The following is a 72089-nucleotide window of genomic DNA, read 5'->3' as shown; positions in this document are numbered from 1 at the left end:
TAAAGGCCCTCGGATTACGGAGAAATTCATACAAATCCTACGTTCGATAAATATGTCACTGACAACCCTCAAATTATGGAGAAAATCAAGAGAGAAGGATCAAGGGAGGAGCAGATTTGTAACCACAATCATTTATCAATAAAAAATTCTTGTTTCTTCATATTTTTGTTTGTGGTTAAAATTTATTTTTCATGAATTTAAATTACGTTGCAAACAAATCGGCACGCCTAGTGGAACCAAATCTGCCCTTCATCTCTTCTCTCATAAATCAAATATGCAAAACTGTAGCCGCAGGATCATAAAGATGGAAGCGGTACTTCAAGACTCATCTTTGAGTTTCATCAAGTCTACACTCCGACAAGCCTTGAAGCAGAGGGCATTTGTAGACATTGAAATTTTGTGCACTCTACAAAAAGAGTTCAATTTTGATTAGAATTCTTGAGGGCTACGATACCCTAAATCTAGCTTGATGACTACTCAACCAAAACCCTAAATTATATCTTTATAAAGGGGGCAAATATCCCTTTAAAGAGGCATCTCCAGTATCCCACAAATTCACAGGGTATTCACAAAGAGATCAACGATCTTCAAAGTCCCAATAAATTCATGGGATATTTATAGATCAAAATCCTTTCTTCTTGATAATCAAATACATCAAGAAGATCCACAAAACATCCTTTCATGAAGATCAAATCCAAATACTCCTACGTTCAAGAAATACGCCACTAAAGCTCCTCAGATTACGGAGAAATTCATATCAAATCCTACGTTCGATAAATATGTCACTGGCAATCCTCGAATTATGGAGAAAATCAAGAGAGAAGAAATACGCCACTAAAGGCCCTTGGATTACGGAGAAATTCATACAAATCCTACGTTCGATAAGTATGTCACTGACAACCCTCAAACTATGGAGAAAATCAAGAGAGAAGGATCAAGGGAGGAACAGATTTTTAACCACAATCGTTTATCAATAAAAAAAAAATATTTTTTTGTATTTTTGTTTGTGGTTAAAATTTATTTTCTATGAATTTAAATTATGTTGCAAACAGTGGGGACAAATGTAGATCAGCATATGAATTTAATAGAATTCATCATTTTGATCTCTACTCTTATATAACTTAAAAAATTCTCAAACAAAATATAAAAGTTAAATTTTGAACCATCAAACCAGTACGATACCATCTCAGTTAAAAAAGTTAAATTTTGAACCATCAAACCAATACGATACCATCTCAGTTAACTAAGAATGCTACAAAAATATTTTCAGTACCACTTGACACTTTGATCTTTTAAAATGTAAGTTGAGTTCAAGTTAAGAGGCTCTTGAGAAGAAAAATACCATTATCGAAATACTTAAAATATTATATTTAATTTGAAAAATTCATAAATTTAAAGTTATAATCCAAAATTCAATACATAATTTAGAAATTCAAATCAAATATTCAAAACAGTTCGAATTTCGAGTTGGCCATGCCCAACTCTCCCAGTCACTAGTCTTAAGATTTTCGAAGGGTCAAAGGTTATCGTCATCCAATGTGCAGCTAGTTGAAGGAATGCATGCAGGACTTTATTAACGGTCAGCTCGGAGCCGACTCTACCCTTTAAAGAAGAGGCAAACGCATTAGATCTCCGAATTTGAGGGGAGTCATGCGTTTTATTTTTAAAATATTAAAGGAAAGAAATATTAAAAAGAAAATAATATATTTGAATTATTGTGTCTTAAGAAAAATTAAATGGATTCATTATATATTAACAATTGAAAGGAACTATCGGAAGAAGTCGATTAAAAAAAATTATCAAGAACGTAACTTTGCATCTGAAGAAACTAAAAAAATAAACTTTATTAAAAGGTAGTATTAATTTTTTAAAAAAGTTTAAGACCTTTGTTCTTTTTAATTGTTACGTCTCTAATATGTATGAGCCGTCCTCGAGTCAACTATGTGATGACGTCAACCCAGAGAAGCCGAGAAGAGGTTGCGAGCGAAGTGAAATTAAGGTAGCTGCCGCGCTGCAGAGGATCATATTGTTGGAAACGATAACAAATCTCACTAACACTTGTGACAATAAATAAACTGCAACAATAATAATGTTTCTTCTATAATAGTATCACAAGTTTCAATAATAATAACAACAAGAACAACAACAACAACAGCAACAGCAACAACAACAATAATAATAATAATATAACTATTATAACATTTTAAGTAACATATAAAATACTTAAGTCGTGCTAGACACTGTCCTAAGAAACTATTTTCGTTATGTGAAATCTTTCCCCAGAATTAAACAAGTACTTTCCTGATTAATTAGAGGATATTCAAGAATTATATAAGTCTTCCCTAATTAATCAGAGGATACAGAAATCAACAAAATTAATTATAAACCAACAAGTTTTAACTTAGAAAGGAAATGATAAAATTATTACAAGATAAAAGCAAAGTAAAACAAGATGAAAAAAGTTAGTAGAGAAGGGAAGGAGATTAGGAGAATATATATGTTTTGTTGCATTTTTCTTTATTGAAAGTGTTGGCTATTTATAGCCAATTTTAGTGGGTGAAAAATAAAAGCAATAAATAAATTTATTTATTTACTTTGGCAATAAGTATGAGAACACATGTTAATTAATCCCCAAGTAAATTGATTGATCATTAATTTGCCATGGGGTCAAAATTAATTTTTTCTCATTATTAAAAAAGAAACTTCAATATATTTATTTTTCACTTGAAATTGCAAAGCAATTAATTTAAATATTTTAAAATATCTTACAATTCCCCATATATTGTAAAATATTTAAAATAAAACGTTAAAACTTGTTGGATTTATATAGACAAAATGCAATAGGTTTGGTGTCTTTTGGACTATGAACCAAACTTAGACCGCTAAAATTTAACTTACAGAATTATTGGTGAAATATAATATTTCTATGAACCAAATAACTCTTATTGTAAGCCAGAGACTTTATCAATCACATTTTGACCGTAATTTTGTTGTTCAACGCGATTTTGCGCCATAGGTCATGCGCGTACCTGGTATTCATGAGAGCTCTAAAAACTAGGCCAAAGTCTCATAGGAACGACTTCATTCCACTTCTCATATAGGTGAATTCATCAAGTGTACACTGCTTTAAATACACCATTCATAAGAACTATGAATTCATTAAGAGTTAACAACTCATCCTTTCATTTTAGTAGCAGTTCAAGCATTCTCAATAAGTGCGCAGAGTCAATATCGACTTGTTATTACCCATATGAACCTACTTCATGAGATCTCCCATCTCTATTGACAATCATATTGTCCTTAACCCCATCTCTTTCGATATTTGAAGAATTAATTTTCTTCCTACGGGTTTAGTCAGTGAATCGGCCGAATTCAATTCTGACTTCACATAATCAATGAAAATTATTTCATCTTTCAGCAATTGCTTAACAGCATTATGTCTCAATTTCATATGTATACTCTTATAACTGTAAGATTTATTCTTCACAATAGCAATTGCGGGTTGATAATTGTATATATACAGGAGGCATCAGATCATCCTTTCTTAAAGGGATTTTAGACAACAGATTATCCTTTTCTAAAGGGTTATTAGGCGACAGATCATCCTTCTTAGAAGGGCTATGAGGCAACAAATCATCTTTTTTAAAAGGGATATTCGCTAAGAAATTTCTTAGCCATTCAGCCTTAGTACCAGCTAACTCCAGAGCTACAAACTCTGATTCCATAGTTGATATAGCAATGATCGTCTGCTTAGCTGATCTCCAAGATACTGCATCACCACCTAACGTGAACACATAACCACTAGTGAATTTCGTCTCATCTGAATCAGAGATCTAGTTTGCATCACAATATCCTTCTAAAGTAGAAGGAAATACTCTATATAGAATATCATAATTTGTGGTTCCTTTTAAATATTTCATTAATCTCATTAATGTAGACCAATGCTCTTTATTGGGGTTGTGAGTATATCTACTTAGTCTACACACAGCATCAGCTATATCAGGTCTGGTAAAATTCATCAAATGCATTAGACTCCCAATAATCTGTGCATATTTAAACTGGGCAATTGGGTCACTATTATTCTTTTTTAATTTAGAGTTAGCATCATAAGGAGTAGCTACGGGAGTTACCTCCCAACATTCAAACTTCTTAAGAATTCTTTCAACATAATGTTCTTGTGCTAACATTATTCCATCGTTACTCCTTATAACTTTAATGCCCAATATCATATTTACTTCGCCCAAATCATTAATATCAAAGTTAGTAGACAAAAATAATTTGGTACGTTCTACAATATTTAAACATGTACCAAATATAAGCATGTCATCAACATATAAGCAAATTATCACATAATCATTGTCTACTACTTTAGTATAAACATATTTATCTACTTCAACAGAGGAAAATTCATCTTTTATTAAAACTTGATCAAATCTCTCATGCCACCGTTTAGGAGCTTGTTTAAATCCATAAAAAGATTTAATTAATTTACAAACTTTATTTTCTTGTCCAGGAACTACACATCCTTCAGGTTGAACCATATAAATTTTTTCTTCTAAATCACCATTTAAGAAAGTTGTTTTTACATCTATTTGATCGATAAAAAGTTTATGAATTGATGCCAAAGCGATTAGTAATCGAATAGAAAAAATTCTTGTTACTGGTGCAAATGTATCAAAATAGTCAATATTTTATTTTTGAGCAAATCCTTTAACTACTAAACGAGCTTTATATTTATTTATAGATCCATCAGGATTAAATTTCTTTTTGAAAATTCATTTACAATCAATAGATTTTGCACCTGGAGGTAAATCTGTTAAAATCCATGTATTATTTTTTATGATAGAATCAATTTCAATTTTTATTGCCTTTTTTCAAAATTTAGTATCAGAAAAAATATATAGCTTCAAAATAATTTAATGGTTCATTATCGACAAGAAAAGTTTGAAAGTCATTTCCATAAGAAAAATATTTTTTCAAGACCTTTTACTCCTTCTCAGTCCCTCAATGTTAAAGGTAGATTCATTTTCTCTTTCGATTGGTGCATGAGAGATTTTATCACATAGTGAAAAAATATGTTTAAAGAATTCAGCATTCTTTGTCTCAATTATAGTATTACTATCAAGTACATCACTTTTCAATACAAGGAATCTATATGCAACACTATGTTCAGCATATCCAAGAAGCATGCAATCAGCAGTTTTAGAACCTATTTTTCTCTTTTTAGGATCAGGCAAAAGAACTTTAGCAAGGCACCCCCATACTTTTAAATATTTCAAATTAGGTTTATAACCTTTCCACAATTCATAAGGGGTTTTACCAGTTCGTTTATGAGGAATTGTATTTTGTAAGTGACATGCAGATAAAATAGCTTCACCCCACAAATTATCAGGTGCATTAAAGCTAATTAACATGTAGTTCATCATTTCTTTCAATGTTCTATTTTTTCTTTCAGCTACACCATTAGACTCAGGTGAATAATGCAGATTTACTTCATGAATAATTCTTTCTTTTTCACAAAGGGCATTTAAAGACACATATTCTCCACCTCTATCAGATCTAATTATCTTGATTTTTCTAGTAAGTTGATTTTCAACTTCAGTTTTATAAGACACAAAAGCATCAAATGCATTATCTTTATTTCTAAGTAAATACAACTTGGTAAATCTAGAGAAATCATCAATAAAAATCACATAACACTACTAAAAAAGTTATAAAAAGACACCTAAAATAAGAGACCTTAAAAGTAGGTCAAAAACAAGAGACCACATGAGGTTGCTTATCACCTCAATTTATTTTTTAATTTTTTTTAAAATAAAGAAACCTCATGAGGTCGGTAAATTCTAAAAATATTGTACGACATAATAATAAAGACTTTAAGAAGTCATAAATAAAATGGGTGAAAGTTTAGTGTCAAAATAATTAAAACTGGTCAACAAGATTTTAAACATTGCGACCTCATGAGGTCGCTATTATTTTAATAAATTAATATTTATTATTAAAAATAATTATCTCACTATTTGAGGAAGTGAAAAAAATATTTATTTACTTTATAAATATATATTGTTATAATTAAAAAGAAAAAAAATGCAAAAGTGGATTAGCACCCTCTCTCAAATTCAACTCTCTCTCAAACTTTCCTCTCTCAAATTCGATCTTCTCTCTCAAATCCGACATCCGTCGGCTGTTTCATTCCAAGTAAGGTTGCAAGCTTTGAACTTTTTTATTTATATATAGAATAGAATGTGAATATATGAATCTCTTGGATCTCCTTTAATTTCCCAAAATGTGAAGATTATTATGAATAATTAGGGTGTTTGTTGTCTTGAACTGTATTTTATTTTTGTCTTTCTTGATTTTATTTCAGAACTGTGTTTCAAATTTATGCTTTTCGATCAAATAGTTGAGGGTTTTATGCGATTTTTTAAAATGCTTTTTGTTTAGTTGAGGTTTTATGTTATTTTCAGAATTGGGTATCTGACTATCTAAAGAATCTAACACTTAACACGCAAGATATTTCAGAACAATGTTTATGATTTCAGAATGGTGTTTATGATTTGGCTGGTGTTGCAAGGCAACGTATTTTATCAGGTGGTGGAATAAATTTGACAAGGAAAAAAAGTAAAAAGCAAGGACATGGGCAATTGGGGTCACAAGGTTCTGTTGAATCCCTAGGTGGTGATAGTGGTAGTTCTTCAAGTATGTCTGAATTGAAAATTAAACTTTCACAAGATACAATTTTTAATTTTAAGTTTTGTGATATTAACATTCATTATGTATTTATTCCTTTTAAAAATTCAAATCTTGAGACTTGATTGCAAGTTGAATTAGAAATTGTAGTACTGCAATAATCTCAATGCTTTAGGATTGAAAAACTTTCTTCTTGTGTAAAGAGTGGTTATCACATGTTGCAGTGAGGGATACTTAAAGATTTGTTATTGTACAATATTGGTCATAAATGATTACTGTGGAGTTATCTGTTGCCAGAAATATGGCCTTTTTTGGTGTATAAATTGTTGAATGAATCTCATAAATTTAGTCAAATCTTGATACTGAGGTCCCTCCCTCACTTTTAGTGTTTACAAGTTTCTGTGGTACTTGTTCATGTCTTCTGTCTTATTTCCATTCATCACATTCTTGATACTTTTTAAACCCAACCCTCACCAAATCACCGCGCTTTAGGGTGTGGCTTAGTGGTTAATGAAGCAAATGAAAATAGTGGGAGCCCATTATTCAAGCGGTACTTGGGTTGGTAGGAGGTAGAAGGTATCCTGTGGAATAGGTGAAGTGGGCGCACGCTAGATCGGGAACCACCATAAAAAGGAGTAACTTAAAGAACCCACCCTGGCGATTCTTCACGTGTCGAGGAATCAACAGTAGTTTACATTTCATCTTGCTAACTTAAATCTGAGCCTAACAATTGGAGCTGAAGGTGTTGTATAACTAATTAGACAACCCTCCCACTCACACCTAATTTGTGATTTAAAATTGTTGTATTCTATTTATAGCACCTTGAGATTCTCATGTTATGTTTCCTATTTGGAAGTACCTGACCGATTGGTGAGTATTGTGGTCGTGTTTTAGGTCTGATTAGGTTATCTAGGTGACTTGGGAAACTTTTCTTTTGTTGCCACATCCTCAGAAGTTACAATAATTGCAGAAAAAATGCACGAGCTTAAAAAAAATAGGAAAATGTGTATGATAAAACTTTACAGGTACAGTTGTTTGAGCAAAAAGTTATCTGATGTATAATACCTTATCAATATTCAAATGCTTTCTTTGATGTAAACTTAATATGTCAGAAATACTTATAAAACTTTGACACATTTAAAGTCATCAACTTTATTCCTATTTTCTCTTATCTATTAATTGTTTCAATAATTAAAGATCAGTTTGGTTTTACAGTTGTGGAATATTGAGATGAATTTCTAGTAGATTAAAAATAATTGTGTTAAACAATGGATTCCAATGAAATTCAAAAAAAAAAAAGAGAATTAATAATACCCTAGTTCCGTTGTCGTAAATAATGACATTTATACTGTCCATATTGTAGCTACTCAGTGACAGAAGAAGCTTTTTTTTTGTTGTTGTTGTTGTTAAGGTAAAGGCCGTGGAGTGTCTTAGCTCCGGTTACCGGAAGTTAACAAACATATTATGTTTTGAGTCCTATTTCATAATTTTTCAATTTTTACTTTTTCTTGGTGAACTGTCATTTCATAATCAATCCATATTTAGTTATGGAGTTGTCTTGTTTTGAAGAGTCTCACACCGATCCTTTTAAGTGATGGGTGGACTCTTTATATGGCTTGAACAATGGTATTCAAGAGTTCCTAAGACTTCTCATCTTCTAATATTCATTTCACAATCTACCACATATAAAACAATATCCGAAATCCAACACAACCCAAGTTTCTATCTTTCAAATGGATCAAGATTCACTACCTTACATCTCCAAAAACAGAAACAAAAATGTGAATTAGTTCCAACAAACCATGCAGACTCTTGTAAGTTTTATAACATTTTGTCCTTTAAAACTATGCTAGTTGTGATATTTTGAGTTGCATTTCTACTTTTTTCTTCGGAAGCTCCTGAAATTATTAGGCAAGCTTTGAATATAGTAAATTAGGAACTGGTTCAACTTATTTTGGTTGGTATAGCTGTTTGTTATGGCGTATTCAATAAAAAAAAAGTGCTAATGATATAGTGATGATGAGATAGAAAATTAATATTTATATAGTTCAAAATTTGATAATGTTCAGTCTAGATTACTTGAAGTTTCATCTTCTTTTTATGATGAGGCTAAAAAACATGATGTGTGTGATGAAAATAGAGTTTAGACTCGGAATAATTATTAGTGTTATAGTGGTAAGCTAGTAGTAGTTATTGCACCACTAACTCTTTTATATTGTCGTTGAAAACATGTAGGATAGGTATGTTTTTCGGAGGGTAGAATGTGTATTTTTCGATGACTTTGAAGACTTGAAGCAGTCTGCACAATTTTTCTGTAATAGTACTTAACCATGCATTGCATGTTTTTTTCTCCACATAATATAATAGTTATGTAGTACCATCTTAAACAACACTTATGACCAGCTTGCTTATCCTTCTCCATTTGTTACAATTTGTCCAGGTTCTCAAGCTTGTTTGTGAAATTCCCCAAGTTGCAAAAGTAGAGTTCAAACTTGAAATAATTATTTGTGTTATAGTGATAAGCCAGTAGTAGTTATTACACCTCTTAACTTCTTTGTACTGCCGTTGAAAACTTGTAAGATAGGTATGTTTTTTGGGGGGTAAAGAATGTGTGTTATTCAATGACTTTGAAGGTGTGAAGGAATCTGCACAATTTTTCTGTAATAGTTAACCATGCAATGCATATTTTTTTCTCCATACAATATAATCGTCATGTAGTACCATATTAAACAACACTTATGACCAGCTTGCTTGTCCTATTTCATTTGTTACAATTTGTCTAGGTTCTCAAGCTTGTCTGTGAAATTCCCCAAGTTGCAAAAGTAGAGTTCAGACTTGTAAATCATGTTGTTTTGCTGCCCTCTCTGATTAATTTATCTTAATTTATCTTGTAATTACAGAGAAAGTATTTTTGACGTCCAGAACATGAAGCTCAAATTACTACAAAGTTTAAGTTAAAAGCTGCGCGCATACTTGTTGGCATGCTATCAAAAACTCGTGAAAATAACAAGAGGCTTAGGTGGGTTCTTTTTGAAAATTGGAAAAAGTTAACTGACCATTGGGCAATCGATTTGAGGTTCAACCAGATAAGAGAAATTGACAAGAAAGCTAGAGAATCTATTAAGGGTGGATCTTTACATACGAGTGGAGCTCAGAGTCACTGGTAGGTTCATGGAAGGACTGGAATATCACCTATATTATGCAATAGATACCCAAAAAGTAATTAATATACTTGCTTCCCGAGGGATTCCTCCTCGTCCTGGTGATGCAGTTCGCACTCCTCGACCGCCCAAGTCTCTACCTATTTTACATGGAGTATATGGTCAATACAGAGATGTGCCCGAGGATCCCAATAGTGATGAAGATGATGAGGATTATTATGTGGGCAATGCATCACTGCATTGTTAAAGTTGAGTCTTGTGTTAGATAATCTAAACTATGTACTTTGTGATGGTTTATTTGAATTATTAAGTGTTTTTGAATGCATTAAAACTTTAAAGTAGTCTGAACAATATTATTCTATAAGTAATTTATGATTTTTATACTTTGTTCGTTTAATTTTAAGGTATTTAAATTTGATTTTCTTTTAGTGTTCATTAGATTTTATTTACGTGTGTTTATTGTAGTTTGATTGATTGGTGGGAGCTCTTGAAGTTCGATTTAATTGATTATATTGTATATATTATTGAATTGAATTAAAATGGCAGGTATTTGTAAAAACAGTTATTACCATCTCTTTTTTTTAGAAAAGAGACCTCATGAGGTTGCTAGTGCTTATTTTCATTTGCTAGAGAAAGATCAAAAGCGACCTAATGAGGTTGCTTTTTCATAATTTCATTTTCCACATGCTTAAATAAGAGACCGCAAGAGGTCGCTTATGTTTTAAATAAATTATTTATAATAAAAAATTAAAAAATAATAGTCATCTCATGAGGTGTCTTTTAATTAAAAAATAAAAAAAATCAAATCAAATAGAGACCTTATGAGGTCTCTTTTAATAAAATAATAATTATTATAAAAAATAATTTAGAGACCTCACGAGGTCTCTTTTAATAAAGTAATAATTATTATAAAAAATAATATAGAGACCTCATGAGGTCTCTTTTTAAAAATCCAAAAAATAACCCTAGTGACCTCGTGAGATTGCTTTTAAGCGACCTCATGAGGTCTCTTACAAAAAGCGACCTATGTTTTAGAGACCATCCATTGAGGTCGCTTTTGAAGTCTCTTTTCCAAGAAAAGAGATCTCATGAGGTCTCTTTTTTAAGTTTCTTTTTACAATTTTTTTAGTAGTGTAATATCTTTTTCCATCTCTAGTCATAGTTTGTTTTAAATCACCCAAATCAGTGTGAATCAAAGATAATAATTCAGTTTTTCTATTAATTGAAAAACATGACTTTTTAGTAATTTTAGCTTCAACACATATTTCACATTTATCATAATTATTTGAGTTTAAATCAGATATCAAACCAAGTGATTGCATATTCTTTATATAAGAGAAACTAACATGTCCTAATCTAGCATGCCATAAAGAAATAGACTCAGTTAAATATGTAGAAGTAGTAATATCATTATGAGTATTAAGCATATATAATTCATGATTACAACGTCCATTTCCAATAAGAATATTATTTTTAGTTAGTATGACCTCATTGTTTTTAAATATAACCTTTATTCCAACTTTTTCTAATAATGTCACAGAAATTAAATTAATTATGATATATGCAACATTACTCAATGCCAAAGTTTTACCAAATGTGAGTTTGAGAAGAACTTTGCCTTTTCAAGAACTTGAATAGTTCTCGAGGTCTCAAGATAAACAATTTCTTCTTCTTTCTCAACTTGGGTGTATGATATAAAATCATTTTTATTTATACAAATGTGCCTAGTAGCACCAGAGTCTACCACCCAATTTCTCACGTTGGTCTCAATATTCATTTCTGAAGTGACCGCAACAATTATATCATCCGTTTTAGTCTAATTTATTTTTGACTTAGCGGGATTGTCATTTTTTTTGACATATTCTCTTGCATTGAGATGTATATTCTATGAAGATTTTATTATTAGCATTAGATGCATAACCAAGTTTACTTGCATACCTGTATTCTGCAGTATCATAGTCTGACAAAATATTTGGAATGGAAGCAACCATAGCAACACCAATATCAGTATTATTGACGGTCTTAGGACAAATATTATATGTCATAGTTTCTTAGATTGTTGGGAAACGATAATAAATCTCACTAACGCTTGTGACAATAAATAAACTGCAACAATAATAATGTTTCTTCTATAATAATATCGCAAGTTTCAATAATAATAATAATAACAACAACAATAATAATAATAATAAGAGAAAATACTCAATTACCCCCTGAACTATATCCAAAAAGGTTATGACACATATTAACTTAAAGGGGGTCCTATTACCCCCTGAACTAATTAAAAGTGTAATTTTGACACTCTTAGTGCCTACGTGGACACTTCAGTGTGTTGTGCCACGTATGTGTCACATAGGCACTAAGGGTGTCAAAATTATAACTATTATAATATTTTAAGTAACATATAAAATACTTGAGTCGTGCTAGGCACTGTCCTAAGAAACTATTTTCGCAATGTGAAATCTTTCCCCAGGATTAAACAAGTACTTCCCTGATTAATTAGAGGATATTCAAGAATTATATAAGTCTTCCCTAATTAATTAGAGGATACATGAATCAACAAAATTAATTATAAATCAACAAGTTTTAACTTAGAAAGAAAATTATAATAAGATAAAAGCAAAGTAAAATATGATGAGAAAAGTTAGTAGAGAAGGGAAGGAGATTAGGAGAATATATATATTTTGTTGCATTTTTCTTTATTCAAAGTGTTGGCTATTTATAGCCAATTTTAGTGGGTGAAAAATAAAAGTAACAAATACATTAATTTATTTACTTTGACAACAAGTATTTACTTTATGTGTTCTCCAAGAACATATGTTAACTAGTCCCCAAGTAAATTGACTGATCATTAATTTGTCATGTGATCAAAATTAATTTTCTCTCATTATTAAAAAAGAAACTTCAATATATTTGTTTTTCACTTGAAATTGCAAAGAAATTAATTTAAATATTTTAAAATATCTTACACATATCAGCTAGCTAGCCTTCTCGATTTAAAAGGTTCAAATGAACTCACTCAACATGCATTGGAGTACATGCATTATATTGAGCCACTTCTGTGAGTTCTTACAATATAATGTTACTATCTCAAAAAAAAATAAGTTACTATCTCTATTTTAATTTATTTATCTATTTTTAATATAACACGTAATTTAAGAAAGTAAAATTACTTAAATTAAAATATGCTGAATGTATTAAAATGTTAATAGTTAAGAGTTAGAAAAAAAAAAAAAAAGAGACTTTCCTTTTATAACAGAGGAAGTACATTATTCCTTTCAATTTACATGACATATTTCATCATCGGGATTCAACCTCATGACATATTCCATCATCGAGATTCAACCTATATTAAATTCCACTAATATTTTTATCACATTGACGTGAAAAATTTTGAACTTATAATAGTAATTTTTCAAATAATTTTTGAATTTTCATAAGTTGATCTAATCGAACTTGTTTAGTTTAAAATATTAGACAAAATTATTGACTCATGATTAAAGATGTCGTTTAACAATCATTTTTGAAATTTCATTCATTTAAATTTGTTTCAGTATTAGCTAAAGCCCTTACTTTACAAGCAATGTCATACAAATTTACATGACACGATGGGTTCTCCCACTGTACAATTTCTTTAATTGCCTTCTCTGTTTCTTTAGTCTCCTTCACAAGACTCTCCATGCAAAAACCCAAAGCGCTCAAACTTAAAACCAATTGGCGTTTAAGTTTCTCATCACTTTTATTACTATCAACATTGACTATAAAATCCGCAAGTTCATTTGAATGTTGAAGATAAGAATTTAAAATCCCCTCTTCACTTGATGATGCCCTTATATTATATGATGATGATTTTCCCAACTCAAGATCTATTGGCAGTTTCTTTTTCTCGAATTCCTTGTCAAGTATAGCAAGTGATTTTACCAAACTCACCTCCGCGTAACATTTAGTGGATGTGCCGATTAAATCCTTATAAAGCATGAGGTCATTATCCAGGTTGTTCCAGTCGACTGAACTTGTCGAATGTTGTTGGAGGAATCTTAGTGCTTGTGACCCAAAAAGTACATAATCCATCATCTTTGACAAGGACTCCATGACCTTACCATAGCAACCACTACTAAAAGGCAAAAACCAAAAGTTGGGCTCTGCCTCAGCTTCCGCTATGAATTTTCCCAATTCATTTACGTGGAACTTTAGATTCTTATGGATATCCTCCAAGTTGTTTTTGTTAGAGGAAGAAAAGGTAATTGAGTCGATGCATTGGTGTAAGGTTTTGAAGGTGTTGGAAAGCTGGATTTTAACTAATGTTGAAGCTCTTGTTGGGTTGAACAAAATTTCAACCATGATGGAACATGATAATCCAATGAAGGTCTCTGTGATTCTTGCTATCCCAAATTCACTTGGGGGACCAAATCCTTGTCTACCTAGAATTAGTACTGCTCCAATAACTGCTGAAATTCCACCTGAGCACAAAACAAAATGAGCAACATCAAAAAGACGGATTCAAGATTTAAACTTAATTGATAGGTTGGAAGTATTTCTAAAGGTTCATAAGCAAAAAATCACCTCCAAAATTCGGGATTCAAATTTAATAATATTTTTACTTATATATCTATACGTCATGCCAAAATGATGATTCAATGGAACCTATGTGTAGTTCATCTTCCTTTGAAGAACATGAATCTTTTTGTTGTTTAATTCTAGCGCCCAGTTGAGCATAAGTTATATATACCCGTTAGTGTAAAGAGGTTTATTTTACACTATTAGATCATACAAAAGATATCTTCAGGTAAACTTCTTCTATAAGAATTATAATTTTGAAAATAAGACAAATTACCGGCTACAACATACATAAATGATTTGATATGGTGTAACTTCTTTACACAGACTATATATATAATTTAAAAGAAAAGAAATCCAACCTGCCTGGCCGTACATCCGGCTACGGCTCAGAAAGCTGCTGACTATGAACCAAGGAAGCAAAGACAACAACCTTATTTGCACAAATCTTTCAAAAACAAAACATCCCAAGACACCATATACTGTTCCCAACACTGTCCCTTGTAATTTAACATTAGCAACTTTAAATGTTGCTTCTCTTGTTGCTGCTAGGCTTATTGCAACTGGTAGCCCTGCCCAAAATCCATTTTCCTTGCTATAAATTGATCCAAGAAGTATTGAAAGGCCTAATGAAAGTGAACATTTAAAAGCTGCCATAAATCTTCTACTATTTATAGTAATTGCCAACTTGTTCCATAACTTTCTCATAAATCCCTCTTGATGATGATCAATTTGTTTGTTGGAACCAATGTATTCTTCTTGTTTGGCTGATAAAGGGGAAATTTGTTTGTTTAACAACAATTTTAGGCAAAAGAGGAAAAATAAAGACGGTAGGTCTTTTTTCGTTGGTTGAAGTGTTTGAAGTGTTTGGAGGAACTTTTCTGCGTCATGTGCGTTTGACTCCGGGACAGTCGCGGACTCGTCAAGGGACATGTTCTTGATTTGCTTTGAGATGTGATCTCCTAGTTTTTCTAGACCATATTTTAGCTCTGTGTTGAGAATGCTAACTGGAAATGGAGAGGAATTTTCTAATGCAATTTCCATCCCTCTTAAGGGTGCTTGGATTTCTTGAAATTTTTCCCCTGGATTCTCTCCATATGGTCTTAAGAACTTGAAAGGAAATCTTTCCCACTTCATGCTTTCCTGTTACCAGATTCAAGTAAAAGAAAATGAGGACAAGTTAATTACGTTTGAAGTAAGCCGGTCAAACGGGCCGGGTTGAACCGGGCCGGGTTGAATCGGGGTTGACTCGGTTCAACCCAGCCCGAACCAACCTGTTTAAGAAAATCAGCCTCGTTTGACCTGGCTTGATCAGCCTATGGGTTGTAGGGTATCGGTTTAGGGCCGGCTTATTTTTTTGGTTGGACCCGGTTAACTCGACTTGGATCAAGCCCAGTTCGGGCCCGCCGGTTAATCGGTCCAAAATTGGCCCGGATTCAATTTTTTTTTTAAAAAAAAAAGTGGCATTTGGTCCGTTGGGCCCAAACTAGCCGTTGGCCCAATGGCTATATAGCCGTTTTTGGGTCCAAACGGCTAGTTTGACATTTATTATTAAAACAAAAAAAATGCTTTTAAAATTATTTTTTAACCCCGAAAAAATTCCTATATATACCCTACACTTTCAAATCATTTTCCACACAATTTTTCATTCTCTCAATTCTCATTCTCTCTCAAATCTCAATTCTCAAACATTTTATATATTTAATTTCCTAAAGTGCTCACTTTAATTTTTTAATTTAGCGATTATAAAGTACGAGTGGAAGTTTCTAAACTCGCAATCTTCTAATACTTTTAAAATTTGGTATTGTTGTTCCATCTCTTACGTTTAATTTTTATTTAGTGTATTAATTGTTGAATATTTAATTTTATTATATTTGTGTATTTTAAATTTTTTTAATTTAATTTATATTATGGATAAAATAAGAAACCTCGCTACTAAAGGTGTAAAAATTTTTTATCCCGAAAGCGGTAGTGGTAGTAAAAAGCTAATTACTAGCGGTAGAGGTACTTTAAGTAGTAGATATACCTGTGTGGCTCTGGCACCGCTTAGTCAACCTTTTGAGAAAGAAGTAGGCATACCTTTAGGTGTAGGTGCCCACAATATGGATTATGTAAAACCTCAGAAAAATTACGGTATAGAAGAAGAAAATGAAGTAGATGCGGTTAATTTAGAAGAAGATGATAAAAATATTAGTGAGACACCCGCAGTAGAAAATGCTAACGTTAGATCTGAATCGGTTAATCTCTCTTTCCGTCCTCCTCGTGCCCCAAGAGCTTGTAAAACAACTAGTATTGCATGACAATTTTTTGAACGTATATCACATACTGAGGTGCAATGCAATATTTGTCAACAAATATATAAGCATAAAAGCGGAGGCAAGTAAGGGGGTACGGGTACGTTAATGAGACATATAGGTGATGCTCACGAAAGAGAGTTAAATATTGTACGAGGTGGTGCGGATGTTGATGGGCTAACGCAAACTAGAATGGACCCAGCAACCAGTCAGGTAATGAAGAAGTATAATAAATTGAGGGACCGGAAAGAAATAGCTAAAACGATAGTTATGGGTTGTTTGCCTTTTAATTTTCCTTCTTCTGATGTCTTTATTCATTATATTCAAGCAATTTATAATCCTATGTTTAATGGTATTCCTAGAAGTACTTGTCGGGCCGATATTTTTAGACTTCATTCACAATATTGTTTTTATTATCAACGTTGTTAAAAAATATTCAATGTAGAATGTCCCTAACTTCTGATCTTGGGCGTGCTGTAAATAAAAATGATTATTTAACAATTACTTGTCACTGGATAGATAGTAGTCTTATTATGCAAAAACGTATTCTTGTTTTTTTATATGATGAAGATCGTAAACATACTGGAGATTTATTACTGATTCGATTGCTAAAGTTGCAAAATTTTATGGTATCGAAAATAAAATCTTATGTATTGCTTTTGATAATGTTTCTAACAACAATACTGCTATAACAAAATTAAAATCTAAGCTATCTCTGCCGTTACCTAAAATTTTTCATATTAAGTGTGCATGTCATATATATAATTTAATTGTAAGAGATGGTCTTGAGTTTTTTGAGTTTTATATTGAAAAAATTCGGCTTGTCGTTGGTTTTATTCAAGGAAATAATCATAGGAGTAGAATTGGAGACTTTAAACTTAAATGTGAACAAAATGGACTTGCACCGATATTGATGCCTGAAGAATGTGAAACTAGAAGGAATGTTACGTATGATTTTTTAAAAAACTTGTTATAAATATAGAGTTCCTATTACACTATCTTTTAACCAATATTGTGGTTCGTTTGTTGATTCTGCTGATTGCATATTACATGATTCTGATTGGATTGTAATTAATGATCTTGTTAAGTTTTTGGAAAAAATTTATATAGCTACGGTTGAATTTTTTTGTGCTTATTATCTTACTGTTTGTAATATTTTGGCATATATATCTGATATTTCTGCTTTACTCAAAGAATATAAAAATAAAGAAGGTTACAAAGATGTTGTTGGTGTCATGTTTGTTAAATTTAAAAAATATTTTTTTCCGATTTCTCCTATTTACTTGGTTGGTGCTATGCTTAATCCGTGCATGAAATATAATACTATGTGCCACTTTAGTACTACTATTTATGCCAATTTAGAAATAAATACTAACAATGATTCTTAACAAGTACAACCTGATTTGTGGACGGCTATGGGTGATGCGAATGAATACATAGATAAATTATATAATCACTATGCTGATTTAATTGATTTAGCCGTACCTACAAATATCACTTCAGCTGTAGCTCCTCATTCTCCCGAGGAGCCATCATCTTCTAAAAGGACTGCACATAGTGGCTTTCCTGATCACTTTTATGATTTAAATTGTTGGAACAGTGTCAAGTAGGGAGCTTACACATCAACTTATCGGGAAGAGGTTAAGTATTATCTTCGGTCACCGCTAGAGGATCGCAGACGAAGGATCAAAGCATTGGATTGGTGGAGGAGTAATGAAACAGAATATCCTATGCTTTCAAGATTAGCTAGAGATATCTTGAATGCTCCAATGTCAACAGTTCAACGGAGAGCGCTTTTAGTCTAGGACGACAGCAACTTGAAGACAACCGATATTCATTAGGAAGCAATGCAATGAAGTTCTCATTTGCCTCAGAGATTGGATTAGAGCCAAACGAAGAAATCAAGGAATGGAAGCGGAACCGAACGACGAGCAGAGACTTGAAGAAACTATGACTTCACGAGAGAACTCAGCAGAATCAAGTTCAATGCATGATTTTACCCCCGTTGACTTTGACTATCCTATGCATGTTCCCGTTATTATTAACATGAATGAGTTGGAGAAAATGATGCAAAATTTATAGATTTTTCATTCATGTAAATTATAATTTTTGGATCATTTTGCAATAAATAAAATTCAACAATCATTCATTCCTTGGTCCTTACTTTGTAATTTTTTCCATTTAATGGTTTAAATTGAATTTCTAGCTTAAATTAAAAATTTAGTTTTAATATATTATTAATTTACTATTAAGTATTATACTATTATTAATTTATTATATTAAGTAGCATATGTTTTATTTAAAATAGTGTATATATGTGTATATATTTTCTAAAATAGTATATATATTTAACGTATACATGTGTATATGTTTTATAAATTAGTGTATAACTATATAAATAGTGTGTGTATATATTGTAGTATATTTTATTTAAAGTAGTACGTATATATTGAATGGTATGTATATATGTGTATATATCTTCTATAGACGTATATATTTAATGTATACATGTGTATATGTTTTATAAATTAGTGTATAACAATATATATAGTGTGTGTATATATTGTAGTATATTTTATTTAAAATAGTACGTATATATTGAATGGTATGTATATATGTGTATATATATTCTATAGACATATATATTTAACGTTTACATGTGTATATGTTTTATAAATCAGTGTATAACTATATATATAGTGTGTGTATATATTTTAGCATATTTTCTTTAAAGTTGTACGTATATAGTGAATGGTACGTATATATGTGTATATATCTTCTATAGACATATATATTTAACGTATACATGTGTATATGTTTTATAAATTAGTGTATAACTATATACATAGTGTGTGTATATATTTTAGCATATTTTCTTTAAAGTAGTACGTATATATTGAATGGTACGTATATATGTGTATATATCTTCTATTGACGTATATATTTAACGTATACATGTGTATATATTTTATAAATTAGTGTATAACTATATATATAGTGTATGTATATATTGTAGTATATATATATTGTAGTATATTTTCTTTAAAGTAGTACGTATATATTGAATGGTACGTATATATGTGTATATATCTTCTATAGACATATATATTTAAGGTATACATGTGTATATCTTTTATAAATTAGTGTATAACTATATATATAGTGTGTGTATATATTGTAGTATATTTTCTTTAAAGTAGTAGGTATATATTGAATGGTACATATATATGTGTATATATCTTCTATTGACCTATATATTTAACGTATACATGTGTATATGTTTTACAAATTATTATATATATCATTATATTGTAGTATATATCTTGTAGTATATGTTTTATTTAGAGTAATATATATATTTAACTAACGTATAGTCATATACACGATTACATGTGTAATTGTGTATGTGTATATATTTTTTAATTTCTAATGTAGTATATACTATATATATAGTGTATATATATATATATATATATATATATATATATTATTTAACGTATTTAAAATGTATATAGGTGGGTATATATAGCGTATATTGGATTTTTTTTTTGTTTTTGACCGGTTTTGATCGGATTTTTAACGGGGTTTGACCGGGTTTAGGTGGGTTAGATCAGGTTGGGAAAAGTGGGCCGGTTCAGGATTGTTTTTACAAAATTTACGATTGAACCCGAACCCAGACCAGCCCACAACCCGGCTAAATTTCACGGGCCGGTTCCAGGTTAACCCGACTCAGCCCACTTGACACCCTTAGTTTGAAGTAACTAGTTACTCTCTCTATCTTAATTAGATGACATGTTTTACTTTTTGGTCAGTCCTAAAGAGCAGCGACGAAACCAACCTTTGATGAAAAAATGTATTATTTATACATGATTAAAATTATTTTTTTTATGCATATATAATAGGTGTTGAACCCCCTTTGACTAGATTTTTTTCAAATATTAAACTCCTTGCTTGAAATTCTGGCTCCGCCTCAAAAAAAATATCGTACTTCTATATTTAAAAATATTTAATTTCAAAACTTTTGTTTGCATCTAAGGATGTGACATCGGTCAATGAAAGGTTAGGATCATGAGACCTTAGGTTCTATAAAAATACTTGGGTGAATTCTTCTTATATATATAATTTTGTTAGTCAAAATTACCTAGCATCTTTTGATAGTGGGAGATGACAGGTATTCTATGAAATTAACAATGTGCAAGTTGGTCCGAACACCAAAGTTACTACAAAAAATTCATTTTATTCTAAATGGGATGATTAATGGTCATATAAATGTTTAAGACTTAACTGGTCGTAAATTTCAAAAGACTTTTATCTTCTTAAATTTCATAGACAGTCGAATAATGCTACAAAAATTGAGACTGAAGACGTAATAAACATGCCAATATGTCAATAATGGGCTTACTTGCTTGGATTTAATAGCTTGGAGAAGTTTGGGTCCATTGATAACTAAGGACTTGGCTTGGGAAATTAAAGCAAGTGCCGAAGTGTTGTCTTCAGCCGAAAAAGCCTTCACAAATAGATTAATCCTCTCGGCAGCATTTTCCACGAAGAGCCTGCTTTTCTCTTTTACCTGTAAACATTAACCAATATCTTGTTAAAGAAAAATATTTGTTCACGTACCCTGTATTTACAATAAATAGTTTAATCATGTTATTACATTTAAATTTCTTTAGCACTCATGTCATTTGAAAACTAAAGGAACTATACATAATCTTAAAAAATAATGCAAATAATCTTCTATAGCAGATTAAATTGCATAATCGCGTTAAAATATTAGTGCTACTTATCGATCGATCAGTTGATGTACATAGGTTAATTCTGGAGAACATTACTAAATTTTATAATAATAATAACATATACAACGTAAATTCATAAGTTATATATAAGTGTAAGTGGAGAGGATGGTGTGCATAGAATCTTATCACTATTTTATAAAGATAGAAATATTATTTTAGATAAACATACGAATCAAGTAAAGTATATCAAAATCAATATTACTGAAATGTCGAAGACAAATTTAGTGCAACTAATGCTTGAAAAGGGAACGAGTAATAATGCATTTAACACTAGCTTTTATGAATTCACCTAGTCAAGTACTTCCTCTGTCCCAAACGTTTTAATTTGATTTTCCATTTTACGTATTTTTTTCATTAATCAAGACAAGACAAAAAAAAAAAATTTATATTGTACCCTTTGCATTAATTACTTTTTCTTCAAATTAAATTGTAAACATCGGATACTATGGTAAACTAGACATGTTATTAATTATTTTTCTTAATCAGTGTGTCATCTCAATTTGGGACGGAGGGAGTAGTACCAATTGAACTTGATACTATTAATTACGGCTGGTGCTGCTACTTCTATTTTCAACTGAGAATTTGATTATTCTCACCTCACAACAAGCAAGGTTGGGATAGGGAAGCAACAATGCTAAAACACAAGCCACCACTCCAACGGCCGTGCTAGCCGCGACGTGAACCGGGTGCATAACCTGTTTCGTTTGCCCACCGTTAATATAAGCTATGACATACACAATCACTAGTTGACCTAGCGCTATGCGCTTCGCTATCAAGTGAGTGTTTTCGGGCAGGACCACCACGAACGCGCTCAGTGCCACGGCAGTAGCCGTGGTGCTGGCTGTGAGCCGGGCCGGCCCGATCAACCACAGGCTCAGTATAGCAGGGCAAACACCTTCAATCGTGGCGTAAATAGCGAGCCAACAACTACGCAAAGTGTCACCTAACGTGGCATTAGTCACGACGAGAATAACCGTAACGTAGGAAAAAGCGGGGAATGCGACTTGGGTCTTGAAACATTCGGGGCCGAAAAGGGTGGCTACCCCAACTATGGAACAAGCCAAGGCGGTCCGAAAGGCGGGGGCTAGACAAGTCCGCCACACAGCTCTAGCTCGAATGGATTCAAAGTTAGAGGTTGCCATTTTAAAGAGATTGAGATTATAAGAATTGGAACTATCTATGTTTTTGTTTTTTTGGGAGAGAAGATGAATGACGTTTGTTTTGTTGTATTGGCTAAGTTTAGTTAATGCTAGCTCTAAATTTCCTTCTCTTTTTTTGGTCACGTCCGAATGAGTGGTAGAATTGGGTTTTTATAGAGCTGATTTTGTGGGACAGAACGTGAGAAACGTAGTGGGATCCTTGTGGGGCTGGGGCACTAAGGTGTGACTGTGGATGCCTACGCCAGCCAAGAACTTCCAATGAAAAAACTAAAACTAAGGGTGAGTTCATTAAATTAGTATACAGGATGAGTATGAGAAGATTTTACAATAAATGAGGGAATAATGACCCTATAAACTGTACTATTTCCAGAACTTCGACATGTTCTCTGTCGGCAAAATGGTTCGATGGACCTTGTATTATGTCCGTTTTGTAAGTTGGACACTTCTACTTACATGTTTGTCATCTAAATCCCTGAACCCACTAAAAAATAATATTTCAAACCCTTTGACCGTTGACTTGGCCTATGTGGCATTAAAAGGGCTGACTAGGATGAGGCGTGTGTATGAGCGAGTGAAGCACATTTTTTGGGATTTTTAAATTTAAAAATATTTTTAAAAATTTTGAAAATAATATTTTTTAAAGATTCAAAATTTTTCAACTTTTTAAATTTAAAAATATTTTTTTAAAAATAATATTTTAAAAAAATAAAAAAAAGGCCCTCCCCCTCCCCCAACCCCATCCAGCACCCCACCCCCTCCCCCACCAGTCCACCATCGTCCCCTACCCCATCCACCAGTCCACCACCGTTCCCCACCCCATCCAGCACCCTCCCCGTCCACTACCCCGCCCTCTTCACGTCCTTCACCCTCTCCTCATCCCCCTACCCCGTCTTCCACCCTCCCCTAAGCAACACAACCACCACCACACCAGTGTTCCGCCCCTCCCCCACCCCACCCCACTGCATCATTACAAACCCATCAAGACCCCAACATTACAAAACCCCATTACAAAAATTTCTCCTCTAAGTCCAATAGCAGTTTTGGTCAATTTTTGTGTTAAATTTCAGTTTTTGGGTCAGATTTGGTCAAGACACCATGAAATCAATTCAAACCAAATATCATGGAATCAATTAAAAAAAAAATCTCAAATTTCAATTGCATTGCAATTTTACCATGAAATTAGATCAAACAAACTCAAGAAGAACACAACAAAAGATGTTCATTACTTCACCATGGAATCAGCTGCTAACAAAAAAATCTAAAATTTCACACCAAATTACTAAAACAATCAATATATAAAATGGGTATTATGAATCTTGAATTCATATGAAAAAAAAAAATTAAAATCTAACAATTTTAATTATTTTTTTTTTTATTCATTGGAAATAGAATATATTGATTTAGGACGGTTTATAAAGAAAGAAGAAGAAGAAGGGAGAGAGAGTAAGAAGAAGAAGAAGAAGAAGAAGAGACAGAGAGAGAAGGAAAATAAGAAACGGGTAAAGAGAAAGAAAAAGGGGAAGAGAGAGGGAAAAGAGGAAGGGTGGGGAGGGATTTTTTTTTATTCATTTATTTTAATATTTAATATTTTTTATATATAAAAATAATGTGGAAGCTGACTTGGCAGCTGACATGGCACGGTTATGTTACACACACCATCCGAGGGATTTAAAATGTTACTTTTTAATGGGTTCAAGGGTCCAGATGACAAACATGTAAGTAGGAGTATCCACATTACAAAACGAACATAGTATAAGAGTCCACCGAACTATTTTGCCTTCTCTGTCTAAAAACTTCATTCTCCCTACCTGATACTAGAGTACGCTTTGGAGTAAAGAGTTAATTATTTAATATTTGACATGAACTAATATAAATTTTAATTTTTTAAATAAAACTATATATTTAGAAACTATTCCTTTCATCTCACTTTTTACGAGATGATTCTAAATACAATCAAATCTATCTATAACAACCATTCGTTATAATGACATTTCACTATAATGACCTGTTTTTCTTCAGAATTGATTTTTCATGTTACATTTTACTTGTGTATAGAAATATTTTATTTATAGCATTAATGACATTCATTATAGCAGTACAGTCTTTGTAAAATAGTTCTTCTATAACAATCATAATAGCTCAAATATTAGGTAATAAATAATTAATAAGTCATATATTATGTGTAAAATAAATTATTATTAAATATTTATGATAATTATCATTATTGTCACGCACATAGTATATATTAAATACGGTATCTAAAAGAAAAACAATATAATTTTAATAATGTCTATCAATTATGGTCATAACTTTACAAGAAAAGGCTACAACTAGTCTTCTTACTTGCTTTGGAATATAGATTTCACATGCCTAGCTTTACGAAAAAGATCATACTGATGTTTTCACTTTTACGTTTATATTCTTTCTAATTTTGTATACTTTAATTATAATAGTCAAAAGAGATCTAAACATCAAATATGTGTGTGTGTGTGTATATATATATATATATATATATATATATATAACACAACATCTTACTATAACAATCATAAAACTTTTAGATGAATATTATCATTATAGGGAGGTTTAAAGGGTCTCTTGGTCAAATGCCCACTTTTCAAATTATATTTGCCATTTTGACAGAAGTTTTAAACAATTTTCTAAATGCCAACTTTTTATGACATCATCAATGAAAGTTTCAATGCTATCATTTTTCACATGAAAGTTTAAAATATCATTCTTGATGACTAATAATACTTATTAATTATTGACTTGACACACACATTAAGAAATAATAAATAATAGATATAATTTAAAAATATAATATTGAATCGTAAATAGTATTTAATAGTAAGGGTAAAATAGGCATAAGTAAGTAAATTATCTTTTAATTTTTCAAACTGAACAAGTATTGTGAATATCTATATTTAGTAATATAGACAAGTATTGTTGGACAGATGGTGTATAAAGAATTTACCAATCCATATCATCTCAATGTTTAGAACAATACAAAATATTCACACCCCAATCATCACCATTAAATATCTTATTTATTTTATTTTAAAAATAATTTATCCAGAGCCAAGAAAAAACCTCCTGCATATTCCATCCAAAATCATAAAATCTCCAACTTCTTAGCTATTCTTAGTCATTTTTTCGACAAAAATTAAAATTTTCATCGTTAAATCTTATTCAGTCAATCGTTGTCGATTAGAAATCTTTTAAGATTTTCAACAATAGATCTTGATTTAATTTTCTCCATCATACTAAAAGCTCAAACATTTTCAAATTCTTACATATATTAGAAGTTGTTTAGGCATTGCTAAACTACTTCATTATTTCAAGCTTCATTATAGTAAGTCAGATTATCATGGGTAAGATCAAATTTTCATCTCCTTTTTCTTTTTTTTTTGAATTTGTATTGAAGTCATTGATCAATTATGAAAAATAACTACAGTTGAGTCATCGACCAATTATAGCACATGAACATAGTCGAGACATCCATCCATGTGAGTTTATGTCAATTGCAGAAAATATTATGGTAGGTGATGATTGATTATATGAGTGAATGAAAAAAGACTCTAAATTATAATAAAAGTCTTTGAGCAAGGTGATAGTTTTCATTATCTTACTTTGCAATGATTCATATAAAGATATGACTGTGAGTATTATGGAGAGAGATTAGTTAAATTATTATTCTAACAACATGCTTATTAATTCTGTGATAAATGAAAGGAGAAGAATACATTCATATTTCATAACACATGATAGACATGTGATATTCTATAGGCTTGATATTGCAGCTAATAGTTCTAGGTCTATTTAAAGGATAACTATTGTAGAAAAACTTTGAAGAGAAGCTTCAACATCATCCCCTCCCTTACACACTCACACAACACTTCTCTATTACACTTTTCAATCAATGACAATCAGTTGAATGTAAGGTATTTCACGATCAATCAATGAATATGAATGATTTAGAAAGATTTTGAAAAAGAGGGTGATCATGATTCATGGTGTTTGGTAGCAATTCAAATCATAACTTTTCTAATGAAACTGATTTATGTTGGTCAAATATTTAATAACAAATAATAATTGAAGTTTTTATTGAGTCCAACTTTGTGAAGAAGTCTTTTTATTTTAATACAAAAAAGAGTTGTTCAAGATTTTATATGGTGGATTATAGAAGTTTTAATTGTGGCTAAGTGTTGCAGATCAACAAGTACAAAAAGCACGAATAAATATCATATCTACAAATATGTTGGTGATTACACTTATAGTGTTGAACATATCAAGAACAACCATAAGAATCCCTCTTCTATTGTCAGTGTCTCAATTTTGATGAACCAATTTATTGACAACAAGCGGTCATCCACTAAGAAAATCAAGAGGACTTATTTCAAAAAGCACTATTGCGATGTAATCTATTAAAGGTGTTGGCATGCAAATATAATGAACAGAAACATGATAATAGAAACTTCGAAAGATGATTATACTTGCTTATTGATTTTCTGTTACGTGATGAGAAAACTAAATCCTGATTCTATAAGTACCATTAAGAGTGATAAGGAGGAGGAGAGATTCATATGTTACTTTATAGCTTTCGGAGCTTGCATTTGGAAATATTCCTACATGAAAAAGGTTATTTCATCGATGACATATTTTTATGAAAAATATGAAGATGTCTTATTATCAGCTATTGTACAAGATACTACGAACCATATCTATCTAATTACTTTTTGCAGGGTGAAAGGTGAATGTGATATATTTTGAATACACTTTTTTTAGAAAAAGTCTGTAATGATATTTAACTAGATTTGTGTATCATATATAATAAGTACAAGAGCGTGATCAATGATATTTTTATGATTTATAAGCATCCTCATCGTGAATTTCGCATGATGCATTTAGGTAAATACCTCTGAAAATAAATTCAATACGAAGAATACCTTTAAGCATACTACAAAGCAGTAAAGACATATGGTTATAAGGTAGTTATCAAAATATCTCAAAGTTGTTGCATGACTTTGAATTTGAAGTTAGATTTGAAAAATATAGTAGAGCATATTTAAAAAAAAAAAACAGATTTAATGTGATAATTACAAATATTTTCGAATCAATTAATAATGTTGAAGGATGAAGGTACCTTGTGGCTGTCAAATTTAGTTATATTACTAGAAAGTTCATTGAAAAATTCAAACAAAGGTGTATGAATATGAGCAATATAACCATTATATTTGTTTCTTTGATTAAAAGGATAATAGAAAAACATGAACAAAGACGATTTGTTATATGTGAACAATAGAAATGGAGAAGCCTATGAATTCACCGTAATCAACAGTAACCTAACTATCAAAGTCAATCTACTTGATAAATTATATTTTTATAAAAAGTATTGACTTAGTAAAAATTTCATGCCCTCAATTGACGGCATTTTAGAAATTGAGTAAGTAGATGAATATGGTTTGCGTATTTATGAGTATTTCTTTTTTATTTATAAATTTGAAATGTATATTCTTGCATCTGCAAAATTTTTTAGTATAGTTCCTTCAAAATTAAAATAAATTATTCTCAAGAATTTACTCAAAATGAAGTTGTCAGTAGCTTATTACACGCCCCCGACTCAAAAGGAATAGAGTGAATCATGTCCATGATATTTCAACAAATTTCAAGCTTAATAGAAGAAATAAGTGCTCAATTTATAAGAGATCTGACCACAAGAGAATAATGTGAAACCTGAATTTAAGATAGAATTTCATTTATTTTTTCAGTTCAAAATACTTTGAATATTTACAAAGTTAATGTATTTAAATTTGTGTATTTACTATCACTTATGTTATTATAAACTGTTCAGTTGATCTATTACCGATTTATATATCTATATATATATATATATATATATATATATATATATATACTATTCATATACAATAATCCTTTGTTCATTTATAAATAATCTATAATCAGCTAAAAAAAAAGTTAATGATCAACTGTTAAATTTACTATGGCCTGAATATGCAAGGTTATAACCATTTTGATTATTGAAAAGTTGTTATTGTTGTTAATTTAAGTCCATTTATGTTCATATTATTGAAACTCAATAAAAATATATTATTTTTAAAGAGATGTAATCGACGCTTTGGAGATGATTCAAATCATTCAACCTAGTCTAAAAAATCAACACCTATAACGATTTCTACAAATTAACCTCCTCCTCCTCCCCCTCTCCTCCTTTTTCTTCTTCTTTAAAATTTAAAAGAGTAAAAGTGATCGGATATGTTTGTGCTTTCAGAACACTAAGGAGATTTCAATATACCCGCCTCCACCAATGTTCTTGTCCTTCGGAATAACCTCGATCGTTTCTTTTGATGCTTGGGCAAGGACCTTAAGAGGATTGATCAGAACCTCTAATGAAACACCCGTTGTTTATAGGTGTTAATGGAGAGGCTAAATGTCAATGTTGATGCATCCTCCCTCCTCCTCCACCCATCTCTCTCGCCCCTATCATTTTTATAGATTTTATTATGTTTTAGTGTGTTTTAGTTCATTAATAGCTTTTATTTTTGTCGGATTGCAATGCGTAAATATAATGAACAACTTAATATAGAAATTATTTATTTTTATAAATTCATGCATTTGTTTTTTTGTCTTGTTCGATTTCTATGACTGTTTTATTTATGTCAATGGATTGTGAATGATGAACAAGAATATAAAATCCTAACTCCTTTTCAATTGGACACATAATTAAAAAATTCTGACTTTGCACATATATAATCGACCTGAAAAACATATGGACAATAACTAAGATAAAAATTAAGAGTGATTAGTAAATAAAATTAAATTAATCATTTGCAGTTCTTGTGTATGCACATGTATATACTAGATCTTGCGGTTTGTCTTTAATAAATCAAAAGAATATATGAATAATCATTATAATATGAATAACAAGGACAATAATTAGTAGAGTCATACCTAAAAGGGGAGGGGAGTGGAAGAGTTCTTGATTTCACGTGAACTCATGTTTTTTTTTTATAACTGGAATTTATATATATATATATATATATATATATATATATATATATATTAAATAACAAATAAGAGATTACAGAAAGAGTGGCATTAGTGTTTATAACACTAGATATTACATATAGATTTCTTCAACTAGCTAGCTTATTACAAATATTCTTATTAACTAGTCTAGTGATGGAATTTCCTTGCTTATCATGATAAAGTAGTGGAAAAACAGGGATAGGTGGTAGCATCAAAACAACAACACTAGAAAAAGCTGATGAGCGAAAAATCTGCGTACACAAAAAGTGGACAGCATCATTGGATTCACGAAAACTATATCAGTGCATTGAATTTTCCAACCTCCTCAACAACAACCTGCATAAAGAAAGTTCAAAATTAGATATATTATGGTGATTATCAAGCAGGTGCAGTAGATACGAAGAGTCTACTTCGATTTCAATAGGTTGATAATATAATGGTGAAGGAACACAAGATCAAGACCCTTAGCCAAAGCAGTAAGTTTCGTGTCTAGGGCACTTTTAGTTTCACAACAATTTGAGAAATCCATGAACCAAGTGCTAGTAGAATCACAAATTACTCCACCAATGCCTTCTTTGATAGAACATGGTGTAAAAGAACCACCAGTGTTTCTTTTGAAAGTATTAAAGGGAGGTTTTGTCCAAGTAATTGGAAGTGGGAACATATGACGAGGAGATGATCCAGAGGCAGTGAAGAATTTATATTTAAGAACTTTAGAAATAACCAAATTACTAGACCAAAGGGATTGTTTATGATTGTAGAGGTTATTGTTATGGTTGACCTAATGATGCCATATTACAATGGTAAGAAACCTTTCTGAGAGTAATGAGAAAAAGAAGATGAAGCCTTTGGAGTTGAAAGATTTATTTAGTGGAGGTCAGAAAGCCAATGGATGGTCGAAAAATTTAGCAAGATAGTGTTAAGGTCAATATCCAACCAAAATTTTTTTGCTATGTAAAAGTAAAGAAAAACATGGGCAAACGTTTCTTTTTCAATTTGGAAAATGGAGCATGTAGAGGATAGGGCGATGTCAATGCGTTGTAAAAAGCTAAAAGTAGGTAGTGGCTCTATAAAACAAAGCCAAAGGGTAAATTTATATTTACTAATGGTTTGGGGATTTCATATCCAGGTGTAGTTATAAAAAGGGAGATCTCGAGTTAAGAGGGAGTGATAGACAGACTTAGAAGAGAAAATCTTGTTAGCAGTTGCAGCCCAGTAAGGTTTATCTACACCTGAAGTGCTTAGATTTAGTTTAATAATAGAGAATTTCTCTTTAAATTCATTTGGTACTTGTATAGTTATTTTATTCCAGAACCACTCCAGATGTCTGAGAGTTTGAATTGAATTTCTGTCAAAGTTAAAGGACCATGAAGAATTTATTGAAGAGATGGGGAATTAAGAATTCATCAATTTAGCCAAAAAATTAACAGCCTTACCATGAGTAGGTTTTCAACCAATGTTCGGGGCACAAATCTTTCCACCATGAGTAATACTCTTCCAAATAAAGGAGGTCTTAGAGGATTTAGGATGGTTGTACCTACTAGCCAAAGCTCGAGCCTAAAGGAAATTTGAGTGGGTAAATAATCACCATCAGAGGTCGGTTAGGAGAAGGCTATTTTTGTTTTTGCTTTCAACATACCAACACCCCCATTAATCTGAGGTTAGGTACAAGTATTTCAGGAGACATAGTGCATTTTCTTCTTATGCAACATAGTATTCCAAAGAAAATTCCTTTGAATTTTATCAATAGCATTGCAAGTAGAAGAAGGAAGGGTAAAATATTGCATTTTGTAAGCTGAAATGGCATTAAGGATAAATTTAATTAAAGTTAGTTGATTCATAGGAGCAAGAAAATTAGTTTTCCATTTAGCAAGTTTTCTTTTTATATTATCAATAATATATTGAAAATCCTTTGCTTTGGGATTACGGTTAAATTGTAAAAATTCAAATATTTTTCAAAATCATGAGAACGCGTGATATGAAATAGTTGATCCACAGTGGCAATGGCTAGAGGGTCACTATTTTTTTTGAAAAAAATAAGCTTTTGATTTTAGAATATTTTTTCTCGGACAGTTGACAAAAAATGCATGTAATTAGCTATAGTACAAATAGAGGAGGAAGTGGACTTGGAGATTAAAGTAAGGTCGTCGGCAAGAAAATAAATGAGAAAAAGTAGAATTATTTTTAGATAGAGTAATAGCATCCCATTATAAAGTGTGCACTTGTTGAGAAATACATTTTGAGAGTAATTCCATATACAACATGAAGATGTAGGGCGACATAGGAACCCTTTGATGAATTCCTCGGGAAGGACAAAATTTTTTTGTAAGAGTATCATTTACTAAGATAAAAATGGCACTAGTGGTTATACAGTTCATAATAAGATAAGTGATATTTTTCGAAAAATTTAAATAGAGTAGGGTGTGATAAACAAAAGATCATTCTAGACAGTCGAAAGCTTTCTCTAAGTCTAATTTGAGCAATAAACATCCTTTTTTGACTTAGTTTTGGTAGCATGACCTAAGAAATCTTGCACCCTAATAGCATTATCATAGGCACAACGGTCTTTAATAAGGCTAGTTTATTGAAGACCTATAAGGTCAGGAAGGAAGGGTTTGATACAGTTTGCGATAATCTTAGTCACAACTTTGTGTATAGAGTTGCATAAATCAATAGGATAAAGTTTTTTTTAAAAGATTAAAATTTTTGAACTTTGAAATCAAAAAAAGGATAAGTAGTGTTTAAAGGAGCAGGAATGATGTGGGACAAAAAAATTTGATGGCAGAAATCTAACAAGATTTTACCAATTGTATTCCAATGATGTTGGTAGAAGTAGGGATAAGTACCATCTGACCCCAAAATTTTGTAAAGTTTAAAGGAAAATAAGGAATTATATACCTTATGATGGGGACGGTCAAGAGAATCTCAATTGATAAAATAACTATTATTAGTAGAGGTATCCATGAATTTTCAAGTGGTGGAGTAGTGATCAATAGTAAAACAATTCGAAAAGTAATTAAAAGCATGAGATGAGATGAGATCATAATTGGTGATCCTCTTTCCTGAGTCGTCTTTAAAGTAAGATATACGATTAGTTCATCTACTGTTAATAACAGAGAAATGATAAAACTTAGTGTTGACATCCTCATCATTTATCCATTAAATCTGGAATGTATTTTCCAAAAATCTTATTCAAGTCTAAGAGTGTCATTATATTCTTTAACTGAAGAAGTTTCAAGATTATGTAAAAAAGAGCTCTAAGGGTAGGTTGGAGAACACTGAATCCTATTAATATGTGATAATAATCTCATTTTTGTGTGAAGAATATTTCTAAAAATTTCTGTACTCCATTTTAGAGAAGAATCTTGGAGTTGGAAAGCAGTATTAAGAAGATTATTAATATCCCAGTAGGTTTTAATGATATTTATAAAAGAAGGATGATTTGTCCAAAACTTTTCAAGCCTAAATACTCTACACCCTCGAGTTTTATGGGAACTGTTAAGAGTAATTAATAAGGGGGAGTGGCCGGAATGGGTCTTGGGGAGATGAATAACCCTAGAATTAGGGAAAAGCTCTAGCCATTTATTATTAACGAAAGAAAGATCTAATCTTTCTAAAATAAGGACAAGCCCATTAGATTTTCTCCTATGACTGGACCATGTGTATCACTCCCGTTTAAACCCTAAATCAACAAGATCACATTTATTAATACAAGACCAAAATAAAGAGTTTTTATTATTAATAATAGATTTCCCTCCCCATTTATCTGTTTGGAAGAAAATTTCATTAAAATCACCCGCTAACATCCAAGGTCCTTGGATGGTATTATTTAAAAATAGTAAGATTATCTCAAAGATTAGCACATTTACAACTATCAGTGCTAGCATAAATAGATGAAAAAATCAGGATGAAAAGTTAGGAGATACTTGGATCTTTGCCTTCACCTTTTGATCAGTAGGGTTTTCCAAAGAAACAGTAACCATATGAGATAACCACATCAATACCACCACCACCCCCGCCCCCCCCGAGTTCCCAACAATCGAAACTTCTAAAAAGTCATCAAAAGCAAACTCACCCTTAAGGGGCAAGTATTGCTCATCCTAGTTTCTAGTAAATCCACTAGAGAGGGATGATGATTGCGAATAATTTCATTAAAACTACTATGAGAACTAGAATTGTTCACACCACGCGTATTTCAAACAATAAAACTAGTGTCTTGATCTATACAATTATGAGTGATAGTAAGGAAGATAGAATGGATACTTTTTGGATCGAAATTCTGACATGGCCTCATCGTGGGGGCCATAATCACTACATGCTTGGCCAAATATTGATTTAATGCTAGTCATAGAATGAAGAAACACTTCAGTAGAGATGGGGGACAGTTGTATATGTATTTTTGATCCTCATTTTTTGAAAAGACCATAAGGGTTACATGGGATAGTTTGACATTTAGATACTTTCAAAACTTATTTTTGCATTTAGAGACAAGTCTTGAAAAATTAGGTGTTTAGACACATTTATGAATCATCCATTCTTACATAAAAAATCTATCACACAAGTTTTAAACTTTATACTTTAGTCCCCCCACCTCATTCATTTAATATTTAATATTTCCCACCTTTTTTTATATTTTCATCATTTTTTCATATTTTCTATTTTAGTTTAGAAAATTATCCACGAAGCCACCAATAGAAGCTCCCTTTTTCACCAATAATTTCTATTTTCGGTCACTTTTTTGATCACTTTTACGATGAAAAATTATTCATCACAACTGAAAATCTCCATTCTTCATCATTGCCTCCATTGTTGTTCCATCCTTTTTGAAAAAAAACGCAAAAAAAAAATTTCACCATTTCTACTAGCTCGAAAAGCTTTCCAAATCCGCTCAATACCTCGTCATTAGATATATTTCAGTAGTTTAGAAGTCCTACATATATATTTTTTCATCCCAGAGCCAGGAGGGCAATGATTATATCAAAAATCAATCAATTCGTGTCTTTGTATGAACGTATTCATATCAGTGATCGACCATTTATAGACCTAAATCTTGATCTATTATCGATTTGTGTGATCTATTATGGCAGTAGTTGAGGTAGTTATCGTGGGTAGTAATTATATAGGTACATGGGAGGAGGATTCCAACTATTGGAGGTGAAAATCATCTATAAAGGAGACAGTGCCCATCCCGATGCATCGCATTGGATCGTATTACGACATGGTTCGAAGCGTAATTGAAAGCATAGAATTAGAATGCAATCCAAAGAACATTGTGATCATCTATGTACATCTCATGTTCATAAATAATGATCGGCATGTGTTGATATATATGTTAGATGTCTCTGCCGATGGCTCTAGGTCATTATTAAGGATAAATATCATTTTGGAGTTTCCGACAATCCCGCCACCACAGCCGACAATTGACGAACATGATTCATTTGAAGATGAGAGTTTGGATGCTCATCCAATGGATTCGAAGGATGATTCAATGGAATTAAAAGATTCAATTTTCTTTGAAGAATGGGGAGAAGAGTGCGAATTAAGAGTATAAACCAACCACACCTTCTCCGACGGAACTAATTTTCAGGTAAATCAAATATTTAGTAGTAAAAAAGAGCTGAAATTATTGTTGGACGTAGCAGCTGTGAGAAATTCTTTTGATTATGCTACGTTGAAGAGCTGCAGCAAATTCCTCAAGGTAAAATGTGTTTGTCCTAGCTGCAGGTGAATGTTACGGGTGAAGAAGTATGAATGCACCGACAGATTCGTCATCTATAAATACGTCGGCAATTACAATTGTGGCATCGAATATGCCACCTGCTACCATAGGAAAATCTCAATCTAAAGTCGTTGCATCGCTGTGTGTGAACATGTATCGCGAAGGAAAGGGTTCGGACACTAGCGAGATTCGGAGGATCATTTTCAAGAACTTAAAAAGTAGACCAAGCTATTGAAAATATTGGCTGGGGGATGTGATTGTCAAGGAAATAATTTGAGGAACAACGGGGCACAGTTCTTCCTGCCTGCCCACTTTTTCGTACATGATCGATGCTCTTGATGTTGGCATTACCTATTCTATCACGGTGAACAAGGTCGATTGTAGGTTTATGTACTACTTTTTATCATTGGGTCCTTGCATTAGGGGATTCGCCCATATGAGGAAAGTTATTGCGGTCAACGATACTCATTTATATAGCAAGTACGAGGGCGTGCTGCTAAGCGCGGTTGTACAGGATACGGAGAATCATATTTATCCCATTGCCTTTTACGTCGTTAACAAGGAGAACGATGCATCTTGAACTTTCTTTTTTAAGAAGCTGAAGTATATTGTGGTCAATGGAACAGATTTGTGCTTTATCTCAGATAGGCACAAGAGCGTCGCCAACAGCATCGCAAAGACGTACAACCATGCTCATCACGGGTACTACATGAGGAACCTAGGTGAAAATCTTTGGGTAAATCGCCACTGCAGAGAACACCTCTATCTATTCTACAATGCGGTAAAGGCATATTCTCCCAAAGAGTTTAGCGACTATTTTGTGGAATTAAAGAACTACTGTCCCGAGGTAGCCTTTTTCCTCGAGTGTGAGCTTGGTTTTGAGAAATTGAGCAGGGCATATTTCCCTGATAATAAGTTTGACGTGATGACCAAAAATATTGTCAAGTCAGTGAACGCTATGTTGATTGACGAAAGGGAGTTCCTCGTGGCATCCATATTCAATTCGATTGCCAAGAGGTTTGGTGAAATATTCAGGGAGAGGCATGTCTACGTCCTCAAATGTAAAGATAACAAATTTGTTCCCGCCGCCGAAAAAATCTTAAGAGACTATGAACGAGGGTGACTCCTTCTATGTGGAGAACATAAGCGGGGATGAAAGGCAATACACTATGTTAAGAAGTTGCTGTACAACCAAAGTTGACCTACTGGAAAGGTCGTGTTCTTGCAGGAAGTTTGACCTGGTCAAAATACCATGCGATGGCAGCTTTGCAATCAAAGCACGGTAAACATTATGGTTTGAGAGTCTATGATTACTCTTCGCCCCTGTATAAAGTGGAAGAGTGCCTCCTTGCGTATTCAGAATCAATTAATGTTATCCCTTTGGAGTCCGAATAGCGCTTGCCACAAGAATTGTTAGACGTGAATATTATTCCACCTCTCGTGGTCACCAAGTTCAAAAGAAGAAAATAAAATGCGTTAAGGGCGTGGGCGAGACTTTCAAGTCAAATAGGAGGAATAAATGTTCACTGTGCAAGAGACCCGGGCACAAGAGAACCACTTGTAATAACAACAAGTCGTAGTTAGTCTTGTATGAATTTGTATTTTTGTAAGTCATGGCAGTATATGTATTTTGACAACCTTTCAGTTGTCTGATTAATGCCAGATTTATCGACTACACTCTGTGTATATTATCGACTTTTTAAAGTATTGCATATATTGTATGTCTGATCTATTTTTTTATTCTTTATTTAACACATGATTTATTATCGATCTCATATAAGGTCTATTAAAAATCCTAAATATTTAAAGGGATAGATGGATAGTTATGTATTTATCACACATAAAAAAAGTTGTTGCACGTCCAATCACACGTTGCGTTGATTGGGTATATGATAGCTCTCTTCCATTTCCACTATTCACATGTCTACCAACCAATGGGCGAGAAGACCAAGGGGTTCTATTTTGATCTATATAAACACCCATCTACTGCACCCAAAATTCATCTTCATCAACTCAAAATTAGATTTAATCGACAAGATGTCAGGCATTCCTTTGAGACCAAAAAGGAGGATCCGCGATAACTACGACCTGCTCCTCCTCTGTAACGACCTCAACCGGCTGTTCTATGGACTGGGACAGGATAAGGAGCACTTCCACTATGAACTCCGGCGATTGCTCATTTTTTACGGGCGATTGTGGAGCGGCTCAACATGGACCTGGAGGAGATGATCACCCCCCCCCCCCACACTATCCCCTTAGATTTATGTTTTTTTATTTCAGTTTTTTTTTGTTGTTTTAAGTTCGTTGCAAGGAGAAGCTTTCATGATTAGGAATGTTAGATGAAAACTTCTTTATTTTACTTTGTTTTTGCTGTAAATATGATTCTGCACCATCATTGTAATGAATTATTAATGAAATATATTTGTTTGCCTACATTCGTGTATATTTTAATTTTATAATTTTGTTCTGATTTAATTTTTTACAATTTCTGATGTTAGAAGATGAATCAAACGATTGTGAGATGTGAAATTAATTCTTGTTTAATTCTTGTTTCTGGTGTAATTCTTGTTTCCTGCATTTTTCACCACTGTAATTTTATAATTTTTTTCTTTTTATAATTTTTGTATGAGATCAAAGTAGAAGATGAATAGGACAGTTGCCAGACGTCAAATTAATTCATATACGCAAATGGAAAACTAATCTGGTCTATTCACAATTATGTTGACTTATACAAAATTTAATGAAAAGGTGATGGGATTTATTCGATACTGATCTCAATGTCTATGCTCGAACAAATAACTAATCGATGCGTTAAACAATACCAGTCCACTGATTGTGTTCAGTAAATTTCATAGACTGTAAGCCTTGTCAATGATATACCATATTGATTTATTGCCCTTAGTAGCATATTTGAAAAAAGAAAGAAATAATTAATCAATAAAATAATAAATAATTATATTTTATGCAATTAAAAGATCTTGAACAAGTCATGTGAAAGTATGAAAGTTCAAGTAAATTGGATAAGGTGAACAATGATGTGTGAAGATGGATAGTGGATGAACAAATGAATTCCTCACAACATACTTGTACTTTGGTAAACATTGCCCTAACGATGTTGGTTGTTCAAGCACAACTCATTACCTCACATCTTATTTCACCATTTTCAATTTATGTGGACTTTCATACGATCACATGGCTTGTTTAGGATCATTCGATTGCATAAAATTCAATTATTTATTATTTTATTAATTAAATAATTATTTTTAAAATATGTGTTAGTCATGGTTTATAAATATGTGTCATAGTCTAGTGCATATATTAATGAAGTTGTACAAAATCTATACTAGACTATGCTTAGTTTTGTACTCAGCCTGATATAATCTGACATAGATTGACTATGATATTTATTCATAGACCATAACTAGCACATATTTTGAGAAGGATTAATTAATTAATAGAATAATCAATAATTAAATTTTATGCAATCGAATGAGTCTGAACAAGTCATGTGATCGTATGAAAGTCTACATAAATTGAAAGTGGTGATCAAAGACGTGAGATGATGAGTTGTGGTTGAACAAATGAATTCTCCACAACATACTTGTGCTTTGGGTAAACATTGCCCCATGCATGTTTGTTGTTCATCCACTACCCATCCTCATACATTATTGATCACCTTATCCAATTTACATGAACTCTCATACGATCACATGACTTGTTCAAGCTCCTTTAATTGCATAAAATCTAGTTATTTATTATTTTATTAATTAAAAAATTTTCTCAAAATATGCGCTAGTTGTGGTCTATGAATCTGTAGCATAATCTAGTATGGTTATTAAGGTCTATGAGACAATATCAGTAGTAAAAAAAATAAAAATGTCAGATTTTTACGACGATCATAAAGTACACGTCAAATCAACACCCAACAGTAAAAGGAAGGTTATTTTTGTGTTAACACTCTTATTTTTTTGAATTTAATTTTTGTTAACAACTACAATGTCTCAAGCATCCCAAAAATCAAATGCAAAATGTCCTACATATATTATTATGGCGATCCAACTGTCTTTAGGACGTCATGCATCGATTGGAATCCAGGTCAAAAATTCTTTAACTGTGCGGTTGGAAAGGATAATGACGGATGCTCTTCTCTTAAGTGGCTTGACGAAGACTCACCGATAAGTAGCCTATCAACATCAAATTTTTTAGGCGCTTTCAAGTTTCATATACTCCAAAGGCTTTGGAAATCCAAAGAAAATAGAGATTTACTCATGACATTGCTAAAAGAAGCTGAAGAGCAAAGGGATTACTTGAAAGGATCGCTAAAAAAATTCGAAATGAAGAGGGATCAAGTAAAGCAAAAGCTGATCTTGATCGAAAAAATGAGAAATGTCTAAAAAATTTATTGTATGGTTTGTTATTATTGTTGGCTTTCTGGAAAGGTGTAATAGGGATATAGGAAACTGAATAAATAGATGTAAGGTTTCTTAAATCAATCCTAGGTGTAATCTATAATTAATAGAGAATTATGTATATGTCTTTTATCATCGACCTCCATAAATCATGATAGTTATGATAAGTAAATATATGAATTACTCAATCGATAGAATGTTAAGTCTATAAATTATAGAGAACAACTTCTATTATGTTTCCAATCAACCACTATAAATTAGAAAAATAGCTGAATTGGTAACGCATGCAGTCAGCTGTTTAATCTAACGAGACAATGGAATAACTGAACATTATTTCATCAGTAAATGTTATCATTAACATGTCAAATATATGTAATTCAATTATCCATAAAGAACAAATCACTAAAAAATAAATCATTAAGAAAATTTTTTGTTCCAAATTCACAAAACTACTTATTTTCTTGATTGAGTTCCGCAACAATGTCCATCACATCCACTTCTTTTTCTTCATGTTTTTTATCCTCTTCTTGAACTTCTTTCTTCTCATTTTCCTTATCTTCTTCTTCTGATGATTTTTTCTCTTCTTCAATGTTTTCAACCTCCTGTTCAACCACTAATTCTTCTTTAACTCCCTTCTCGTTTTTGTCTTCTTCTTCTGATTTCTTTTCACCATCTTCTTTGGTTTTCTTCTCATTTTCTTCTTCTGCTTCAGCTGTCATCTCGTCGTGTTTTTATTCTTCTTCTTCATCTATCTGTTGCATTCTTCTCTTCTGTTTCTTCTTCTTTTTTCTCTTCTTCACCTTTTTCATCTACTGCAGCCATATCCATCACTACGACTGCAGGTTCTTCGAGGTTTACTTGATGCCGGCTACAAGGGGGACTGTCCAGATGCACTGTATTGTTTTGAAATAATTACAAAACATATGGAAAAAAATTAAATTGGAAGATAAAAAAATAAATTAATTTACCTTCTTTTTGTTGCTTCTTCTTATTCTTCTCGATTTTCCTCAGCCTCTCATCTCTAACAAAAGAAGTAATATCCAGTATACTTTTCTCGAGCAAAGCAACGCGCTCGCGCAGGTCATCATCACTAGAAGCGTCTAATGAAGGTTTGAGTCCATTTGAACCAACATAATCACAAGCACGTGGTGGACTTGGAACATAATGGTGGCTACCCAAATCTTCGTCTTCGTCCGCGACCTTCGCTGATGAAGTCAGGATAGTCACGCCTTTTAGCTATGCCTTCAATGCATCGATGGACATATCGTTAACTTCGTCCGTGTATGGCTTAAAAATTTTCGTGTATCTCTGCTCCATCTCACGGACAGTAGAGGTAAGGTACGAATACACAATCTACAAAAAAATAAAAATAAATTACACGACATTCGCTAATATAATAATATTAGTATCATATCATAATAAGTATAACTTTACCTTTGTGTTGTTTCCTTTGTACTTAAATGGGTCGCCTTTCATTATGTTATCGCACTTCGACGTGCGCCATCGAAGAAGACGGAGAATGGGCAGGAAAGAATCCAACGACTTGCTGGCGTACCTTCCCAGATGAGGAAAGACCTCATATATCCAAACATGCAATTAATAGAAGCACAAGTAAGTCTACAGTGTCTATGTATTATTGCATAAATATGTAGGAGTCTATAATAAATCAATAGGATAGTAGATTATAAGTACTAGAAATGTCCAGGAAAAGCCAAATAACGCGTACGATGCATTATTCCTCTTGACAAAAGCTTCTTTCTGCTTGGTCAGATCAATCTTATTATTCAGATAGTTTAAGGTCAGCTCAAGGAACTCTTTTCCCCATGAATACCCCCCAAAGAATTCTAAATCAGCCGTCATCTTGATGTGGTTCGAATCCACCTTCTTTGACGTGTCCTTTTCCAGCAGCATCGCGTGCGCAAATCAAACCAAAGCACACTTTAACTTTTGTTGATTATTCAGCCAATTACCTTTCATCAGGCTAATCAACTTTGCAGCAGTAATGCTCTTGTTCTTCGTCACCTTAAAATGAAAGCTTTCTTCATTTTGATGGACTTTGTTTATTTTTGATTCACGAAAATATTCTGAACAATTCATCCCCATAATTAAAGCAAATTTCTTACCGAAGCAAGCTGGCTTAACGTTTACACAAAATCAAATTTCATGCAATTTTTTTTTATTTTTTATACATTGCAGCAACATATAATGAACCATCTGTCCATTAAACTTAAAATATTCCAGCATATTCCTCAAGTGTCCGAAACATGTCTTCTTAAAATCACAATACAACTTTTGTTCAACAAGAATCCGTCTAAACTCTCGATACACGACCATTCTTGCTCTCACAAAAATCTTTGTAGGAAAAGAGTCAAGATCATCCATCCAGGTTGTTAGGTCGTACGATCAACGGAGATATCTATCGCACAAATTGGCAAGGATAGGGGATCCTCCTTCCCGTCTTCGCTATCTCTCCTATCCTCACCGTTCCCGCTATCACTTTCACTTTCTTCTTTGCTTTCCCCCTCTTTTTTACCTTCGCTATCCTCAGCATCCTCACTCTCTTGTGCACTACTTTCGTCATATTATAAAATATCAGCAAGAATTTTTTATTCGATTTTCGACTCCGATTCATCGACTACGGGTTTTTTTCTCTTGCAAGTTTTCAAAACTTCTTCGGATTTTTCCTTTCTACTGGTAGAAGCAGTGGAAGCATGCCTTTTAACTGCTCTATGAACTCTTCTGACCATTTGTTATCTATAGCAAAAAAATGAATCTATATTGGTCGATTTATCGACCACTAATCTATTAATAAAAAAAAATAAATGTAGCAAAAATAAATCTGCAGTGGTTGATCTATCGACCACTGGTCTATTAAGAAAAACGGGAAAACGCCTCACATCAAACATGCAAATCAAGTTCCAACTTCACCAGATATTGACAGTGTAATTCACAACAACAAGAATACCATTAAAATGGATCCAATTCAGTACAAAAAATTAAAAATCAAACGCAATATAACTACAAAAATTGAAAAAATTCTAATCATTATCCAAAGCAAAACCCAGTTAAACATGCGAAATCGACAATGTTAACTAACAACACTCAAATTTTGACTAATTCAACGAAGAACAGTGCAATTTTTGTCAAAATTGAAGAACCCCAACACAAAGCATCATCAAAAAAAAATTACTAAAATGGATCTAAAACTGATTAGGGAAGAAAATTACACTTACCTGAGCAAGAGAAATTGAAAAATTTTGCCTGAGGAAGAGCGAATCAACCGAATTGTTTTGTTCGAAAAAATAGAAATCAAAATCGGGAGAAGGAAGGCTTTGAGGAGAGAGAAATGTGTAGTTGAAAATATTAAGTGATTTTAATAAATATTTTGAAAATAAAAAACTATAAAAAGGGACCATATTGTAGTTTTAAAAAAATTATATTTTCCCCAAGTTTTAAAAATATAAAAGAAACCCATGATCCTACAACCCTGATCCACTTTTTACCTTTTTCAAGATCTAATCCTAAAAAATAAATCAAAAAGAAATTTGGTGTCTATGGCTCAAAATAAATTTTGAAAGTGGATAGAAATCAAAATTGTCTCGGATTACATGCCTTAGGTTTGAAATTTCGGTGAATGGGGCAATGTTGAGAGGTGTTCTTCCTACCCTTTCAAGCACAGTAGATGAGTACTGATAAACATTTGGGGAGGAGCCTGAGGAGTTGGTATAAAGAGGGGTGGACTCAGTTGTACTGGTTATGGTTGCCATGGAAAGAAAATGGGATTGTTCTGGATCTCCTCTGGTGGTGTGAAGAACGGGTTCTGAGAGATGTTGCTCAGGTTCGAAAAAGGGCTGAGGTAGTGTGGAAGATTCCATAAGGTTTGCATTATGTGGAGAAATTCGGGCATGGCTGATTGGGCTATCGAATTGAGATTGTTTTCCGTTCAAGATTGATTGACAAAGTTCTCTGAAGTTATCTTTATTTCTTCAGTTACTAGTTGGGCTAGTTGCTTTTTGTTCCGAAGGATGATGATCGATTTCACCACATTGGTCTCTAAGGTGAAAGTTGTTGCATGCCCCCATGACCCCATCTCTATCCAAGAGAGGAGTTGATGGGGAGGGAGGACTGACAGAGTGGCGTACATAGAGACAAAAAGATGAGGGTTGTAGTTGATCATGACTGGGGAGGGAGCTACTGGTGTTAATGGGATGTCTTGATGCAAAGGAACCTGGGGAGTTGTCATCGATAATGGAGACAGTGAGAGTGAGAGTGGAAGAAGAAAAAGGTGGTAATGATTAGATATCATTTGAGTAGGATATCTCTTGGATTTTATTGGGTGTTAGAGAAATGGGAATAGAAGGAATGATATGGTGGGTGTTAATTTGGTTGCAAGAAATCTGTCACTTAGCAAGAGGAATGTGCCAAGTATGATTGCATGTATGAGGAAAGGGGAGAAATGGCATTAGGAATAGTAAAAGAAATATCAGTGGAGGGATTATGATGTAAATTTAGTTTTAAGGGGGGGTTAGTAGAATTTAGTTTAGGGGATTTCAAATTTTTGATATTTTCAGTAGTGGATTTTCGAGGGGAGAGAGAAGGAAATGTAGGTGAAAACTGAAGAGAATTAGTATTGGAGTTATTATGGGAAGAAGACTCCGGAGGGAGTTAAATTGATTAGGACTAATTAAAGTAGTGTTAGGATCTTTCATATAAGGAATAATATTAATGTGACCTGTAGTGGCAGTTTTAATACTAGACGTGGCAGTATTTGAAATTAAATGATTCGAGGTGACTTCTTTCTAATTTGACACGAAATTTTTAACCAAAGGTGTAGTTTTTGCAGATATAGAAGAGAGGGTAAGGAAAGATATCTTAGTATTGTTATATTTTTTATTTTTAAGTACCGAGGAGATTCACAACTCAGAAAGACGAAAGACAAGTACCTTCTTTTTCTTGGGATATTGAACTGTGAACCGTGTTTCAGAGCTTTGTGATGGATCGAGATTTGGTATTTGTCCTTGGTCTGCCAAAGATGGACTGTTAGTTGAGCGTTTGGTAGGGTCTTGTGGTTTGGCATAGCCAGAGTCACGTACCGCATGACCTAAACAACCACAATTCATGCACATAAATTCATCTGCTTCATAAATAATTCCCAATGAGAATCCAATTTTGTAGGGGAAGATCGAAGGAAACGTAGCAGCTACTTCTTGGGATTTGCTACATTCCCCTATTTCCATTTCGATAACGTTTTCAGAAGCTAGCAGTCTTTCTTTAAAACTAGCATCCATGGGAATATCCAGTGATTTTGGCGGGGTATCGTGTGGAGGTGAGATGAGTGCAGTATATACCTCCATTAAAGCAGATGAATTTGGAAGGGAAGAAATTGTGTTTTATTTCTATGACTAGATTTTAAAGAGTAGTGAGAGAATCTTGCAATTTTCCTCATGCATGCAATCACACTTGGAACATTCCTCTTGCCAAGGGGCAGAGATTTCTTGCAACCAAATTAACTCCCCACGTGATCATGTTTCCTTCACTAAATCATACTCTCTTTATTTTAATCTAGTTTAATTTACGTGCTTTGCACGTGTAACTTGCATAAATAAATAAAATTATGTATAAAAAAATAAAATAATTTAAAATACAATGATGCTAAAATAAAATATTCAAATGGTGTAATTAAATATTGTATATTAAATATGTCATTGTCCGTTGTATAAAATTAAAAATCATACTTCATACAAATCAATTATTGATTTTGTATAATTCATATATAATCTTTAAAGCGATTAACTAAAAGAAATAACGAAAGGATGAAAAGATGATAAATGAATGCAAGAAGATAACTAAACGTAGATGGAGTACAAAAACAGATCATATATGATGTAATGAAAAATTGTAAAATAATCCATCATGAAATAAAAAAGAGAGAGTATTAATTATTCAATTCTTTCAAATAAAGTAGAAATGCATGAAAAATAATAGATTTTAATATTTTTCCCTTTATCTTTAAATGATTGGGAAAAGGGTATATAGATAAATCAACCAACCAAAAAATTGAACCCTAATATTATACTTATTCCTATGTCAATATTAAACGTTTTCTTTTTATTTTTTTCAAAAATCCTTATGACAATTCCTACACTAATTAAGAGTACTTGTCCTATTATTTTATTTTTTTAGCTACGATTCTTTTCCACTTTTTTTTAAAACCTGAGTCAATTTAAGCTACACCAAGATTACTTGTCGTCCTATTGTTTTATATTTTACCATGACTGTTTGACTCCTATTAACACATTTATTCTTCTTTTTTTCTTTTTTGTGGTGCAATTATAGAAATTTTTTACATAAGGTAAAATTCTTATTAGTTTAGGAGTATTAAAATTATGATTTCTTACTTATATCAAATAAGATTTTTAATTAATTTTTAAGTCTTAAATCTAAAGATAATAATTAAATGATAAATATTTTAGAAAAATAGTATATGACTATTTTGTGATTGTAGAAATTTTTATTAAAGGATAGAATTAAAAAAAAAGTTATTAAAAATCAACAATCGACGCTAGATTAAATTTTATATCATTTAAATGATATAACGTGTAACAAAACAAAAAAAAATCATTAGAGCCTATTATTTAAAATAAGAATGATATAGCAGATCTCATCATTTATTCACAATTGAAACAATTATATATAATTAAATTTTAGAAGAGAATTCATATAAAATTAGAATGACAACAATTATAAAATTGTAAATATTCAAAGAATCTAATAAAATTGTAAATAAGTCAATGTTAAATTATTAATTATTTATGTCATTATAAACAAAAATCATAACAAAAAAATCAAAAATAAATGATAACTTATTATTTTCAACTTCTAGAACATACTAAAATCATAAAAGCAAACTTTTCAATTACCAATTGTTTATCAAAATACAAGATAATTTATTCTTGTAAATACAAAAAACATATTAAAATCTAAGAAATACCTCAAAGCACAAGCAAATTTATCTCTTCAAAATGGTAGACCATACTATCAATATTTCACACACACACACAAAAAAACTTCTCAGTTAATAATTGTCAATCAAAAATATGTTATAATTTTTTTATTGTAAGCTTCAAGAACATACTGAAATTCTAGAAAACTTACTTCAAATTAATGACAATCAAATTTATCTATTCAATTATAAGTACTATCAAGATTTTAAACTCAAGAAAATATTAAATTTTTAGAAAATTTACCTCAAATCACAATCAATTTATCTCTTTAATTATAAGATACATCAAAAATTTACAAAAACAAGTGCTTCTCAGTGAGCAATTGTCTAGCAATAAAACATGATAATTTATTTTATAAATTTTAAGAACATATTAAAATTTTAGAAAACTTATCTCAAATCACAAACAAATTTATCTCTTTAATCGCATTTACTGTCAAAATTGTAAATATCAAGAACATGCTAAAACATTAAAAATGCACCTCACATCATATATCAAAATTTCACAAAAAAAGAAAGACTTTCAACGAGCAACTATTTATAAAAAATACAAGATAATTTATTTATTATAAATTTTAAAAGGATACTAAAATTTTAAAAACTTACCTCAAATCACATGAAAATTTATATACATTAATTAAAAAAAATCTATATCTAAACTTGATTTTTCTCTACATATGATAGTTTTGGAGAAAAACATCTAAACTTAAATAGAAAAAGATAACTATTATGAATTAATTAATTAAAGAATCTTAATGTTAAAGTGATTTAAAAGCTAAACAAAATCCTTTTAAAATTTAAAAAATTCACAATTTTTTATCATATGTTATGTTTTTTTTTTTTTTTTTTGGCCAACTTTCAAGTTTTTATTAGGTTTAGGTCTCTTTTTTTCCTTTTATATAGAATGTTATTTTTTGTTTTTGGTGTACAACCGTGCGTTTTATTTGCACATTTTTCCCTCTATATTTTAGGACTTCTTTTTCAACTATACAAGGAGAAAAAAATCTATCAACATTAATTCTCCATATATTTTTTCTTACCATATATTGTAGGATTCGTTTTAAATATTATAAATATGATAGTATAATAATTAGAAAAAATAAGCGAAAAGACAATTTTATCTACTGCAGAGACTTTTATTGAATGACAAAAAGTTCAAATCACTTTTCTAAATGTATTCACACTTTTAATATATTATAGATTTGACCTAATTTCCATTTTAGTTCATTTAAAAAAAATGATCCTTTCTCGATTTAGAAATTCTTTAATTATAAATTTATACATGACATATTTATCACCACAAAATTATATGATATTTTGATACATTTGATGTATCTTTAATTTAAGATAGTAAGATCTAAAAATCATCTTTATTTTCTTAAATCCATAAAGTAGGTCAACTAATTTGAAATGGTTAGTACTATAATAGAGTTATATTTTATTTTCCAAAAAAAATAAAATAAGTAAATATAAATGTGTGAACCTTTGCTCAATTTGAACTACATATTAACCCAATTATTTAACCTCTCTAAGTGAAGTTAGAAATCTAAATATTGTATCTGTTGTTTTCCTAAATTTGTAGCAGTATATGATATGGCATACAAGCAACAAATTCAACCGATCGCAATATCTTCGACATACATACACTAGTTTAATCACACGTGTCTTGCATGTGAGCGAAGATTTTTAGTGAAGTGTAAAAATTTCAAATTACTTCTCAAAGATCCTTCATACTTTACTATAATAATGTAACATAATATATATTTTATTATAAACACATATATATTTTATCACCAGAAGCTTCAAGTGGTTAACGGATCGTCACTTTTGCGTTTGTGATGTAGTACCTCTTTTCCTTGCTGCTTGAGGCTAAGAGAGACGCATCGATTTGAATCATATTTGTTATACAATTTTTTTTATTTCTTCTATATTTAAAATCTTTTCTTATTTTAAAGTTAAATCTTTTAAAAAAAAATTGATTACTTACTTAAAACTTTTAAAAATTTACAACTTCTCACATTTTTCTTATTTTAATGCTTTCATATTTATTTCTAGATTTTTCAAATCATCTTAAAATAAATTTTAGTTGATTTAAAATTCTTAAACTAATGAAAAAATTATTAGTTATCATTAGTTCTGATGATTTCTAATCAGGAGATGTTATATTATAACTATTTAACTAATTTTTAGCTCATACATAATTGAAAAATAGTGAAAAGTTGATTTTATTTAAAGCAAAGACTTTTAATGAAACGCAAAAAGTTCAAACAATATTTCTAAAACCCTTTACATTTTAATATATATATATATATATATATATATATATAGAGAGAGAGAGAGAGAGAGAGAGAGAGAGAGAGATACATATTAATTTTGTACCTAGAATTTTAAAAGTTTAACGAGTTCAATAATAAAAATTTAAAGATCAAGATTAATTAAATTTATATCTTAGATTCATTTTTCGCTATAGTGCATCCATTCTTTCAAAATTTTGAATATGCTTCTAAATGAAGTCTGTACTAAACTGTTCCTTAGGTCTGTAATTAACCATAAGAATATAGAGTGAGTCACAAAAAAAATGACAATAGTAAAATTAAATAAAGGGTTAAATCATATTTCAAACATTGTTATACTACATATAACACCATATATATGGGAGTCCACGTAAATTAAACACAAAAGCAAATTAATTTTAAAAATCTCTACTTAAAAATAAAGATATTTCAATCATATCACCGAACGCATGCATACAATCATTTTATCAATTTGTTGGTTAGCAGTACACCGATGCCCTTAATATCTTTATCTAAAAAAAATATTGTCATTACTGTTATATATATTGGCGAATCTCAATTTTTGGTAGTCCTTAAAGGATATTTTAGGTATTTTACTTTTTTTGGCTAATTAAGTGATTTAAGAGAATATACATAACAATTGATGATGTTTTTTTGTTAAGTATTTTTATTTTTGTCCTTGATCTTTTTGTTAAGACCATTCTCAATTGTGTATTTATAATTGACCTCTTCTTGCCACTTCACAGATTGTCTTTTAATTAAAATTTCCTTCATTATAGATTAATAATCACTTTTTTCTCAAAAAAAATTATTCAAAAGTAACTTTTCACATAAAATTAAAGTTAGTACTTCCTCCATTCCTTTTTATTGCCCCCTTCTTATTTTTAGAATCAAACGATACAAATTTTAAACAACATTTTAAGATGTATTTCTTAATCAAATTAAATAAATAAAATAATACAATTTATAGTACTTTTCACGTAGTTATTGAATATCTAAATTTTAATTTTTAAAAACTAAATTAATATAATCTAATTTAAATTTAAAACTTAGTAAAAAATTGACTTACAAAAAAATGAGGGGAGCAACTAACATGGAAGGGGTAATTAATTTCAACTACATCCTTATAGTCAATATTGTTCACTTCTTAAAATATATATATATAATAAATAGGATAACTAATTAATAATAAATAGTATATTGCCTTATTATTTTACTTAGTGGACATGAAAAAAAATAAATCTATAATTAAAATAGGATGAATAGAATATATTTTAAAGGGAAAGTAAAAAATAAATAAGTAAATGGACCGAATGAAATAATCTGTTAATGAAATTTAATTATTATTTAATATTCTTATAGAATACTATTAAGTTAGTTTGTGTAAAGGTTCTAAATAAATGTTGTAATTATTTTTATATATATTATAAGTGATTGAAAATTTTGTTGTATTAGATGAAAATAATGAATTTTGCAAAAACTCTTGTCACATGAACTTATTGGTGAAAATAAAAAAATAAAATAAATTTATTTCTATTTATAATTGAGAAATTGCATATCCAAAAATTCATTAAAATATCAATATTTCTATTTTTGATCATCATTGAATTGTAATTATTAAAATATTATCATGTTATTTTATAACATATCGAATTACTTGTGGTCTTTTGATATATTCTAATTTTCCGGTCATACTTTCTTCTGCGCAAATAAATTTTTATTTAAAAATATCTAATTATTTGATTAATAATTTTAATAATTATAAAATTCATCAATAAGATATATTTAATATGTCGGTCGCTGAATTATGTTAATTATAAAGCAAAAAATATAATATAAATTATATTTTTATATTTAAATTATTATTTTATACATCTTGAGTCTGAACCCGATCTTAGTACGAAACTCATGAAACTAGTGTATATTACTCCTCTATTTGATTTTACTTGTCACATTTTGAGTTGACACACTTATTAAGAAAAATATTAATAATATGATTATTTTATCACAGTATCTCTATTAAATGATGTTTATATTATATATTAAAATTAGTTTGAAAGAAAGGTAATTAATATTAAGGGTAAAATAGAAAAAAAATTATCTTCTCTTGATATATCAAAAATAACAATCAAAAATAAAAATTTCATTATAAAATTAGTGAGAAAAATTTGGTCAGATTCATTGTAACTAATTAGTCCGTACAGTCGTATCCTTGTAAAGCAAAACGTGATATAACGTTAGTACTATAAAGCCAACAAAATCCTTTGTCAAGATATGTACTAATCTAGTTGTGCAATAGGAGATTGAACTAATTTCAGAGGGTTAAAATAAATACTTTTTTTATTATAATTGTATTAATATGTCAAATAGTAATAGAAAAAATTTAAAATATTTTTGATAAGGTTTTTATGAATTTATTTAGCTGTATATCAACTCAATTTGAACTGCATATTAGCCCAATTTTTAAATAATTTGACATGAATAAGACTGAAATAAACTAAACTAATAACTGACCGTCATTAACTCAGCCAACTTAAATGAATTAGACCAATTACGTTTTACGAGCTAGTTTTACCATCTCTACTTTTTAGGAAGAATTAATAACAAAAACTTCCAAGCACCGCCCAGCAACAATGCAATTTTTTTTCCTCCTTACAAAAAATATATTGAACAGAACTTGAAGACATTTATTAAGTGCTAAACAAATATATCAATTTAGGTTTTCTCTATATCCATACACAAGAAATAAAAAACATCATTTTTTTAATTGAAAACGACCGAGGAAGTAATAATACCACCCCCACCCCCACCCCCACCCCCACTCCCACCCCCAGCTTGTTCTCATCTATCTATAAATAGTAGGTTATTCCAACCAAACTATTCCAAGCAAATTTGGCTAGTCCCAACTCCTACCCGGATAAACATGAAATCCAGATTAATTATATGTGTCTACCAAAATTACATGGAAAAATTTATCAATCAATTTTAATTTTTTATTTTTTTTATTTTTTGACGATCTCCTAAAATTTGAACCTTACTCTTCTACAACCAATTTTATTTTTGGTGTGAACAAAAAAAAAATAGTCTCCATTTCAATCCCTAAGGAGTCCTAGTGACGTTTTACTATCGTACACACAGGTGGTACTTTCTTGTTATTGAATCAATTAAAGCTACAGTTCATAAAGGATTACAAGAATTTCCACTAAAAATAGTTGCAAACACTAGGTGCTTTCATTTACTACTGTACTTGTTAGTGCTAGTTGATATGCTAAATTAAATCATGATATTGTATTTAAAGCTAATTTGATATATATAGTTTTGCCTCCAAATTATTTCTTCATTGAAATTTTTTTAATATGTTCATAAACTGAATGGCCTAATCAAGTTTTTACAGCATATTTTACTGAGTTTTGCAGTCATAATCTAATTTTGATCGGCTTTAAATTATTTTCAAGTCATTTGGAAAAGAAATATTATAAGTAACTTGCTGATAAAGAAAAAAGAAAAATGAAAAAGAAAACAATTTCTAAAACATTCTACCTAGATATTCATGTTTTTTTATGGTAGATTGGTAGTTAACGTAGGTTGCTAACATTAATCACTAATTAATTATTATGATAACCGCATAATTTAGTATGAATAATCAAAGATTAATGGATCTACCAAGTTCGATGTGCAATCTTATAATAAGAAATTAAGGTTATAAAGATATCGGATAGATTCCTTGACAGTGTCTTAATTGGCACTTAGTTACAGGTTATTTAAAGATTATATCCTTTGACAGTAAAAAATGCCTAGCATGAAACAGTTTGGCCATTATAATGCTCAATTTTATGCCAGGAAATAGTTCAACACAGCCATTTAAAATTGAAGCGGAAGAAAATATTCATCTATGCTTTGTTTTCATATGTCTTACGTGTAAAAATAAATTTTCGAAATATTGCAACAAATTTTTATATTTATTTTTTTAATGAACCACAAAATCAATGACCCCTTGATATAGATTAATGAACTATCGTGGAGTTAGGATTTTTATTTAAGAAATTTAGAATATAAATAATTAAATGGGTGAACAATATTATATAGCGGGTAAAAGTCGCACATTGATTGAGAAATGATTGACAGTTTGCTTATATGAATTTGGGTAATTCTCTCCTCATGAGTTAGTTTCTGGAGTTGAGTAAGACTTAGGTGACATATCTTTATATGGTATCAGAGTCAGGTTCATCCCCTTTTGGAATTCCCGTCCATGCTTCAGCTGAGCCTGGACATAAAGGAGGATGTTAGATTAGGTAATGAACTGATAATCTGTTTATATTGACTTAGACAATTCTCTTCTCATAAGCTAGTTTTGTGGAGTTGAGTTAGGCTTAGGGACATATCCTTTAGATAAAAACTTGTTCTCAATAAGCTCTTACATATATAATATACTCCCTCCGTCCTAATTTATGTGTCGTCATTTTCTTTTTAGTCCGTCCCAAAATGAATGTCATCTTTCCTTATTTGGTAACACTATTAAATGACAACATCCCCATTTTATCCTTACCAGGTCCCACTTAATAATAAAAGACAACTAAAAAGTAAACTTTAAGAGGGTAATTTATAAATTTTATAAAGTCATTTACTCATTTTTTTAAACACAATGTCCGGTCAAAAGGTGACACATAAAATAGAACGGAGGAAGTAATATATTTCGATAAAGAAAAATGAAATGAATCCTTATGTATCTTAATTCTGCCAAATTAACGAGGTAATCACCCAAAATGCTAAAGTAAAAGAAACGCAACTTGTACGGCTTGAGAACAATAAACAATTTAGGTGAAGCAAAAAAGCTAGATATTGAACAATGTCAAATATTATATATTAATAATGAAAAACATTGAGTAGAAAAATAGTGGCAAAAATATAGGATTTCCACTAAGAATAATAAGTTAGGTTTTGGTTTTGCATTACATCAACTCATTGTTCTTTGAAGAGGGAAAGGGTCAATTGGGACGTGGAAAAAGGGTTCTCTTTTATCCTTTTAAAATATCACATACCTAGCTAAAATCAAAGATTAACATCCTCTGCTTATTATATACTTGCTATTAATCTATATATATTATAAAGCGGACAAGCATCAACAAAGCCATATGACAGCACAATATAAAGTCTTGTGGCAATTTTAAGACAAGGATATAAATATAATAATAAAATTTTGAATTAAAAATTTAAAAATATTTAAATTTAAAAATATTAGATTTTATAAAAAAAAATTATTATTAACTTGAAAATAATATTAAAGAATTCTATATAAACTCTAACTATTCATAACTTATCCCTTTCAATATTATAAAATATAGAGAAAATGGTCAAAAGCCCCCCAACCTTTACCCCAAATTCCAACTACACACTTATACTTTGCGAGGGTCCTATGACCCCCTTGAACTATTTTAAAATGAAATTATTACCCCCTAACGCTGACATGGCAAGAGAGTGAGAACGAAAATAATTTATTAAAAATTTATTTTTAATATTTCTTTAAATAAATATATATTATCTTAATTATTATTTTTACTTCTTCTTCTTCTTCTTCTTCTTGTTGTTGTTCTTCTTCTTCAATGGCATCCAAGAACTCATCAATGACATTTCTTCTTCTTCTTCTTCCTCTACTTCTTCCTCTTCTTCCTCTTCCTCTTCCTCTTCTTCTTCCTCTTCTTCCTCTTCCTCTTCTTCTTCCTTTTCTTCCTCTTCTTCTTCCTCTTCTTCATCTTCTTCCTCCTCTTTCTAAGCTACAATATTAAAAAAATTATTTTTTAGACTATGATTTAATATTTTATTTTTTTCAATAAAAATTTAAGTGATAAAAATTATTGGCATAAGAAACTATCATTGTAAAAAATTTAAGTTGTTGCTTGTGTTTTAGTCATCATGACTTTTTTTTTTAACTCTATCTATTAGAAATTTAAATATATATGTAATGTTATCTATAGCATTACCTTTCTTAGCATCAGAAGATTATCATTTGACATTCTAATAGAAATAGATAAACTATCACAACTTAAATTTTATCAAGTATTTAAAATTGTTTAAATCTGATTTAGATTTTTAGATGAAAAAATTATTGAAAAAAATTAAAAATATTTGACAGTAATATAATTATGCAATATTGACTTAATTTGTGTACATATGTTAAATAATTCATTAAATATTTAAAAATAATAAATCTAAACCTAATAAATTGAATGATTGATGTAGAATTTCAAACTTGAACTCATATTATTTAAGTTATGAATTTACCTCTATTCAATGTTTTAAAAGATGTGGTAAACAACCTATTATAATAGAGAAGAGTTATATTTATATAAAAAGTTTTTGCAATAACAATGTGTATATGTAATATATAGGTTAAGCTAAAAGGGCATGAAAGCAATAATTGCTAAGATAAGCATATGTTTCTCCAAAATAAATAAGAATAATTAAATCATATACTCCCCCCGTTTTGAATTAGATGACCCTTTTAACCTTGGCACCCATTAAGAAATCCAATGATTAGGAGTATATTTTACCTTTTTACCCTTCTTAACATTGTAAGATTCAATAATTAATTAAGCATGGAAAATTATAGCATATGCATGCATGAATTGAAAATCATATAGGAATACGCTAGTACACCTTGAAAAGAAGAAAAAAAGTCAAGTTTTATAAAGTTTGTATTGAAAATGTAAGTGTTAATTTTGAAAAGTGTAGTTATATTTAATACTTATTAAGGATAGAATGGAAAGAATTTGTGTAAAATAGTCTTGATTTGATAAGTTGGACAAATAAGTTGAAACAAATTTTTTTAGAAAGAGGGCCAACTAATTTGAAACGGAGGAAGTATATACTATCAAATCAACAATTATGACTTTTAAGAAGAAAAGGTCAACTCTTGATATGTTTGTAATTTGCATGAATTAACCAAGAGTTAGCAAATAATGCATTATCTTTCCAATATAGATTATCATTTTAATTAATTTCAAACCTACGTCAAATAAAATATCATAAGTTATCCTTATTGAAATTAAATATGTGAATAACATTAAATTTGATTGGTGTTTTAGTACATTTTGTTGTTAATCTTGAAATATGTAAAAAATCTCACAACATTATATTAAAAATTATCACATAAAATAGAAACACACAAAATACTATGAGTATTTTTTTAAAATAATTATATAAAAATAATAACAAAAGTTAATGTATAAAAAGAGTCAACTTAATTTCTCAATTAAAGGTAGTTTTATTTTTTTTTTATCTACCTAGTAAAATTTATTTTTATCAGAAATTAAAACAAAGAGAAAAATATTACTTACTTGTATTCAAGCTTGGATATAGTGAAAATAAATTAGACCGTAATAGCACCATCACCCATCTGCATAAAAATAATAAAAATATAAAATTTCTAAAAAAATAAATAAAGAATATGAAGAATGCAATAAATAAATTTACGAAAAAATTTAATGATCAATAACAAAGAGGGAGAAGAAGATTTAATATTATATGTCATTGTGGGAGAAAGTATGTGTATACATATAAAAGAGAGTTTAAGGAATTAGAAATTTATTCCAACTCAAATTTATTTAAATTCAAATTCAATATCATATTAGTTTGTTATAAGAATATTAGGATATTGATTGGATAAATATAGATATAAAAATATAAAAAGAGCAAAAACTTTTAGTTCCTATCAAGATGGAGGATATGCTATTAAAAAGGAACCCTTTATATGGATAAGATCTTGAGTTTGAATCTCAATACACCATATTGATGATATTATGATGGCTAAGGCAAAATAATGGGTGTTTAATAAAAGGTCATGAAACATATCCCATTAATATGCTCTATTCCATGAAGTGAATATGATAGCATAAATCTGAAAGTTGACAACTTGTTTCACTGTTGAAAGAAGACAAATGATTGAAAGCACGAATATAAGAGTGGAGAGACAATATGATAATAATCATCAAAAGTGATAATATTTTCACACGCTTATTATGATTATAAGATATGCTAGAGAAAAATTCTCTACATCATATGTATGCCTTAATTTGCTTCTGAAGTACCAATATGATGAAAGAGGTTATAAGATATATAAGCTATCATAATTTGATAGGCTTAATACACGATTATATTCCATTCTTGAGAAATGAGAATTTTAATTATTATAAGCATAGATCCATTTTCCGAGGTGAATGTGATAATATTTAGTGAAGCTTATTAATATAAACGTGTACTTGATTGTGATGGTATGACGACTCACCTCTGAAAGAGGCAGAATAGCTGAGATGAGTTATTTTGAAATCTACTTCTGAAGTAGTAAACCTAAAATTTATTCATATAATAGTAAATCTGAAATTTACTAAACCAAAACACATATCATGGTAAACTTGGAGTTTACTAGATTAAAAGTTCATAAGTTGACATGAACGATTGCAATATCTCGAAGATGTTCATACTGTGTATTGAACATATATTGAAGAATTAAAAAATTCTTCATGAATTTTAATGTTTCTTGTTCTCATGATAAGTTGGTTGGACCAACTAATTTTGGGATTAGATCCCTCAAAATCTGAAAAGAATAAAAGGTGAATAAGGGCTCGTTCATATATCATGTGATATATTGAAAAGATGCATCAATAAGATGATCACATGTACATTCATGGTCAACCTACGTCTGGCATTCATAAAGTTACTTGTTCAATATAAATTGAACATAATATTCAGATTGTGTAATCAAGATAATTTATCTTGATGATGATGGTTTAGCATTGAATGCCTTCCACAAATAGCTGAACCAACAATAATGAAAATAAAGTTTTATGTATTGGTATTGTAACGCCCTGATTTTATGAACCGGAGTGCTACATGGTGCTTATGACCCCGAAGGATCACAAGCTAATCCATGATGATATCTATACCTGTATACTACAATATCTGACGTAATAATGCATAAAAAATGAACAATAGTCCATAAGGTTCAACTGCATAGAATATATGACAAATCATAACATCTATATGGGATAACAAATACCCAAAACAACTGAAATCTGAATCAAATCTGAGCTAAATCTGAAAGCCTCTAAATATTGTCTGAATAAGGAGTTAAAGGAACATGTCTCCAACTAAATCCATCTAGCAAAACTGAACTGAAATAATAAATGAAATAAATAATATCGTCCTCGAATGGATGGGGACTCACTGCAACTCTGCGACTGGAATGCTATTGCTACTGCTGATCTGGATTTCGTATCTGTGAACCTATGGTGCAACGTGAAAGAAAATACCATAGCGTAAATGCGTTAGAACAACTGGAGTACTGAGTATACGAGTAAGGTAGGCTAAATGCAAAAAGGGTTTACTTGCATGAACGATGCTAACTGACTAACTGATATGAATGTAAAAGTGCAAACATGCAAACATAGTAATTGAGATTGTGATTACGTGATATCTAGATCTGGACACTAATACATGATCTACTGATATCTGGCATGACAAATACTGAAATTCTGATAATATAGATGACTATGTCTGACTGTTCTGAATCTAATGGAACTATTTATGTTCGTTCTGTAACTGAATTGACTGTATCTGACAGTCCTAATATACTGAAATCTGAAGGACTATCTGAGTTCTTTTACTAAGACTAAGACTGAAACTGTGGGAGGTAGTTGTTTGGCCGACATGCTCCAACTGGTAAGGGCAGTTGTGAGTGACCCTTAGCTGGCAGGAACTCAAAATGAGAACGGTGGGAACCATAAACTGACGGATTAAGCCACCTCATCAACCCTAATCTGACAGGTTAAGATATCTCAACCTACACTGGCTACGTAGTTCTGGAACACAAGGATGATTACTAAGAATCACACCCTAAATTAGTAGGTGAGTTCCCATCCTTGGGTTCACTCGATGCTAACTTTTACTCCTATCTGAAGAGACTAAACATGTTTTAACTTATGTTAAATGGACTGAGTAACTGAATTTTGTTTACTAACGGATTAGTGCTACTATTTGAAAATTAACTGAGATCATGAGATTTCTGAGGTTTCCTAAGTCACATGCCCGACTGAGTTCTATAATTATGGCTTGACTGAGATTATTGTGATAACATGACATGGATCTAGACACATAACTATATCTTTCGAGTACAAGTACCCCCAGGACCCACTGGAAGGAAACTGACACACATGATGACTTGATCGTAAGAGTAGAGTCCACGATTTACCATATCATGAGTAGGAGATTTCACACTAAGCATAGTTCTCAACATCTTATACATGGAAGGGAAATTCATACAACATGTATATACTTGCATATCTTCAATATCATGGTCAATCCATATCACAACAACAACGCATATCACTCACATGGAATTCATGGGAAATCGTAAAGCATAGAGCATGGACTTGTCATTTAAGAACTATTAAATCATGGGACATGAATTCTATCATCTAGGCATATTATCAAACACTTTGCATGCATTCTTTTAGCTTAAGTGTGTTCATGAATTTCACCATATTAAGCCACATAAGGATCATGGGTTTCAACTAACAGACACATATACTTTATGAAATCACCTTTAGATATCATCTTGAAACTTAAATAACAATCATCAACATGTACATGCTCATATCACAACAAGACAATCAAAAAATAATATTTAAAACATGGTTCTTGAGCTCTATGAACGAAATGGAACCACAGATGAACATTACGCATACCTGACTCAAGGTTCTTGATGTTTTTGAACTTGAAGGATTTGAAATCATTTGATTGTTGAAGAAGATTGAACTTGTTCTTGGAGATTAAATTTAGAGAGAAACTCGAGTTTTTGTTTGTGAAATAATAATGATCAAAAATGGCTGAATTCGAACTCATCTGGGTATATATAGGCGAGTGGTAAGTGACCAAAATACCCCTGTTAAAATGGCCTAGAAGTAAACCGAACGTGGCATGTGACGAACCGATTGACGGTCCATCAGAAATTTGACAGTTTTTCATTTTAACCGTCATACGTGGACAAGAAATGGGGTTGGCTGGATAAGAGTTGACGGCCTGGATGATGGTCCGTAAAAAATTTGACGGTCCGTAAACTCGTCCGTCAATCCTTATCTAGAACGTTGTTCTACTGTCTTGGCTGTGATGGTCAAAGTAGCGGTCTATCACTTGTTTGGCGGTCCATCAACTTGGATGTCGCACCTGGGCGTTTCGATCAGTTCTGAGTAAAACATCCATAACTTCCTCGTCTGGTGTCGGATTTGGACAAAATTGGTATCGTTAGAAAGCTAACTCAATTTTCCACATGATAAAAAGTATAAATCTCATAATTACCACGGGTACAAAAATATATTTGTATTTTAAAGAAAGTACTAGCATCTTTGAGATGATTTCTAGCTAAGAATAAGCACGGACATTACAATATCTCCCCCTTAAGAACATTCGTTCTTGAATGAGACTAACTAAGAGGGAAAATAATAAATGAACATGAACTGAACATGAGTGATTGAGACATGACTTCATAGCTGCCATGCTAAATATACTGAACTCATGCACATCTGATGCATGGCTAACTGGTACATGAATGCGTGACTGAGTGTTCTGATAAACTGAGTTTCTCAAGACGATAATGCATATCTGATGCATGATTTTATAACTGAACTAAAATATGAATGCATGACAGAGTATGAAATGGTAGTAGATACCACGTTTATAATGAGAACATGAATATAAAACTGAATAAGCTTAAGGTGAACTATTACCTTGAGCTCGATCTGAATCGGCAGAGAAGAGGTAAGGGTACTTGGTATGCATATCTGCTTCTGCTTCCCAAGTAGCTCCCTCGATGGACTGATTTTGCCAAAGAACCTTAGTTAGAGGGACCTCTTTGTTCCTCAATCAACAAGTCTGATAATCTAAGATTTTGATTAGAATCTCTTCATAAGAGAGAATGCTCTGAACATTTATGCTCTGAATAGGGACTACAACTGCTAGGTCACCTACGCACTTCTTGAGCAAGGATACATGGAAGACTGGAGGAACTGAGGCTAAATCTGAAGGCAATTCAAGCTCATAAGCTACCTTGCCTAAACGACTGAGAATCCTGAAGGGACTGACATAGCGGGGACTGAGTTTCCCTTTCTTGCCGAACCTTTTCACTCCCTTCATAGGAGAGATCTTAAGACAGACATAGTCATTGACCTCAAACTTGAGATCCTTTTTATGATCATCAGCATAAGACTTCTGTCGGGTTTGAGCATCCCAGAGTCTCTCTCTGATCAACTAAACTTTCTCTAAGGCATCGAAAACTAAGTCAAGACCTATTACTGAGGCCTCACTAACTACAAATGAACCAATTGGAGATCTATATGTCCTGCGATAGAGATCTTCGAATGGATCCATTTTAATACTGGAATGATAGCTATTGTTGTATACAAACTCAATCAAAGGCAAGTGGTCATCCCAACTTCCCTTGAAATCAATTGCACACGCCTTTAGCATAACTTCAAGAGTCTGAATGGTCCTTTCTACTTGACCATCTGTCTGAGGATAAAAGGCTGTACTGAGATAGACTTGGGTACCAAGACCCTTTTGGAATGCTTTCCAGAAGTGAGAGGTGAACTGGGTACCTCTTTCTAAGATAATAGATAATGGAACACCGTGTAATCTGACCAACTCCCTGATATAGAGTTTAGTGTAATCCTTAGCTGAATAAGAGGTATGAACTGGAAGGACATGAGTTGACTTGGTTATCCTATCTACAATAACCCAAACTGAATCATGCCAATGACGAGTTCGAGGCAAACCCATCACGAAGTCTATGTTTACTTCTTCCCACTTCTAAGTAGGAATGGTGAACTTCTGCATGGGTCCACCAGACTTCTGATGCTCTATCTTAACTTACTGACATGTAGCGTACTTAGCCACAAACTCTGGAACATCTCTCTTAATCCCACTCCACCAATAGATTTCCCGCAGGTTGCGATACATCTTAGTGGCCCCTGGATGAATAGAGTATCATGCACCATGCACTTCTACAAGAATCCGCTGCTTTAAGTCATCTACACCTGGAACGCAGAGACGACCTTGACAATGAAGAACACCACCTCCCCTTTGGGAGTAAACCTCTACTCTTTGATTCTGAACTGATTTTTTTTGATTTACAAGGCTAGGATCCCTGTCTTGCTTTTATTTTACCTTAGAAACTATAGATAACTCTGAACTACTCTGAACAAATACATCACCCTCCGAAGAATTGACTAAGCGAATACCTAGTCTGGCGAGCTGATGGATTTCCTGAGCTGTCTTCTTCTTGTTGTCCTCGACGTGAGAAATACTACCCATGGAGAGTCTACTGAGAGTGTCGGCCATAACATTGGCCTTGCCCGGATGGTAAACGACACTTATGTCATAGTCTTTCAAAAGCTCTAACAACCTTCTCTGACGAAGATTGAGATCTTTATGAGAAAAGACATACTGGAGACTCTTATGATCCGTGAAGACATCTACATAAACTTCATTTAGATAATGCCTCCAAATCTTAAGGCAAATACTACGACTGCTAACTTAAGATCATGAGTAGGATAATTCTTCTTATGGGGTTTTAACTGTCAGGAGATGTAGGCTATAACCTTACCATGCTTTGTGAAGACACAACCTAAACCTACTCTGGATGCATCACAATATACCATGAACTTATCTGAACCATCTGGAAGAGCTAGAACTGGAGCTGAGGTGAGTCGAGTCTTCAACTCTTGAAAACTCTTCTCACAAGGATCTAACCATTGAAACTTGACCTTCTTCTAAGTCAATCTGGATATGGGAGATGCAATAGAAGAAAATCCCTTGACAAACCATCTGTAATAGCCAGCCAATCCCAAGATACTCCTGATATCTGATGGAGAGATTGGGCAAGGCCAGTTTTTTACCGCTTCGGTCTTCTAAGGATCTACTCTAGTGCCATCACCAAAAAAAATATGGCCAAGGAATGCTACTGATCTTAGCTAAAACTCGCACTTACTAAATTTGACGAATAGCTGGTGATCTCTGAGAGTATGAAGAACAATTCTGAGATGGTATGAATGATCACGCTCTGTATGGGAATAGACTAGGATATCATCTTTGAAGACTATGACAAACATATCCAAGTACTGCTTGAACACATAATTCATCAAGTCCATGAAAGTGGCTGTGGCATTGGTAAGACCAAATGACATAACTAGAAACTCAAAGTGACCATACCGACTATGGAAAACTATCTTTGGGATATCACATTCTCTAACTCTGAGCTGATGGTAGCCTGATCTGAGGTCCATTTTGGAGAAATAACTGGCACCCTGAAGTTGGTCAAAAATTCATCTATTCTGGGAAGAGGATACTTGTTCTTGACCGTAACTTTGTTAAGCTGACGGTAATCAATACACATCCTGAGAAGACCATTTTTCTTGCGCATGAATAAGACTGGTGTACTCCATGGGGATACACTAGGCCTAATGAATCCCTTATCTAAGAGATCCTTCAACTGATCTTTCAGTTCCTTGATTTTTGCTGGTGCTATTCTGTATGGCGGAATAGAAATAGGTTGAGTATTTGGAAGAAGATCAATGCCGAAGTCTATTTCACTTTTGAGAGAAATGCCTGGAAGATCTTCGGGAAACATGTCTGAATACTTATTTACAATTGGGACTGATTCAAGACTAGGAGATTTAGAACTGGAATCTTTAATATGTACGAGAGGATACACACATCCCTTAGAAATTATTTTTTTTCCCAAAGGTAGGAAACAAGATGACCCCTAAAAGATGAAGTACTACCCTTCCACTCTAGGACGGGCTCATTCAGGAACTGAAACTGAACTACCCTGGTTCTGCAGTCGACTATGGAATAGCATAAATGAAGATAATCCATGCCAAGAATGACATCAAAATCAGTCATCTCTAACTCGACTAAATCTGCTGACGTGGCTTCCTAAAATACCATAACTGGGTAGTGCCTGTATACCCACCGAGCTATGATAGTTTTACCCACTAGGGTAGAGACTAAAAAGGGCTCTGCTATATAAAGAGTAACAAAAGACAAGGATGCACCTGGATCTAGCAAAGCATAAACATGAACATAGAAAATCTATAATGTACTAGTAATGACATCAGGAGAATTTTCCTGATCCTGTCGGGTCTGACGAGCATAGAGTCTGTTTGGGCGTTCCTCACTAGTAGCACTGGAAGCGGCGCCCTACTTATTTCGGAGATCAGACTGGGCTGTGGAGCAATTCTGCTGACCTTGTAGACCTTACTGCGTATACTCTCTAATCCTGGGGCCTGTCTTTCCATAACCGAAACAAACATCGCTACTAGCTCTACAGGTACCCTTGCGGTTCTTACCATAAGTCTGACACAGCGGATTAGTTTGGCAACTGCTGACACTGCCCTGAGACTTAGAACCTGGTTCTCGATCTCTATTGCCATCTTTGAATTTCGGTACAGGGGCACTGGAGTAGGAAGAAGCTGGAATTACTGGCTTAGGACAAAACTGCAAACGGTTTCCTCCTTCGGATTTTAGTTGAGCAAAATTGAAACTGCCTGACCTTGCTCTCCTGTTCTGCCTCTCCCTACTCCTAATCTTCATCTCCTTAATATATTGGGCATGAGTCATGAGCCTCGGTAAAGTCATATCATTGTTCAACATTGCAGACCTACACTCATTTACTACGTTATCATTCACCCTTGACATAAACTTGCTCATCTTAGCTGTGTTGTCTGCAACCACATGAGGGGCATATCTGGCTAGATGAGTAAATCTGAGAGAATACTCCTTAACCGTCATATTTCCTTGCCTGAGGTTGATAAACTCTAGAACTCTCTTGGGGAAGAATCTGTCTAAGAAAGTCATGACAAATTCCTCCCACTCTATAGGACCTGCATTCTCTAACCTCTTGGACTTCCACTATTTGTACCAAGAGTGACCAATATCCTGTAACTGGTATGCGGCTAACTCGTCACTCTGACAAGAAGTAACTCCCATGATGTCTATGACCTTCTGGACTTGTTCAATAAATTATTGAGGGTCTTCATCAGACTTAGACCAAAAGAAAGATGGAGGGTTCATGAAGTCTCAAATCCTAGCTGTGGCTGAGTTAGCCACTGGATTGGGTGGAATAACTGGTGGCCGTTCATTTTGGGCAGCCATAGACTGAGCAAATGTAGTGAATGCAGCCCTAAACTCCGCATGAAAAAGATGTTCGCCCAAAGGATCTTTGGGCTGAGGAGTTGGCCGGTTTCTTCTCTTTGGAGGCACATTCTAAAATAAGAGAAGAACGAATTAGACTGAGAGTTTAACTTGAGATTATGCTCACTAGCGCGACATGAATACCAAAAGAAGGAAAACTATTCCGAAAACATCTTATAGCCTCTTACAAATAAATATGGCATGCAACACACCCATGCACAAGACTCTACTAGATGTGGCTTTCAGACTTCCTATGACTCCATTGAACCTTAGGCTCTGATACCAAATTTGTAACGCCTTGATTTTCTGAACCGGAGTGCTACATGATGCTTATGACCCCGAAGGATCACAAGCTAACCCGTGACTAATATCTGTACCTGTATACTGCAATATATGATGTAATAATGCAGAAAACATAAACAATAGGCCATACGGTTCAATTTTATAGAATATCTGACAAATTATAACATCTATATGGGATAAAGAATACCCAAAACAACTGAAATCTAAATCAAATCTGAGCTAAATCTGAAAGCCTCTAAATACTATCTGAATAAGGAGTTGAAAGAACATGTCTCCAACTAACTCCGTCTAGCAAAACTGAACTGAAATAATAAATGAAATAAATAATATCGTCCTCGAATGGATGAGGACTTACTGCAGCTCTGTGACTGGAATGCTACTGCTGATCTAGAGCTCGTATCTATGTACCTATGGTGCAATGTGAAAGAAAGTACCATAGCATAAATATATTAGAACAACTGGGAGTACTGAGTGTATGAGTAAGGTAGGTTAAATGCAAAAAGGGTTTACATGCATGAACGATGCTAACTGACTGACTGATATGAATGTAAAAGTGCAAACATGCATACATAGTAACTGATATCATGATTACATAATATCTAGATCTGGACACTAATACCTGATCTACTGATATCTAGCATTACAAATACTGAAATTCTGATAATATAGATGACTATATCTGACAGTTTTGAATCTAATGAAACTATTTATGTTCCTTTCTGTAACTGAATTGACTGTATCTGAAAGTCCTGATATACTAAAATTTGAAGAACTATCTGAGTTCTTTTACTAAGACTGAGATTGAAACTGTGGGAGGTAGTTGTTTGACCGACATGCTTCAACTGGTAAGGATAGTTGTGAGTGACCCTTAGCTGGCAGGTACTCAAAATGAGAATGGTGGGAACCCTAAACTGACGGATTAAGCCACCTCATCAACCCTAATCTGACAGGCTAAGACTTCTCAACCTACACTGGCTACGTAGATCTGGAACACAAGGATGATTACTAAGAATCACAACCTAAATTGGCAAGTGAGTTCCCATTCTTGGGTTCACTCGATGCTAACTTTTACTCCTATCTGAAGAGACTAAACATGTTTTAACTTATGGTAAATGGACTGAGTAACTGAATTTTTTTTTACTAACGGATTAGTGCTACTATTTGAAAATTAACTGAGACCATTAGATTTTTGAGGTTTCCTGAGTCACATGCCCGACTGATTTCTATAGATCATGGCTTGACTGAGATTATCATGATAACATGACATGGCTTTAGGAACACAGCTATATCTTTCGGGTACAAGAACCCCCAGGACTCAATGGAAGAAAACTGACACAAATGACTGACTTGATCGTAAGAGTAGAGTCCACAATTTACCATATCATGAGTAGGGGATTTTACACTACGCATAGTTCTCAACATCTTATACATGGAAGGGAAATTCATACAATATGTATATACTTGCATAGCTTCAATATCATGGTCAATCCATATCACAACAACAATGCATATCACTCACATGGAATTCATGGGATATCGTAAAGCATAGAGCATGGACTTGTCATTTAACCACTATTAAATCATGGAACATGAATTCTATTATCTAGGCATATAATCAAACACTTTTCATGCATTCTTTTAGCTTAAGTGTGTTCATGAATTTCACTATATTAAGCCACATAAGGATCATGGGTTTCAACTAACAAACACATATACTTCATGAAATCACCTTTAGATATCATCTTAAAACTTAAACAACAATCATCAACATGTACATGCTCATATCATAATAAGACAATCACAAAATAATATTTAAAATATGGTTCTTGAGCTCTATGAACGAAATGGATCCACACATGAATACTACGCATACCTGACTCAAGGTTCTTGATGTTTTTGAACTTGAAGGATTTGAAATCTTTTGATTGTTGAAGAAGATTGGGTCTTGTTCTTAGAGATTAAATTTAGAGAGAAACCATAGTTTTTTTTTGTGAAATAATAATGAGTAAAAATGGATGAATTCGGACTCATCTGGTATATATAGGTGAGTGGTAAGTGACCAAAATACCCCTGTTAAAATAGACTAAAAGTAAATTAAATGTGGCGTGTGACGACCCGACTGATGGTCCGTCATTTTGACTGTCATACGTGGACTAGAAATGGGGTTCACTGGATAAGAGTTGACGGCCTAGATGACGGTCCATTAAAAATTTGACGGTCCATCAACTCGTCCATCAATCCTTATCTAGAATGTGGCCCTACTGCCTTGGTTATGACGGTCAAAGTGGCGGTCCGTCAACTTGGACATCGCACTTGGGAATTTCGGTCAGTTCTTAGTAAAACATCCATAACTTCCTCATCTGGTGTCGGGTTTGGACAAAATTGGTATCGTTAGAAAGCTAACTCAATTTCCCACGTGATAAAAAGTAGAAATCTTATAATTACCATGGGTAAAAAAAATAGATTTGTATTTTATAGCAAGTAATAGCATCCTTGAGATAATTTCTAGCTAGGAATAAGCACGGGTATTATAATATCTCCCCCTTGAAAATATTCATCCTCGAATGAGACTGACTAAGAGGGAGAATAATAAATGAACATGAACTAAACATGAGTGACTGAGACATGAATTTATGACTGACATTCTAAATATACTAAACACATGCAGATCTGATGCATGGCTAACTGGTACATGAATGCGTGACTGAGTGTTCTGATAAACAAAGTTTCTCAAGATGAGAATGCATATCTGATGCATGATTTTATAACTGAACTGATACATGAATGCATGACAGAGTATGAAATGGTAGTAGATACCATGTTTATAATGGGAGCATAAATATAAAACTGAATAAGCTTAAGGTGAACTATTACCTTGAGCTTGATCTGAATTGGCGGAGAAGAGGTAAGGATACTTGGTATGTATATCTGGTTCAGCTTCCCAAGTAGCTCCCTCGATGGACTGATTTTGCCAAAGATTCTTAACTAGAGAGGCCTATTTGTTCCTCAATTGACGAGTCTGATAGTCTTATATTTCAAATGGAATATCTTCATAAGAGAGACTGTTCTGAACACAACGCTCTCAGTAGGGACTAAAATTGCTAGGTCACCTACTTACTTCTTGAACAAGGATACATGGAAGATCGGATGAACCGAGGCTAAATCTGAAGGCAATTCGAGCTCATAAGCTACCTTTCCTAAACAACTGAGAATCCTGAAGGGACTAACATAGTGGGGACTAAGTTTCCCTTTCTTGCCGAACCTCTTCACTCCCTTCATGAGAGAGATTTTGAGATAGACATAGTCATCGACCTCGAACTTGAGATCCTTTCTATGAACATTAGGTTAAGACTTCTGTCATCTTTGAGCAGCCCAGAGTCTCTCTCTGATCAACAGAACTTCTCTAAGGCATCAAAAACAAAGTCAAGACCTATGACTGAGGCCTCACTAACTTCAAACATACCAATTGGATATCTACACGTCCTGCCATAGAGAGCTTCGAATAGATCTATTTTAATACTGAAATGATAGCTATTATTGTATGCAAACTCACTCAAAGACAAGTGGTCATCCCAACTTCCTTTGAAATCAATTGCACATGCCCTTAGCATATCTTTAAGAGTCTGAATAGTCCTTTCTGCTTGACCATCTATCTGAGGATGAAAGGCTGTACTGAGATGGACTTGGGTACCAAGATCCTTTTGGAACACTTTCCAAAAGTAAGAGATGAACTAGGTAGCTCTTTCTGAAATAATAGATAATGGAACACTATGTAATCTGACCAACTCCCTGATATAGAGTTTGGCATAATCCTTGACTAAATAGGAGGTATGAGTAGGAAAGAAATAAGCTGACTTGGTCATTCTGTCTACAATAACCCAAACTGAATTGTGCTGATGGTGAGTTCGAGGCAAACCCATCATAAAGTCCATGTTCACTTCTTCCCACTACCAAGTAGAAATAGTGAACTCCTACATGGGTCCACTAGGCTTCTGATGCTCTATCTTAACTTGCTGATATATAGCGCACTTAGCCATAAACTCTGCAACATCTCTCTTCATCCCACTCCACCAATAGATTTCCCACAGGTCGCGGTACATCTTATTAGCCCCTTGATGAATAGAGTATCATGCACCATACGCTTCTATAAGAATCTGCTGCTTTAAGTCATCTACACCTGGAACGCACGAACGACCCTAACAATGAAGAACCCCATCTCCCCCTTGGGAGAAAACCTCTACTGTCTAATTCTGAATTGACTCTTTTAGCTTGACAAGGCTAAGATCCCTGTCCTACTTTTCTTTCACCTCAAAAACTATAGATGACTCTGAACTTCTCTGAACACATACACCATCCTCCGAAGAATCGACTAAGCTAACACCTAGTCTGGAGAGCTAATGGATTTCCTGAGATATCTTCTTGTTGTTGTCCTTGACGTGAGAAACACTACCCATGGAGAGTCCACTGAGAGCGTCTGCCACAATGGTTGCCTTGCCCAGATGGTAAAGAACACTCATGTCATAATCTTTCAAAAGCTTTAATAACCTTCTTTGATGAAGATTGAGATCTTTCTGAGAAAAGATATAATGGAGACACTTATGATCCATGAAGACATCTATATGAACTCCGTATAGATAATTCCTCCAAATCTGTAAGGCAAATACTACGGTTGCTAACTCAAGATCATGAGTAGGATAATCATTCTCATGGGGCTTTAACTGTGCAGAGGCGTAGGTTATGACCTTACCAAGCTGCATGAGGACACAACCTAAACCTACTTTGAATGAATCACAATATACCACAAACCCATTTGAGCCATCTTGAAGAGCTAGAACTAGAGCTGAGGTAAGTCGAGTCTTTAACTCTCGAAAACTCTTCTCACAAGGATCTGACCACTGAAACTTGACCTTCTTATGAGTCAATCTGGACATGGGGAATGTAATAAAATAAAATCCCTCGACAAACCATCTGTTATATCCAACCAATCCTAAGAAACTCCTAATATCTGATATAGAGACGGGGCGAGGCCAGTTTCTTACTGCTTTGGTCTTCTGAGGATCTACTCTAATGCCATCACCGGAAACAATATTGCCAAGGAATGCTATTGATCTTAGCCAAAACTTGCACTTACTGAATTTAGCAAATTGCTAGTGATCTCTAAGAGTCTGAAGAACAGTCCTTAGATAGTCTGAATGATCACGCTCTGTATGGGAATAGATCAGGATATCATCTATAAAGACTATGAAGAACATATCCAAGTACTGCTTGAACATACTATTCATCAAGTCCATGAAAGTGGCTGGGGCATTGGTAAGACCAAGGGACATAACTAAAAACTCAAAGTGACCATGTCACATTATCTAACTCTGAGCTAATGGTAGCCTGATCTGAGGTCTATTTTAGAGAAATAATTGGCACCCTAAATTTGGTCAAACAAGTCATCTATTCTGGGAAGAGGATACTTGTTCTTGACCGTAACTTTGTTGAGCTGACGGTAATCAATACACATCCCGAGAGGACCATCTTTCTTGCACACAAATAAGACTGGTGCACCCCATGGGGATACACTGGGCCTGATAAATCCCTTTTCTAAGAGATTCTTCAACCGATCTTTCAGTTTCTTGAGTTCTGCTGGTGCCATTCTATATGGAGGAATAGAAATAGGTTGAGTATCTGAAATAAGATCAATGCCGAAGTTTATTTCCCTTTTGGGAGGAATGCCTGGAAGATCTTTGGGAAACACGTCTGAATACTCATTTACAACTGGGACTGATTCAATACTAGGAGATTCAGAACTGGAATCTTTAATATGTATGAGATAATACCCCCCCCCCCCTTAGAAATCATTTTCCTTGCCCAAAGTTAGGAAACAAGCTGACCCTTGAAAGATGAAGTACTACCCTTCCACTCTAGGATGGACATATTTGGGAACTGAAACTAAACTACCTTAGTTCTGCAGTCGACTGTGGCATAGCAGAAATAAAGATAATTTATGCCAAGAATGACATCAAAATTAGTCATCTCTAACTTGACTAAATCTGCTGATGTGGCTTTATGAAATATCATAACTGGGGAAGTGCCTGTATACCCGCTAAGCTATGATGGTTTTACCCACTTGGGTAGAGACTGAAAAGGGATTTGCTAAAATTTTAGGACTGATTCTGAAATAGCCTGCTATATAAGGAGTAACGAAAGAAAAGAATGCGCCTGGATCTAGCAAAGCATAAATATGAACATGGAAAATATGTAATGTACCAGTAAAGACATCAGGAGAATTTTCCTAATCTTTTTGGGTATGAAGAGCATAAAGTCTGTTTGGGTGTTTCCCATTAGTAGCACTGGAAGCGGCACCCTGTTGATTTGCGCAACTGGACTAGGCTGTGGAGAGATTCTGTTGACCCTGTAGACCTGACT

At 32.3% G+C, this 72089-nt stretch overlaps 1 protein-coding gene across 1 annotated transcript; it reads right to left on the bottom strand.

Moving 5' to 3' along the window:
* Positions 1 to 13371: 13371 nt before the first annotated feature.
* LOC107848571 lies at positions 13372 to 22795 on the bottom strand. Its single transcript, XM_016693360.2, has 4 exons — positions 22095 to 22795; positions 21105 to 21272; positions 14771 to 15551; positions 13372 to 14311 (listed from the first exon to the last, which is right to left on the bottom strand). Exons 1-4 carry the CDS (start codon positions 22638 to 22640, stop codon positions 13383 to 13385), a joined length of 2424 nt encoding a protein of 807 aa, XP_016548846.2. The 5' UTR covers positions 22641 to 22795; the 3' UTR covers positions 13372 to 13382.
* Between the last annotated feature and the right edge of the window lie 49294 nt (positions 22796 to 72089).

The sequence above is a fragment of the Capsicum annuum genome, chromosome 11 (genome assembly GCF_002878395.1).
Source record: "Capsicum annuum cultivar UCD-10X-F1 chromosome 11, UCD10Xv1.1, whole genome shotgun sequence".
Classification (NCBI taxonomy): domain Eukaryota; kingdom Viridiplantae; phylum Streptophyta; class Magnoliopsida; order Solanales; family Solanaceae; genus Capsicum; species Capsicum annuum.
This window is presented reverse-complemented; position numbering and strand designations above follow the sequence as displayed.

Excerpts from the sequence above, each read along its gene's own strand:
- LOC107848571 (XM_016693360.2), bottom strand. The coding sequence starts at position 22,640 with ATGGCAACCTCTAACTTTGAATCCATTCGAGCTAGAGCTGTGTGGCGG. Across the intron at positions 21,273-22,094 it reads CCAACCTTGCTTGTTGTGAG|GTAAAAGAGAAAAGCAGGCT; the intron begins GTGAGAATAATC and ends TAATGTTTACAG. Across the intron at positions 14,312-14,770 it reads CCGGATGTACGGCCAGGCAG|GTGGAATTTCAGCAGTTATT; the intron begins GTTGGATTTCTT and ends TTTTGTGCTCAG.